Source organism: Thermobia domestica, chromosome 9, assembly GCF_964235325.1.
Source record: "Thermobia domestica chromosome 9, izTheDome1.hap1.1, whole genome shotgun sequence".
NCBI classification, from domain to species: Eukaryota; Metazoa; Arthropoda; class Insecta; order Zygentoma; family Lepismatidae; genus Thermobia; species Thermobia domestica.
In genome coordinates, this window is record NC_137462.1 from 209,379,844 (window position 1) to 209,451,932 (window position 72,089).

Sequence of the window (72,089 nt, forward strand, 5' to 3'; positions counted from 1 at the left end):
TGCATAGAGTTCTTGGTTCGTTCACAGCTCCGCCAAGTGACCTTTGTGGTGGACAAACACCGTGTGTGTGGGATTCCTTTAGGTTCTTCCGTTTTCTCGCACTTTCTTGATTCCACCATTTCATTCATTTCTCATCATTGCCGTCTCCATTAGCCTAGCCGGCATAAGCGTGGGAAATAAAACTCATAGATTTAAATATGCTTGTAGACACAGGTATTCAAACAAATAAATTGGGAAGTCACTTCTTAAACTCGTATAAAAGCCTTTCACAGCACTCTGTTTATCTTTGTTGAACCTGTCATTGATATTTAGTTCTTCAGCTAAGTCAAACTATCTTCATTTATTCTTACCGTGAGAATGACATTAAACGATCAGCTAACTGTTTCACATGGCATTTCAGCTCTTTTCCATACATATCGGGGAAAGTATTTTCTCAAATCCTAACTTACGCGCAACATGTAATTTCATTCCTTGCTTTCGCTGTGACAGTCTGTGTTGCAGAGAAGTATTTGAGACACCAAATCTATGTATCAAATGCCATGTGAAGCAGTTAGCTGATCGCTTAATGGCATTATCATAATAAGAATACCTGAAGCTAGTTTGCTTATTTGAAGAACCAAATATGAAAGCATCACCATTTGTTGTTTGAAGTGTATACGGGCACTACGAGCCGAGAAAAAGCCTGGGACGGTGTGATCTGATACACCCTGTATACATGTTACTTTAAAATTTCTGCATAATTCCTGAAATAACATCTGAGGCTTGAAAACATTTCTTTCAGTTTCAAACAGTGATAAGTTCTTTGAAAATAAAACGTTTACTTTCCTTTAAATGGGTGAATATGCAACTGAGGTAAACTGTATGGCGTTTTATTCTTCAAATGTAATTTTCTGTTATGTAAAAGTAAAGCGTTGACTTTCATTTATATATCTACAGAATACTTCAAAAGTGCTGTAATATACAAGAAATTGGTAAAACTGAATTTGCGGTGAGAACAAAATTTTTACAATTTTAAACATTATGTTCACTTCTGTATATATTAAGTGTTTCCGAGGTTCCCAACATAGTTTCGTTGGGGTGAAAGTCCATGGCCATAGGAAAAATTGTTGTTAATATGCATCTCAACTAAAAGTTCATAAGAATAAAAGTTTAGCAGTTTCAAGCGTAGGTTTTAATTAAAGCGGATTGCAGGACATTTTAGATATCGTATTTACGCGAGTCTAAAACGTCCTCAAATGTGAGACAAAAAAAAACTACTCGGCATTGACTTTTAAGAATGAAAAAGATAAATAAACATGTGAAAACACAATGAAAATTTTTCGTCTTCCATTTTGTTTCAAATTTCCGGATAAAACAATTTCCCATTTTTCGCAAAATGTGGGTATTCCTAGTACACATTCTTCACAGAATCATGACTAACGAGATTAACTATCTCCGTCAAAACTCAATCGTTTTCTGCTGTAAATTGGGCCTTACTGACAGTGCAAAATGTAGGCCTAAACTTGCAAACTCGAATGCAAGATACACCTCAATTTTGGGGTTGAAAAATAATTTAAAATGTGCGTTTTAGGATTGCGTAAATACGGTATTTGGAAAAGAAGGGAGGACAGGAGGATAAGATGGTCATTTCTTGAACATGGATAAGAATATTGCACTTTGTTAGTAGAATATATAAAGAAAGCATGGTTCATGCAAGTTGGTGCCCTAGCACACCACGTCTTGCTCATACTAAACTACTTGAACACTAGATTTCAGCCAAACTGTATTGATCGTCAAGGAGCCCGAGGCTTACTTTGAGTTCGATGAACTACGCTTTCTGGCAGTACGGTTAATCTATGTTGTAATTCAGCGTATAGATTCCCGACGGGGCTCATCTTGCACGAAAATAAAGGATATATAAGGGAAGCAATTTGTCCAAATTCCCCCCCCCCCATTTTCATTCTTTACCATTCCGCTTCAAAACATGGGTAGAATTCAACAGAGGGCACATTGAACAAATGTGCTTTCATCTATGATACGGGACTTTTTGGACACCCTGTAAACAAACTTCATATTTCTTTGCTTCTTGAAACTATTGTCATCCCTTAAAAATTTTACCCTTATACGTATAGTTTTACTATGAACTTTTATATTTACCTATCATCCTCCGCAACAAAATCTACTTTTTTTTTTTTTTTTTTTTTTTTGACACTCGCCCTCTTTAAATTAAATCTTTTTCAGGCTGTTACTTCGCAATGAACAATTTAATTCAGTCTCATTTTTAATTACAACCTTACGTGCTCATTGACGAGTGTCACATCAGGAGGCAAGTAAAAGTCTTGAAGTCTAAAATACCAATTAATCTATAAAGAAATCTCATTTCCAGTAGTGACAGCAATGCAATAGTGTTGATTATCCGCATTAATTGAGACCACGGTTACGCATCTAATTAAGCATGCGTTTGTTTAGCAAAGAAAGGCACTACAGTGCATTGTTAATTTTCTTATAATACGTCAAGCTTGAAAAAGTAATGGCAACCTTCAAAGCCTTCAAGTATTAATTTACACTATCATGTTTACGTTGTTCCAAGGAAAATATATAAAGGAGAAAATGTCTGAACAGTGATCAGAAGGAATGATGCTTGCTTCAATTCGTTATTTCTGATCACTGTTCAGATGATGTATGTCAATGAAATATTGACCCACAACCCATTGACCCACCACCCATCATGACTATGACTCACTGTGATCCACCATCCACCATGACCCACTTCAACAAACCGTGACCCAATATGTCCCACTTCCTAACGTGACGCACTCTGGCCCACTACCCATCAAAACCCATCGTAATCAACTTTAACCCATGATCCACGTCTTCCTGTCCACTGACTAAAGAATTCACACTTGCAATTATACAATGCTGTGAAATTATCACTAATCGGAGTTTGAATTTCTACGGTTAATCGCTCAAGCACCGCTCTGTTACAATAAGGTGGATCTGACCTTTACAATATAAAATGGTAAAGTGTTTGTCGTGGGTAAAATTACAATGAATTTGAAGTATTATATATAATTATTTCCTTGCTGAATTACAGATACTTTTCAGTGGAAAATAGAATGAAATTTGAAAGTCTTAAATCAAGGTATAGTGGACCACAGTAAATGTGATAAAAAATGTAAGGTTTTCCATATAATTAAGTATACAGTGAAAACTTAAGACGTCCATGTAATTAAACTTACAGTACAAATTGTATATATATATATATATATATATATTTCTCGCAACCTTATAGCTTCAGTGCCTTGTGCTGTGAAGGATCCATATAATAAACATAAGATTCAAAAATTATTATATTAGAAAGTAGTGGATATATGATACCACTGCTTTCTAATTAATTGAGACTGTATTTTTTGTGTCTCAATTAATAATTGTTTCTTAATTTTTTCTCAACTAATATCGATCGTTTTTGATTAGTTTTACAGATCAACCCACTACCAATTTCCCATATATAGAAAGTCTCCCCCATAGAAGAGAAATTTAAAAAACTGCTAAAACACGTTCTGCTTATTTTTAATAAAGAGTTAATATACTGAATTTCACTCCCTAAGTTGAACGACTTGTGAGATACTCAATTTTTTGAAAAAACTTGGACCTCCTCTCCCCCTTTAGTACATGTATTATAATAAAAGCGATATATCATCCCAGTTGAGATTAGGGTCTAACTATCTACCAAAATTCATTTCATTTGGCTTTGCCATTTGTCCGTGATCATCACTCACTCACATTTAGTTACATTCGCTTTTATGTAATAATTCATGTATTACAGGTGATTCAAAAATGTATTTTTTTCAGTAGTTAGTTCCTCTAAAAACTCAAAGGCTGTATCTTGAAAGCCAAGTAGTAAGTCCTATTGCTGTTACAACAGTTACAAATATCAATATCCAAAATACCTGAAGTTCTTTTTTCACATAGATATACTCATCTCAGATAAGTAAATAGAAAAAATGAAAAATGAATAAAATAGATGCCTTGAAAGTGAAACAGGCACATTCACCAGTGTTCAGAAGATGCTGTCTACTATGGACTGAATAGAGTGAGTCAGTCGGTTTGAGTGTGTCGGTGAGTCAGAATGGGTCACGGTGATTGGTAGGTAGCAGTGGGTCACGTCCTGCACACCACGACCCACTGACCCGCTCACAAATCTTGACCCACTGACCCATGTGAATGTTCAACTTTCTAAATTAAAACATTCTGATTTGCTCTTTGATGATATTAATGTATATTAAGTAAGCAAAGCTTGTAACATGTAAAATGTCACAAACATTATCACAAAGACATACTGGAAGTGAAAATACAAGTATTGATAAATTACTTTCTTATTAGAAACAGTTTCTTCAATTTACACACCGTATGAAAGATTATAAGTTACTTTGAATAAAACCGTCAGTAATAGAACTTAATTATTTGACCAATAATTATGTAGTAATGTTTGCACTAAATTATTTTGAGAACCATCTTACATCATTTACTTCAATTATTTTAACCCAAGCCAAAAACAAAAAAAATAATAATAATAATAATAATTAAGGAGGAAAATGAGTGATTGAACAACGAGGAAGAGTTGTACCTAAACACATGAAATTACTCGTACTTTTAAAGAAGCTCGAAAGCAGTTGACTGTACCAGTAAATATATCAGCACAATCTTCCTGTCTTTACCCAACAATGAAACATTAAAATTACTCTTACCAATTTCAACCTAGAGATAACAAATGTTCAGAAAAGGAAGTTCGTATCTCATTTAAGGGCTTGATTGTGCCGACGTTTTAAAGTTATTTGCCTTTCTCATTGTTAAAGCATGCCTTACACCATGAATGGCGCCGGTATTCCGTTTTATAGGCACTCCGCTCGAACTTTTTACATGCCAACAGAGTTTTTTTTTTTTTTTTTTTTTAAATACCGTCAACCAGAGCCGTAAATAGAGATTTCGGCGCCCGGAGTGAAGTAGAATTCGGCACCCAGTACAGACACCTTACCAAGCTTTCTTTCTTTCTTTTCTTTTCTTTTTCTTTCTTTCTTTTTTCTTTTTTTACATAAGAAAAGCAGCTTTTGTTATTATGCTACACTGAATTTTTATTAAGCTGCTTAAAAGGGCATTACAACAACCAAAAGCGATCATTATGTATTCTTTTACAAATAAGAGCTGCTTTCAAGAGGTTTATTTTGGAATTTTTGTTAAACTTGACAAAACTCCCTTTGGTTCTATATAAATCCATTTGGAGAACAGTTATGGAAACTTACAGTACAACTATTTGCAATATTTCATACTATCGGTAAGAAATGATATTTCAGTACAGTAGAAACTATGTACTTTTAAAATGTTCGAAATGAACTATAGAATTTCCAGTAATAATTGTAAGCTTTTGTAATTTTATTCTGTAAGCAAATGGGATTTTAATTTCAATTCTTTTACGACAAAAAAATATTTTGTGAAATGTAATGGACACTTAGAAGGAGCCTTCTTTTGCGAATTTCTCAATATTGATCTATGGAGCTAAAGAATGTGTTTAATGTTGTATTTCAAATCCAAAATATAGTTCGCTACAACATTTTGAAATAATAGTAATTACTTAATCTCTTAATCAATAGAAGTTCTGAATTTAAGGTTGCTTATTATTAATTAACATATTAAAAATACACTAATACACATACACACATATATATGTGTATACGTTTGGTATGTGTGCTGATAGAAAAACCACAAAACTAGATACGTATGCACAAAAGAAAATATCCTGGCGATACAAGTGGTTGATGGAGAAATGATTCACACAAATTCCTTCAGATTGGAAGCATTTCATATAGCCTATCAAAGGAATAAAAAAAAAAAAAAATACACTGGTAATGATCAGTCTATGGAAAAGAGAAAATTCGCTGACTCCTTTTTTACAACTGCTTGAAGTTCGAAAGTGTTATTGTTCCTCTTGTTTACTTATATTTTTTAATATTCCCACGCAAACAGCAACTTGCATATTCTCTCGTGTCTCTTCACTCCTTTCATTTTTGTATCTTCATTCTCAAGAAATATTAATCCGATTGGGTAGAAAAACATGATTAAATAAGCAAACTCATCACCACCAACGTATTTTAGACTCAGACTTTGATTGTTTCTGATTTTGAAAACGCTCTTGAGTACATCATTACTTAGCACCTTATATATATATCACATCGTCATTAAAAATCATATACAGCAATAAATTTCTTTAAGTACTAACATGTAACAATTCCCAAGTGTAACACTCCGATTTTGATCAAATTTGGCAGGTAGATATTACACATGAAATAAATGAATACGTATTTTCTTTTTACGGAAAGAAGCCCCAACCCAGAATTTTGAAAGTTGGCGCTCGAAAAGCAAGAAGAAGTGGACCGAAGTAAATGAAATTATGCATAGATACCGTAGAATTAAAACGAAGAAATACGTATTTCGTATTTTCTTAAAAAAGAAAAAAAACATAAAATAGGTGGGTGGGGCACAGACCTTTCCAAACCTTTGATTACAAAATATCAAAAGTGCGAATAAGTATATATTAGAAGTGCCTAAATGATAATGAGAATTACTACAACACTTTGTGTAAGGACAATAGGCAAAAAAAAAAAAAAAAAGCAAACACGTGTTTTTAGTTTCTGCGGAAAAATAGTGTTGGGCCAAGGCACCTCCGAAGAAAGTAAATATTACAGCAGAAGCGCAAGAAGAAGTGGACCGAAGCGAATGAAATTGTATGTAGATATTGTATATGTAAAATAAAGCAATTCGTGTTTCCCAAGTGTCCCGTACTGATTTGTTTCAAATTTGCATATCGAACAGTAAACAGCAAAAAAATCGGCACGTGCTTTTATTTATGGGGAAAACACTGTAAGGGTTAAAGGCGCACCCCGAAATACTATAAAATACGCTATATGTAGAAAAAAAACGAGTGTGAAAATAGTGAAATTTTAGCAATAGATAGATGACCTAAAAGTAGGAATCAATACAGTGAATTTCGAGTGTTTCGTGTTTCTGCCCTCAAAAGTTCAAATTCAAAGACTGAAGTTAGCGCCCCCTAGCTACTTGCGAAACACGTATTGCCTTATTTTACATATACAAGATCTATGTATAATTTCATTCCCTTCGGTCCACTCCTTCCTGCGCTTCTGCTTTATTATGTACTTTTTTAGGAGAGGACATTGGCATCCACACAGTTTTTCCGCACAAACTACAAAACACGGGTTAGCTTATTTTTGTGTATCGTTTCTTAACATCCTTTCGTTCCGTTCTCTATGTAATTTAGGCACTTCGAAAGTATACTCATTAGCACTTTTCATATTTCGTAATCAAATATGTGGAAGGGTCTTTGCCCCACCCATTTATTTTTTGTTTCAGGAAAATACGAAACAAGTATTCCCTCATTTTACATCTACTAGGTACAATATCATTCACTTCGGTCCACTTCATACTGCGTTCGGGCGTCAACTTCCGAAATATTGGATATGGGCTTTGGTCCTCAATAATTGTTTCTCCTCCACAGAAAATTATAAAAGAAAAAAAAACACGTATTCGTGTATTTTATGTGTGGTAACTAACTGCCAAATTTTATCAAAGTCGGAGTGTTACAGTTGTATCAAATTGTATCAAAACCGACAACAACATTGATTTAATAGGGCATCAATACTTTTTTAATGATTTCTAGCACTTTTTCTTTCTTTTTGCTCGTTCGGCGCTTTCTAGCCATCAGCACCTGGGACGACCGCCCCGCGCGTCCCCTTCTTGCTATGGCTCTGCTGGAAACAGGTCCGAGGTTTAAGGGAACTAGTATAAAACGATTGACAATTTTCTTGTAAATGGATATAAAACATTTTTAAACTTCTGCCAGTAACTTGCGGCTTTTATTATGTGAAAGTGGCCCAAAGACGCCCAACACTGCTTGTAAAAGTATTTGACATCCCACACGGTTAATATGTATGATAATAGTTGAAACAACGTATTATAATAATTATTTGTAGATAGTCACATGTATTCTATGTACAAGCTAAAAAACATTGTAACTTTTTCTTATCGTCTTGTATATTACTATATAAAATATTCTGTCAGTTTTTTCAGTTACTTTTTAATCATTGTTTGATTCCTTCATTCATGTTGTTTCTTCTAGCTTCCGAAACCGCGATAAATCTGCAAACAGAACAAAGTGCATGCACGAGCCAATGGTGAGCACAGCTGCCAACTGCGAAATGAGAACTTCCGGTGGTCCAACGCGCCTTGATGTATATAGAACTATACGCTCGACAAGCTATACGCTCACGACTGTCGCGCACCTGCCGATGAAACCCTGAACTACAGTTATACAAGAAAAAGTTATCTCAGCACCGTTGGGACCACCAACGTCAATTTTCAAAGTTGATTTCTACGCACTAGTGGTGGTGAGAGGAGACCGTCTAACACGGTTTCCCACTGGACGACCATATAGTGTCGCCTGATCGACCAGGTCGCCTAATGGAATGCAAATCGCCAATGTATGGTCGTTCCATCGGTATCGGGATAAATATATATATATATGTATGTATATATATATTCAAAATATTTAATATTTATGAAGTTGAAAAACAATGCTGTGAAGGATCAGGGGAGCAGAATTGTCTTTAGTAGCGTATTTAGGAGGCTATCAGGCTCATTCTCCTCTCGAAATAATTTGTTAGTTTTACGCATTCCACGTACAACAATAATCCTTCTTACCATTTCTAAGAATGTCATTGACTTTTCATTTTCTTATGCTTTTTATTCAGAAATAATACTGTATTTGTCAAATTTCATTCCATGTAAGAACTGCGTCCTTAATTGTTCTTTCTGTCATCCTTTCTATTTTTCTGTTTCTTTTTCTTGACGTTACTACTTTCATTTCGCCTATCATACTTTATCGACCGTTGTCAGTTGTGATTCAAGTTGGCCGTCATCAGTAACACCAAAACTAAGAGGAGTTGATAAGCGAAATTAGTGTCCCACACCAACATCCGCGGATATCAACATGACAGGACTTTAGTTATTATAACAAAGGAACAATTATATCGTTTAGTTATTTTTAAAAGAAGGAAATGTTTGAATTAAAGAAAATCAAAACGGGGGAATAATTAGCCCGGGAAATTAGGACGGCCAAGAGGATGCTTTCTTTTTCTTGTATGAATAGAATAAAGGGCTAGATTCACTTCTAAATTTTTGTATCATATCATATAGGACTTATCGATCTGTAACTCTTGCCATTATAACTTCAATTTATGAATAAATTAAAATATATTTAATTCTCAAACTCAGGTGGGCAATTGCTCACTTCCTTCCTTGTGTTGGGCATAGCCCTCGAAAGAAAATCCTAAATACGCCATTGGTTGTCTTAAACATTGGAAGGTGGGCAGATTTGAGGCTTATTCTAGATAAGGGAGATGAAACTCATATTACGGTAGATGAATCGGATCAACTGTTGTAGAGTATATTATATATTAGGTGATGTAGATGAAGTAGTAGTACATATCAGTATTACAAATCACTGCCGTGAAAACATTCTGAAATCTGAATACATGCATATTTTTAATTGGTATGTTTCTAATTAGGCATCCACAAAGATCCACGTTAAAATTGTTTTATAGTAATATAATAATATAAATGACGACTTCCCCAAAACTATGAAGAAAGAATATCAATTATGTATGACGCAACAATACTCTTTGAACAAAATGATTATAATCTCAATAACATTACAGGAATCGTTTCAGAAATCTGACGCATGTCATACTCTTTACTTAACAGATGTAATCTTAAGATTATAGAGAAAAATATTCCAGCAATTGAATTCTTTTCCTTGCTTACGAAACATCCTCTCTCAAAAGAAAAATTGGGACACGCGGAAATACGTAGGAACAAACCATGGTTCGAACTAGCAGAGAAGAGAAAACAGGCAAAATTACGTTGGCTACAAAATCCGAATGAAATAACTACACAAAATTTCGTAGACATCAGGCGAGGAACTTCCAAAACTTTTAGAACAAAGAAACGCGATATTTTGAAAGCTAAAATTTAGGAACTTAAAGATAATAGTAAAAATAAAAACATTCGGGACATGTATAAAGGGATCAACGAATTTAAGAAAGGCTATCAACCTCGTTCTTATATATGAAAGAAAGCTGATGGAACAGTTCTCACTGATACAGATAGCATTTTAAATAGATGGAAAGATTTCTTTGACGATTTGCTTAACACGCAGCCAAAAACTAATGTGCGTGGAGGAAGGAAGATACACACCGCAGAACCATATATTCCAGAACCCAATCGAATAGAAGTAAAAATCGCTATAAAGAAATTAAAGAAACACAAATCTCGGGTGTAAACGAAATTCCGGCTGAGTTAATTTTAGCTGGAGGCAAAAAATTGTGGAACAAGATACACAAACTCATTCTCCTTATCTACAACAAGGAAGAATTGCCACAAGAGTGGGAAGAATCAAACATTGTTCCAATCCACAAGAAAGGTGACAAAACTGACTGTAATAATTATCGAGGCATCTCTCTTCTTTTAACATACTATAAAATCCTTTCAAACATTCTATTAACAAGATTGACCCCATACGCAGATGAAACTTTTGGAGATTATCAGTGTGGATTTAGACGAAATCGATCAACTATCGACCAAATATTTACCATCCGCCAAATACTCAAACACAAACGGGAATACAGTAGTCCGGTACATCAACTATTTATTGATTTTAGAAAGACTTATAACTCGGTTAGGAGAGAAACATTGTACAACGTTCTTACAGAATTTGGAATACCGAAAAAGCTAATTAGATCAATTAAGGCATGTTCAAATGAATCCCAAAGTAAAGTCCGGGTAGGAAAATTTTTGGCCACGAGCTTTCACGTTAAGAATGGCTTGAAACAAGAAGATGCGTCGTCGCCATTATTATTCAACTTTGTCCTGGAAAACGCTATAAGGAAAATCAAAGATAGCAACCAGGGCCTAGAGCTGAACGGTGTTCACCAGGTTATGCGTACGCTGATTATGTAAATTTAGTAGGGGATGATAGGAGAAAATAGAAAGAAATGCAGAGGTCTTATTAGACGCGCTTGCATGGACATGGGTTTAGAAGTAAATGCAGAGAAAGCTAAATACATGGAAGTGCGTCGGGACCGTAATACGGCAAATTATGTATGTGTTAAAATATTAAATAATACTTTTGATAAAGTGGATACTTTCAAATATCTAGGATCAATATTAACAGACGAAAATCATATTCACGAAGAAATTAAATGTCGACTAAAAACAGGGAATTCGTGTTATTATTCAGTTCAAAACCTCTTGTCGTCGCGAATTCTGTTGAGGGATTTGAAGCTTAAATGTATAAAACGATAATCATACCTGTTGTTCTGTATGGTTTCGAAACATGGTCGCTTACTGAGTGCAGAGCATAGACTGAAAGTATTTGAGAACAAGATCCCGAGAGAAATATTCGGACCAAGAGGAACGGGAATGGGGAATGGTGGAAACTTCATAACGACGAACTACGTAAATTATACGGCTTACCAAACATTGTTAAGGTCATCAAGTCTAGGAGGCTTAGGTGGGCAGGACATGTAGCCAGGATGGAAGAAAATAGGAACGCTTTCAAAGTGTTAGCGGTAAGACCAATCGGAAAACGACCATTAAGAAGACCTAGGCACAGGTAGAAAGACAATATTAAGATGGATCTCGCAGAGATAGGAATACATGGTAGAAACTGGATCCAGTTGGCTAAGAATAGAAGTCAGTGGAGAGCTTTTGTGAACCGGCATTGAACCTCCGGGTTTCATAGCCTATAGAGTTAGTTAGCTTGGCTTAGTTAGAAGCATGAGTAGATGCCTAGGCTGATACTACAAATAGATTAAATGCGCATTTACTGAAAAGACGGGTTCTACTGACATTGGATAGTCTATATACTCTTCGTGTGCTAGGGCCTAGGGGAGAGGAGGAGATAAGATTTCATATCAGGTTACGTCACGCACGCACGCCTTCATTTTCATTAAAAATGGAAAAGCCAAGAGAAACAAATTTCATCTCACTTTCCTTTGTGGCAGTCGGACACAACTCATCACAATTATCTGCAAAAAGCACTTTTCAAATCGGATTATTGGGAGAGCCTCCAGTTCCAATGTTGGGGGGGACATGTCTCCCCATTTCCCCGAAATTTGTGCCCGTACCTACAGCTGAGACAACTTTCCAGCATGAGGAGAGGGGCATATCCTCCTCTGGCATTTATTGCAATTTGTGCCCAAGAAGCGGAAGTGGAATTAATACATATTGATGAGACTACTAAACTCACTACAGCACGAAGTTCAGTTTGAAATACTACAGAATATGATTTTTTTTTTTTTAAATGGAAAAGCCAAGAGAAATGAATTTCATCTTACATTCCTTTGGGGCAGTCGGAGAAACAAATCATGACACTTATCCGAAAAAGCACTTTTTAAATCAGATTATTGGGGGGACAGTCCCCCCCCAGGTCCAAGATTGGGGAAGACATGCCCCCCTCGTCCCCCCGGGATTTGCGCCAGTGTATATCCCATTCAGACCTGGCGGTCACAATTGTGTACATTAAATTTCTATTGCATTAATTCTACTTAATGCATTGTTGTGGGCAAACAGGCCGATTGTTTACATTTGTGTAGCTTTGCTTCACTGTTATACAAGTAGCTGCTGCGCTCTAGTGAGTAGTATGTGATAAAAGTATTGTAAATAGTCTGTGGTGTTGCAGTTTTATCAACAGATACTACCTCGTCGATTTTATTACAATAATTAGAAGTTTCTCGTTTCTGAACTATCTTTTTGAAGTGCTTGCGTGTGTTTGTGAATATCTGTTATCTTTTGTGGTAAAATTACAAATATGACAAGCAATTCGTTATAACTTTATTTGTTGTTGAAATATAATGTACACAATTGTGCCCAAGAGGATCGTAATGAACAGATGCGTTATCAATGAAAGCTCATTGAGTATTTGTTTTTGGGTGATAATATTAGTAAGAATTGGTTTGTTTTAGCTTCGATCGGACTTATATCAACGACATGAGACCAACATTTTCTTATAAATTATATGGTACATTGAGGTAGTGTGTACACGAATTAGAATCATGGATAAACCATCTGGTAGCAGCCCATCTCTCTCCACGGAGAAAATTTTAGATATGTTGGAGAAAGGTGACATTCCTGATTTCGATTTATCTGAACATGAAACTGAGGAAGATTCACCGGTTATTTATTTTTAAAAAATATCAGTGTGACCGATAGCCTTCTAAATATTTAATGTACACAAATGTGTACAACGGGACACCAATGCTATATAAAAACTAAAAATGTATATGACAGTGGAGTCCAGATGTACACATTTGTGCACATAAAATATCTGGAGAACTATGGGTAACAAAAACAAAATTTCAAGCAAAATGGCATCAGAAGACCCCAATGCGTTTAAAAACCACAACAAATAATTTTTTTCAAGCTTAAAAAAATTCAGGTCTGAAGGATATATATATATATATATATATATATATATATATATATATATATATATATATATATATATATATATATATATATATATATATATATATATATATATATATATATATAGTTGTTCGGCCGCATTTCATTATTCTTTTGTTTTGTATTTGGCAACACTGGATAATTTATAGTTTTTTATAAGTGTTAACGTGGCGTGTGTGACTGCATAGTGTGTAGTTGCTTATGTATAGCAATTAGTGTATTTAGTTGTGTGTTTACAATATAATAAATAGTATATTGTGCAACAAACTTTGTGTTCAAAATAATACAGTCCACGAACATTAAAGTGGTCCTTACCGACCGGATTTTGTTCCAGTTGTGCATGTGCGTGGTTTGCGAACTTGTGGCGCAGTATCTTCATTTTGTAGTGCATTGTCAAAGTGGTGCAGAATTATAACAATGGAAGAACTCATAGGTAAGAAAACTGTACTTAAACGTGAAGTGACAAGGTTAATACATAAAGTGAACGAGAATAAAGACAAGCCTAACTTCAGTATTAAGCTGTACACCGAACGTGCTACGCAATTACATGGCGATTGCACAGAGCTCATTACAAAGTTCATTTCTGTGGGTGGTGAAAGTGGGTTTGCAAAATATGACGGAGAATTTAATGAAGTGCAAAATAGGTTGCACTCTGTCTTAGAAATTTTGTACAATATGCAGTCACCTAATACTGAACAGGTAAATACATCTAATAAACAGTGCACAGATGTGAAATTGCCAGACTTAGAACTCCCTACATTTTGTGGTAGAGTGCAAGATTGGCTATCGTTTCGTGACTTATTTGTTGCTGCTGTTCATAATAACAATCGGTTAGGAAATGCTCAAAAGCTGCAGTATTTGAAGACAGCTGTCTCAGGGGAACCTGCTGTATTGTTGCAGTCTATTTCCATATCTGATGATAACTATAAAGTAGCATGGGAGTTACTTAAATCAAGATATGAAGATGTGAGGGAGCTAGCGAATCATATTTTGAGCAAGTTGATTACTCAAACAGCTGTGAAGAATGAGTCATCAGGTGAGTTACGAAGATTGGTTGACAATAGTGTTCAGTGTGTGTGTGAACTTAAATCCTTGGGCCTTCCAGTGGAACATTGGGATGTGATTTTAATTTACCATGTGGGTGAGAAGCTAGATAAGAACACCAGAAAACAATGGGAGCTTTCATTGAAGAAAAACGAACAACCAACTTTCGACCAGCTGAAAGAGTTCATATTACAACGTGCCAAAGCGTTAGCTGCAGTGAGTGCAAGGTCACCGGCAGACACGTCTGCTTTAAAAACAAACAAAAAAGGCAACACGTTAGTGCATCATTCAAGTCCAATTGTGTCATGTATCATGTGTAAAAATAACCACAAGCTATATAAGTGTCAAAAGTTCATAAATATGTCAGTGAATGATAGGCATAGTTTTGTGAAAAAGAATTCGCTTTGTTTCAATTGTTTGACCTTAAATTGTTCCGTAAATAAGTGTAATGTGAAGCAGGGTTGCCACACTTGCAACAAAAAACATCATACTTTATTGCATTTTGAAAAGAAGGATAAAGTAGATCAAGTAAATTGTTCTCATTCTATAAATCAAAAACTAATTTCTCAGGTGTTGTTGTCCACCGCTGTCATAAATATCAAAGATAATGCAAATAAGTTGATACAATTTCGTGCTCCTATCGACTGTGGTAGTGAATTATCGTTTGTAACTGAACGCTGCGTCCAGAAATTACGCATAAACAAAGAGAAAATAAACATGAGCATATCAGGTGTTACTGGTTCTAACGTTGGAAATTCTCATGCAATAGTTGATTTGTGTTTTCAGTCATTGTACAGTGATAATAATATTCATACTAAAGCAATAGTAGTCCCAAGAATCACAAGTAACTTACCCAGAGTAACTATTCAAAATATAGGTAATTGGGAAATTGTAAAACAAGTAAACTTAGCAGATCCACAGTTTAATAAAAGCGGCCCTATTGATGTGTTGTTAGGTGCTGATGTTTTCCCATTATTGTTGCTCAGTGGGAGACACGTAGGTACGGATGGAGCTCCGTCTGCCATTGAAACGGTGTTAGGTTGGGTATTGTGTGGTCAGATTAACTTAACGAATAACACATCAAGTGTTCAGTCATATTTTGTTTCTGTTGATCTCAATAAAACATTGCAAAGATTCTGGGAAGTAGAGGAGTTGCCAACTGTACAACATTTATCCGTTGAAGAGCAAAAATGTGAGCAGTATTTTGCTGAAACTTATAAACGTGATGTTGATGGTAAATACATTGTAAAATTGCCTTTTAAAGAAAATGTTGAGCCTCTAGGGGTATCACGGGACACAGCAGTAAAGCGATTATGCCAGATGGAACGTAAGTTACAGAAAGATCCTGATTTATGTAAACAATATTGTGATTTCATGAAGGAGTACTTAGACTTAGGTCACATGGAAAAAATTCCTGATGTAGAACTTGATAAGCTTGTATCTGAATCTTATTATCTGCCGCATCATTGTGTCTTAAATGAAAGTAGTTCTACCACTAAATTGCGAGTTGTATTTGATGGTAGTGCTAAAACTAGCAGTGGAGTATCTCTCAATGACAACTTAATGGTAGGTCCAAAATTACAAGATGATATTATCCCATTAATATTAAGGTTCAGAACTCATCCAATTGCATTGTGTGCTGATATAGCAAAAATGTACAGACAAGTTAAGGTAGATCAAACTGATTCTGATTACCAGAGAATAGTGTGGAGAGAAACAGTTGACCAACCTATTAGTGATTTTAGATTGTTAACTGTTACTTATGGAACCAGTTCGGCTCCATATCTGGCTGTAAAGTGTTTGCAACAGTTAGCTGTAGATGAAGGTCATTGTTATCCCAGAGCTGCAGAATTAGTCATGAATGATTTCTTTGTTGATAATTTAGTTTCAGGTGCAGCTGATAGTAGTGAGGCAATGGTATTGTACTCAGAATTAACAGCATTATTACACAAAGGTGGTTTCGAATTAAGAAAATGGTCTACTAACGACATGAATGTGCTAAATAGTATACCTTCTCACTTAAGAGAAACTCAGTCGTTAATTTGTTTTAATGAAGATGAGAATGTAAAAGCTTTAGGTATACAGTGGAATCCATCAAGTGATTCATTTTCATTTTCTGTTGTTGTTCCCACTGCAAAATTGTATGATCCGCTTGGTTGGTTATCTCCAGTATCCATTGTTGCAAAATTGTTGCTACAATCATTATGGAAATTAAAAATTGAATGGGATGACGTACTTCCGAATGATATTGCTCGCTCGTGGGAAGCATATTGTCAAGAATTGCCATTGTTGAGACAGATTAAGATCAAAAGGTGTATTTCTTCTGAAAATATTGTGAAATATGATCTAATTGGGTTCTCAGATGCTAGTGAAAAGGCGTATGCTGCAGTAGCATATATACGTTGTATAGATACATCTGGAAATGTACAAGTATACCTGATTGCTGCAAAGACCAAAGTTGCCCCTATAAAGCGAATATCAATACCTAGGTTAGAATTGTGTGCTGCAGTATTGTTATGTAGATTAGTCAATACGGTCATTAAGGCAATGTTAATCAAGTTTGAACAGGTTGTCTGTTACACAGATTCTACTATTGTGTTAGCATGGCTTTCTTCATGTCCGAGTAAATGGAAAACATTTGTGGCTAACCGAGTATCTGAGATTCAACAATCAATTTTTATTAAATGGGCGCACACATCGAGCAAAGACAACCCAGCTGATTGTAGTTCTCGTGGTTTGAATCCGTCACAATTAGAGTCTTATTCAATATGGTGGAATGGGCCAAAGTGGTTGATGGAATCAGAGTTACCTATTGTAAATATTAATTGCAAAAATTTAGATTCTGTTCTATGTGAGCAAAAGTCTTCAACTGTTAACATGCACATTAAGGTTGACTGTACAATAGTAGATAAATTTTCATCATTATCTAGGTTAGTTCGTGTTACTGCTTGGTGTAAAAGATTTATTAGGAATAGCAAAAGTAAACAGGAGTTAAGATGTAGTGGACCATTAACTACAAAGGAGTTGTCAAATGCATTAATGCATTGGATAAAACAAGCTCAAGAATCAGAATATCCACTTGAGATAAAATACTTACGTATGAAAAAACCTTTGCCTTATAATAGCAAACTATTGTGTTTAAATCCATTTCTTGATGAAAATGATGTCATGAGAGTTGGAGGTCGCTTGCAAAATGCTAGTGTAACATATGATTTCAAATATCCTATCTTACTTCCAAAACATGCTAGAATTACAGAACTTCTTGTAAAATCTGAACATATAAAGCATCTTCATGCAGGTTCACAGTTACTTTTATCTGTTTTGCAACAAAAGTTTTGGATTATTGGTGGTCGTGACTTTGTAAGGGAAATTGTAAAAAGTTGTGTAACATGTCACAAACAGTCAGGTGTAACAGCCTCTCAATTAATGGGTCAACTTCCTGTTGGTAGAGTAACACCAACTCGTCCATTTTTGCATTGCGGTTTAGATTATGCAGGTCCACTAATGTTAAAAAATATAAAAAGTCGAAATTCAAAATTGTTCAAAGGTTATGTAGCACTCTTCATTTGTTTCAGTGTCAAAGCAATCCATTTAGAATTGGTAAGTGATGCTTCAACAGAGTCATTTATTGCAGCTTTGAAACGTTTTATAGCTAGAAGGGGAAAACCTACTGATATTTACAGTGATTGTGGTTCAAATTTCATAGGTGCAAACAGAGAATTAAAATCCTTACTGAAACTTGTAACGAATGGTGATTCAAAAGAGTCTGTATGTAATTACCTCAGTATGCAATCTATAAATTGGCATTTTAATCCACCATCCTCACCTCACTTTGGAGGCATATGGGAAGCTGGTGTAAAGTCTGTCAAGTACCACTTGAGACGTGTAGTTGGTAACACTATACTCACATTTGAAGAAATGTATACAGTTTTGTGTCAGATTGAAGCCTGTTTAAATTCTAGACCATTAACTGCTCTATCTTCTGATCCTAATGACTATCAGGTATTAACTCCTGGTCATTTTTTAATTCACGATGCATTAGTAGCAATACCTGAACCAAATTTGTGTGAATTAAAAATCAATCATTTGTCACGCTGGCAATTAACTCAAAGATTGGTCCAACATTTTTGGAACCGTTGGCAAACAGAATATTTGTCTCGGCTGCAACAAAGGCCAAAGTGGTGGTGTAAACATGCTAATATCAAGGTCAATGATTTAGTGTTAGTGAAGGAAGATAAGACATCTCCTCAACATTGGAATTTAGCAAGAGTAGTTGCTGTTCATCCTGGTGTAGATAATATTGTTAGTACTGTTACTATTAAAACTAGCAAAGGTGTCTTCAAACGACCAATTGTAAAAATTTCTCCTCTTCCATTTAATGAAGAATAATATGTAGAATGTGTATTGTAGGGTACTGTGTAGAATAATATGTACTGTTGAAATGATATTTCAAGGTGGGCGGTATGTTCGGCCGCATTTCATTATTCTTTTGTTTTGTATTTGGCAACACTGGATAATTTATAGTTTTTTATAAGTGTTAACGTGGCGTGTGTGACTGCATAGTGTGTAGTTGCTTATGTATAGCAATTAGTGTATTTAGTTGTGTGTTTACAATATAATAAATAGTATATTGTGCAACAAACTTTGTGTTCAAAATAATACAGTCCACGAACAATAGTTATGCCTTTTTTTCCAAATTGGGATGTTATATTGCTTTCATTATAATGCATAATATCCTAAGGAGGTAATGAGAATCCGAATTTTTGCGAAAAAAAATTAGTATCTCGCAAGCCGTTAAACTTGCGGAGCTGAAATTCAGTGTATTAACTCTTTATTGAAAATAAATATCCTAACATTTTTTTAAAAAAATATTCTTTATGGAAGGGAGGGGGCACTTTCTACATATGGAAAATCGGTAGTGAGTTGGTTTGTAAAAAGGATCGAAAACGATCAATGTTATATAGGAAAAAAATCAGAAACAAAAAATACAGTACTTGGCTTTCTACTATAATAATTGTTGAAGCTTATGTTTATTATATGGAGCGCTTACAACACAGGGCAATCAACCCATAAAGTTGTGAGAAAAATAGGCATAAAATTTATACTGTAAGCTTAGGCCTAATTACACGGAAATTTTAAGTTTGGATTGTACGCATAATTGTATGGAAAATTTTACACCTTTTTCCCTTTACGTTGGTCTACTTACTTTGATTTGGAACTTTGAAATTTCATCCTTTTTTCCACTGAAAAGTATTGATAATTCAACAAGGAAATAATTATACTATGATAATTTAATTGAAATTCATCGCAATTTGGCACATGGCAAACAGCAGTGTGGTAATTGAAGTTGAAGAAGGAGGGAAGTTCCCATTCACCTCTGAACACTTTCCAGGAACCTCGTTCCCTTTCGCTTTCTAGACGGGGGAGGGAACTTGCTAATGGTATCAAACCTTCATGTGTAATTACAAAAATTAAATTTATAAACAAATAAGAAATCATCAGTTTATTAGGCTTTAATTGATAATTTATTCACAAGATTCCCTATCAAAGGCGTGGTAGATGAAGTTTCTGTTCTCCATCAGTCGACATTGCCAACTGACATGGTCGATAGGGAAAAGATGTTGTATGGTGATAGGGAGATGATACTTCTTGCTGAGTATTTCAAACCTGACCAAACAATCGTTATCAGACCTAAGTCTAACAAGCAGATTGTCGATGAGGATTTGCATAAATCGGGTAGAAGTATTATCAATTTCCACGACAGAATGCGAACGGGGATTTCAGATAACTGATATTAGAAATAGACTAAGTGCTCAAACATTGTCTAACTTGTTCATCAATATTAATGGCCCACCGCTAGACACGCTCAATGTACACGAGCTAGTTATTTCTTGGCTAAAGGATGGACATCATTCCGCTGCGGATGATTTACCACGAAAAAGTTACCAACAGGAAATAAACCGGATTTCAGATGTGTTTTTAGATGGAAAATTACGAGTTATGGAAAATGTATACTTGTATTACTAATGGCTTATTTGTGTTATTTAACTTTGTACCTAATTTTTAGTAAGTCTATTCTTTGCTTTAGGTAAACTACTTTGAATAATAATTGCAAATATGCATATTTGTAACTGAAATTTAACATAGTGTTTTAGTGATTACACAAATTACAATTATGAGCATACTTTATGGAGATGCTCTCACATAGGGTACCCGAGCACCTTTATACACTATGAAAAACTAATTTTTAAAGTCTTTTGTAAGATAAATACTGTGAACTGAGAAACAATAACCTTTTCCATATTGTACAGGGGTATTTTCCTGCGAATAAAAGTTTCTTTTGGAATGCGTTCAGAAATTAACACTTGCAAGAATACTCTCTTAGTACAAGTATATTTTAGGCACACACTAATTTTCCCCCACTTCGAACTGTTTTAATTTCCTCACTGATTAACACTTTACCATTTTATATCGTAAAGGTCAGATCCACCGTTATTGTAACAGAGTGGTGCTTGAGCGATTGACTAGAAATTCAAACTCCGATCAGTGACAATTTCACAGTCTTGTTTTATTACAAGTGTAAACTCTTTACTCAGTAGAGGCTGTGGATCAGAGTAGATCACAGTGGATGAGAGTGGTGGGTCAGAGTGGGTCACAGAGGTTGGTGGGTCAAGTTTTCATTGACCCACGCCAACTCTGGTTGTGTTCAGTGATGATACTTCGAACTCATTAACACATCATCTAATGGGGTTGAAGTAGGGGGTCCCCCAGGGGTGTACCGATACATGTAAAAATAATTTAAAATGATCGATATTAGTACCAAATCCATAGTTTTCGGGGCCGTTGTGTTCAGTAATGAAACTTCGAACTCATTAACACATCATCTAAGGGGCGTTGAAGTTTGAACGGACCTCAAAATTGAGTTTTCGTATTTGGTACGGAATAAGATCATACTGAGTTAAGTGATAGTTTTCGCAATCATTCAGACATCGTACCCTCGTAAGAGTGTGTGAGAGATGAAATCTTTCAGATTAACGTCCCACAAATATGCTCCTTACTGTAAAACGGACGATATTAGTGTCAAATACATATTTTTCGTGGTCGCTGAAACTGAAAGAATAAGTATAAAACTCACGTACAGAACATTTGTACATTAGACAACACACTTGAAGCAAACAGTGAACATACATTTGTTTCACTCCCGTGGAATACGAAAAAAGGTAAAAACTCATTTAACTACTTAAAAGGTATGCTTTTTGTTTCCTTGAAATTTCTGTCTTTCTGTATAACGAATTGAAATCTCTCTCTCTCTCTCTCTCTCTCTCTCTCTATATATATATATATATATATATATATATATATATATATATATATATATATATACTGTTTATATTTATTTGGAATATGGTTGTAAGTAACGAAATGCATTTCTTTTTTATTTTTAGGTTGAATACAAATAAACAAAGATATGTGTATATTCGTTATCCTTATCCTTATTGATATTATTATTCCTTATTTAAATATATATATATATATATATATATATATATATATATATATATATATATATATATATATCCTCTTTTTTACATACTTATATATTCTTTTAAAGTCCTTATATCCTTTTCTTAAATTTATATATTTCGTTTTACACAATACTTATATATCGTGTATAGTTACATATAAATATATATAGGAAAATATCATTTTTCAATTACTTATACATGTAGGGAATAAAATGGAAAACAAGAGTACACAAGAATTATTAAAAGAGATTACGGTCTTTATTAATGACAGAAGAAGATGACGTACCAAATAAAGAGACGCAAGTTCTTCTAAGGGAAATAGATGATGTAATCGGGATAGATGATCATCATGAGAGGAAGGAAGGAGTCCATAAAGAAGATGATGAAAGGAAGAAGAAAGAAACACAAGGAAGAAGTAAGATTATCAACAGATGCAATTCCTCAGGAAGAAGAGTTGTAATTAATGAAATTAAAAGAGCAGAAGAAGAAATGATCACCAGTGCCAAAGAAGAGAAGAGAGAGATGCAGTTAATGAAATTCAAATTGCAGAAGAAAAAGAAAATGAAGGTGAAGAAGAAGAGAAATATAAAGAACTTAGAAATATCAGAAAATGGAGGTAATAGAATGATAACACAAGAGAAATAGGAAGCGTCCGTCTATATTGAAAAAAATTAAAAAATGGTTACAAGAAGACGTCGAAGAAAGGACAAATGAAGAAGAGTTGCTAAATCTTACGTTTTCGCAGATAATAGGAGAGGCTTACAATGAGGAAGAGAAGAAGACAGAAAAAGAAGAGCAATCCGTGTGAGTCGATCTGCCCTTGCAGCATACAGCTACAGTATTTTTTTTTTTAATCGGTTCGCGTTTTCTGTAGTTATTACTCGTTGTCAAGCCACACACAAGTGTCATCTTGCTCCATGTAAGCTTTTTTGGTGGACAAACACCGTGTGCGTGGATTTTCTCGGGGTTTTACCATTTCCTCTGACCTTCTTCATTCCACCATTTCCCTTAGCCTCGGTGCATAATCTTGAGACATTAAACTAGATATTTCATTTCATTTGAAAGCATATTAGTGTTGTTCTTCCAAAACTAAAGAGAAATGTAGTATTGAACATCGGTAATTCCGTACAGCATTGGTGCCGACTACATGGGTATGACCTTGGCTCCGAGGCTTAAGCATCGGTTGGAAGTTTTTAATGTGTGCCCATAAGATTAATACCGAAATAACATTTTCATGACATTGACAAGAACTTAGTGCATGTGACCGCAAGCTTGATTTTATATGCGGAGAAGCTTCGATATACGGTGGTCCTTAGCTAGTATCATCATCTTGACGTAGCAATTTTATGTTTTAATAACTTCCTTCAATTAGTCTCCTTCGCCCTCTCCCTCTCTTTCCTTCCACCATACCCTCTAGCACGTTTCTCATAATACAGTTCCTCTTCAGCCGATGTCCGAACCAGTTTCTCTTCCTCCTCTTTATTACATCTAAAATTCTTTTTCCCCCTTCTGCTACTATTTCTAACACATCATTCGTTTTCCGTTCAACTCAGCTAATTCTCTTCTTTTTTTCTCCATGCCCACGTTTCGAAAGCCTCCATTTTTTTCATCACTTTTGCGTAATGTCCATATTTCTACCAATAGACAGAGTACACATTGGAATCAATAAAACAAAATCTCAATATTTAATTGGAAGTTTGTTCAATACACAGATTAGCTTATCGTTGTTGAAAAGAAAAAAAATCTGGTGCCTTTAGAATGTAAAAATGATTTTGCAAGTTATGGTATTTCAGTAATCTATACTGTCTTGATTTTCTTTCACGCGTCTCAGGGATAGCCTCCCCGTTTGGGATCCAGTGGAATATTAATATAAAAATATAAAAAGATTACGAAACGTGATTTATCTTACAAGTAGTGAAGCGTGAGCACCCATTAAAAAATAAAGGTCACCGCCTATGTTGACACCAGGGGCTGCGATTCGGGGGGCAAGAGGGGGCAGTTGCCCCTCACTTTTTTGAAGTGACCCCGTAATGTATATAGTTTCATTTGGAAATGTAAAGTTTTTGTATGTGTTACTGGTTCATAGAAAAAAGATGCCATGTAATATTTGTCGTTGCGTGAGTACGTATTGGCTATTTGCTTCCCGTAGAGTTAAGAAAGCTATAGGAACAGATCATGCCTTGTCCCCCCCCCCCCACTTTTAACGTCCAATCTCCGCCACTGGTTGACACTATCATCATACTTGCACGAAAGTAAACTATATTACATTTAGAAACATACATTGTATTTCCGTTGCTATTGGCGCATTGTAGAATTATTATCCAGACTAAAATTTAATTACAAAAAGCATAAGATTTCTTAAAAGCTAGACTTGCAAGACCAAGACCAAGGGTTCCAGTGCAAGACCAAGACCACCCGGTCTTGGTCTTGCATTTGCTCATCACTAATGCGGGTCAGTTTCGTCCTGTGTGGCTTTCGCAATAGTGGTACTGAAAGGTTGGAAAGCTCACATATGGTTACTACCCATCTCAGCTGAAAATGTATTTGCAGATCGATAATATGCTTTCCGGCCCTTCATTACTATTCAGGTTTTTCAATTTATTTTTTCTTTACCAAGTCTTTTTTAAGTGATACGAACGACGTGCCATTCCATTACGACTTAGAAGACAATAATAACGTACAGAAACAAAGTACGTCACAAAATCATTGGTAATGCTTCATACATTCAAAGTTGATTAGTACTTCGTCTGAGATGATGGTTTTCAGTAAGCAACAGAATATGGTAATCGAACCCACAACAAAGCTGATAGACATATCCCAAATATTTTGCTAAATTAATTATTATCCGCTCGAAGACATACTATTAGAATCTACTGTAAATAAGATTAAAGTACACTATTCCAGGAAACATACATTATTTGTACTATACATGACACTACAGGTAATGAACGGCTTATTACGAGCGGTGCGATAATTCAGGGGCGGACCGGGAACTTTTGGAAATATCCTCGTATTCATATCACAGCTTCTCACAACAATACTTAAATATCTCGAATTGCGGCAAATGATTCAGTGAAACAGCATTTACCTCCAGTGCGAAGAATCCCTGATTTGATCCGAAGTCATGTACGTTTGTGGAATTCATACAGTATGCATTAGTTATCAGTTTCCTTTAGCTGTGGATAATGTAAAGGACATACCTGTAGGACGTTAAATTAAAAATCTCATTTGATTTTTAAACAACTTGAAGATAATAACTGACAATGGAAGCATATTATATTTATATATACCGGGTGAGGCATTTAAAACTGTTTTTGAAAATATCTGGAAAACTACAAATCGGATTTTTTAAAAAGTTGTTCGTCTTGAAGGGGGACATCCAATGATGTCACAATCGACCCCCTGCCCCCACCCTCCGGAGGCGGAGGGGCGTCAACGTAGAAATCTTAAATAACTCCCCCCATTTTTATTGCATATTCTGATTCTCCGTGAAAAAAATACGTAACTTTTGTATTGAACACTTTTTTCGTTGCGATAGATGGCGCTGTAATCGACAAAAAGTCAAAATGACTCATCACCGTTAAGGATGGACACGAGTCGAGCTACGAGTTCTGAGCCGGGTCATTGTTTATGAACTCGAGTTTCGAGTCAAGTTTGATAAATGACTTGCTCTTTCAGCTCGTATTAACTGGTTTTAAAAGCATGGCATGATTAGACTGCAAAGCGAAAGCTATGAGAAATGTAAGCAGTAATGTTTAATACTTTTTGTGTTGCTCACGAGAGGGAACACTGGTCGCATTTAGTCTTCTTTCGATAACAAGACGAGAAGGGATTTTTATAACGACCTTAATTCGGCTCGGTTCAACTGAGCCGATGGCTGAAGCCAGCTCGCTTGGGGTGAGCCATCGGCTCGATTGGAATCAGCCATTTCCTCCGTTCGGTTCAACTGATCCAAGAGCTCAAGCAGGCTCAGCTCGTTAGTGAATGAGCTGTAAGCCGAGCTGCTTGAGCCGTTGATAAGCCTAAACCCGGGCCGAGCAGTTTTGAACTTGTTTGGCCGGCGCCTTATAACTTTTAAGTGTTTGGATCGAACCGGAATATTTCCTCTTCTGCAACTCAAACCCAGAACTTTCTGAATGATGTCCTTGATTCCTAGGCTTCACGACTACCGAGATCGGCGGACAACTAGTTTCTATATTGAGATACAAACCGCCTTTCATATTTATATACAATGTTGTAATAATAATAATAATAATATGTAGTAGTATCGTTGATAATAATTATATTGTCTATGCAGGATACTTGAAGAGAGTACTTGAAACTACACACAGGATTTGGCTCGTTTTCGGTCGACTAGAGATGAAACTCAGCTCGAATTCGAATCAAGTTGGAGCGAATTTTTCGAGTCGAGCTTAAAAATGTCTATTTCAGGTCGAGTCGAGTTTCACAGAAATTCGCTCTAACTTGCTCATGCTCATCCCTAAACACCGTTGACAAGTAATAAGAAAATGTTCGAAATGGTGACTAGTTTAAATAGCAAAGGGAATCTAGTAATATATCGTTAGAAAGTTCGCGACAAGATAAAAATATTTTGCCGAAAGTTTCAAGTCGCTATGTTGACCCCATCCAAAATAGCTAGGTTCACATTTCGTATCCATTTAAATTTTTTAAGTTGACCCCACGTACCCCTATATGGGAGTATCTGGGGTAAACCTTCCATATCTCAAATGCAAGCCTCTTAAAATAATGATGGGCTTGTTTTTGCGTTCTATCAGTTATATCCGCAGTCGTTTCGAAGATACACGGAGTGACAACGGACTTCATGCACGAACAAAATATGAACCCCCGCCATTTTGTATAGGGTCAACATAGGAACTTGAAACGGTCTAGAAAATATTTCTTTTGTCGAGATCTTTCCAATGATATATTACTCGACCCCCTTTGCCATTTAACATTTTCAAGTTGACCCCACGTACCCCTATAGGAGTGTCTTGGGTGGATCTTCTATAGCTCAAAATTCAAGCCCCTTAAAATAATGATGGACGTGTTTTTTCGGTTTCTCATATTCGCAGTCGAATATACATACAACAGAATATTACACCGTTTGTTTTTCATTTCTACATCCAATTGTCCATCTATTATACTTCTAATGTTTGAAAAGAAAAACTCCGGGACCCGTACGAACTCTATGACTGGAGATTAATTATTTTGATTGACACTGACAGTGAGATTAAATGAGGAACTTTCTCCAAGGCTTAGTACGAATCGAATCCGCGCTCACGCAAGTTAGCTATGAACGGGCATATTAAAATATGCGTAGTGTTACCAGGATATTATTTAATGACCTAAACTCATGAAGCAAGTGTTGTTGGAGTTGTCAAAAAACAGCCTCCGATGCCAGTTTTTAAGGAAAGAAATGCTTTCATATAACCATGAAGCTTCAGATACATTCTAAACAGTGTTGCTCTGCGTGTAATCGGCAAGCTTTCTGAAGCTGAAAGATAGTGCACTGCGACCATGTAATCCTAGGAATTCCAGAGAGTGATTGATAGCCTAAAAACAGATCTCGTAGATTCTTTTCCTTCGTTGTGTTAAAAGCAAAAGGATATTTAAGTTTTCTTTCGCTAGAAAATAGATATTCTAGACGATAATGAGAAATAGGTCTTAATTAAACACTTTAATAACGATAAAAGTGAGATGATTCACCTTTACTATCTCGCCGGTGAATATGAAAATAGTGCAGCACATAGATACGCATTTGAGTGAAATAATATAAATCATGAAATCCTTTCGTTACCACTTCTCGGGAAAGCAACTACCAACAAAAATTCTGAAAGAACAGCAACAAAAAGTATTTAATTGAACTCTCAGTTTTGTACCCTAATTTAAAATTCTTGGTAAGTCAATGAACCACATTGAGAATTATTATTTTAGTTAAACCTTAAATACTGTTCAACTCAAGGAAATTTGAAGGTGACGGGTCACAAATCTAAGAAAAATTAGAAGTATGGAAATTAACAACACATTTATTATGCAAATATTAAATACACTTTAGTCATATTTGTCCAGCGTTAAGATGTTCGTCAACTTGTTGAGACTGGAGCGTGTAACTGAAACAGAGAGAAAAAAATATATCAGAAAACGTACAAGTCTCACAAATACAAGAACGAAGAGTCTGGAAATTATTTTGATGAGATTCTTGATTTTTAATAAAGCAAGGCCTTGACATTAAATGCTGTTCTCTTAAATTTAATGCCACGGGACCAAGTCCCACGGTCCTGTATACAATAACAAAGAACTTATTCAATAGGTGCCCATTAGCATTAGAGATGCGTTAATGCATTTATATACACGAATATTTATTTTTAAATTGGGTGGAACATGCACTATTGTGCAATATTTTTTAACACAATAGAGCTGCTGTCGTAACTCGATGTTCCATATAATCCGAGCCACATATAAGTTTTTGGCACGCTTTTGACGCCAGTTAAATTATATATTCCGTTACAGTAATTTACACATTTCACTTTTCCTGTCGTCTCCAATCGAGTTCTGATTTTAGACACCTGCCTCATTTCTGCTTTATATTAAAGGAATTTTTAGACTTGTTGTTTGATTGAATGAATGAATGCTATACCAAAAATAAATTTAAAAATAAATAAATAAATAAATAAATTCTGTATTAAGTTTGATGCTATCCGGAGGATAACGTATCAAAGAATTACTGCAGAATGTACAATTGATCTAAAAGATTGCCACTGAAAATGGAATAAAATAGAACAATTCTGCTCTCAGCACCTTTACAAATATAGTTTATTTTTTTAAGTATATAGTTAAAAAGCAACAGTAGTACGCTTTATATAAACTGGTTGGTTTAAAAACAAATGTAGCGTAGCTTCTTTACGCTAAAATCTGTGAAATTATAAAATGACTTAGCTCTCTTGGTATGATCCGAAGTAGTCTTTATCACATTTAAGTTGAATTACAGGGACTTTATTATTTAGACCCTACCGACCAATACAGTACCGCAATGTTCTGGATGGCCATGGTAGTGCGATATTTTTTTCTCATTCCTGTGAGAGACAGAGGTCCACTTAGCCTCCATAAAATGGACACTTGGAAGAATCTCTGCGGAAAGGGCAGACAGAGCATGATGTTGCATTCAGTTCTTATGTGTGTCAAAGTTTAGAACAGCCATATGCAACAGCCGGCACCCAGGCCAGTTACGGTCTATTGAACCCTTTTAACCGACCCGCCTCACCCGTTATTGAAAGTGTATTTCTTACGTAATCTTCAACTGAACTGAAAATTTTTCATGGATAACTGATGCCCATCTTAAAAATATTCTCCGCATTGGAGCATCCAGTGGTACCACTGAACATCGAGAAACTAGTCCAGAACAAAAAGGGTCGAGTTTCCCATTAAAATACTAAATAAATATTTTTTTCTCCCTTTTCTTTAGTAAGTTAACATGTTAGTTATAGTCAGGGTTGGCTGGTTTAAACCAGCTGTTAAAAAAAAAAAAAAAAAAAAAAAAAAACTGGTTTAAACCAAAAAAAGGAAAAGTGTTCGTATTCGTAAGTATTCGTAAAATCTTCATGAACACACATTTGTGGGTTATCACGTTTCACTCCCGTATATTATTCGCATTATATTCAGACAAATTCATCATCCATTACTCAAAGAGATTATACTACAAAAGCAACTTTTTTTTTATAAGTTTATGAATTTTTTTTTTTTGTGTGTGTGAATTTTTATAGTTTGTTATTATTGTTATGCAACTGCAAAGAAAAATGTTAAATATTGTTTCGTTTTAATAATGTTTACTATTGATAAAATACATCGGCAGAGGGTCATACAAACCCCACGAGAGGCATTTATTGAAATCAAAAGTATCTTTGGTATCTATTTATGTGTAAATGGGTCAGAGCCAAAGTGGACTCAAATAAGTCATATCTTTATTCACTTTTCTTATTGATATGCAAATTAAGTCGTATTTCTTTAATTTGGGCTACTAAAAATCGCAGTGAACTAACTTGGACTAAATTAGTTCTGCAGTATTTTGAAATTGTCCATATGTAATTCTGTATAATGGTTTCACTTGTGCAACTGTTCATATTTTTGTCCTTCTGTAATGACTCTTGACAATTATATTAACAAGTATGTAAAGATCAGTACAACGTAATTTTATCAGGAGTCCTTCGTGAGTGAGTCGGCAGACGTTTCGCATTTGTGGCCAATTAGTCCCGGTTTCGAGTTTAAATAGAGGACAATTTCTTTCGGATGTAAGCCGAGAAGCGCTTTGGATTCCTCTTTAAGCTTATGTGACCCCTTCCAGCATAACCCTGTTGTTGCATAATAGCACCAAGGCGGAACAAACTTATTTCTGTCCATATGTGATATACATACATAGGGCAAATAATTTAAAACAAACAAACCGAGTTTAAACAAAAAGACACGTTTTTTCTTTTTTTTTCAATAAAAAAACATGGTTTTTGCCAACCCTGGTTATAGTTATAACAGATTTTATGTCGACATGATATTAGTGTACGATGAGTGAGTGTCTCCATTGAATATGTACGGCCCTCGATGGCAGTAAGTCCTTTGTGATTGGCCCATCCCCTGTTCCAACTTGTACATGCATGGTTTAGAAAGACAACGTAGTCCTTGGGCTTCCTATGGCCTATCTCGATGGAGAACTCCCTTTACTTACTCACTGACATTTTACATTCTACGAGCTGTAATTTGTATTATTTCAACTAGTACAGTAAACAGGGCCCTGGTCTAAATTTGCGTATTATTCAATACTTGAGTTAACGTTAAAGTAGTGTATTAATTGTTAATCAATTATTAAAACTGAGATCTTTAACGATTATTCTCATGAGGATGAAACCAGTAAATTGATTTTGAAATGGCAGAAATGAAATGAAAGAAATCGAGTGGAAAAGTAACCCTTATATTCTACGTCATATATACTTCGTAAACATTGCTCATCTATACCTCAACACCTTCCAAAATAAGAAATGAATTGTACTAAGCATTCTGTCCATAAACTTTAGGCTTTCTGACTAATAGCAACATGGCGACGATGGTAGTTTAAAGGCACTCCATTTAACAGTTAAAAATAGCGTTAATTAGTACAAAGAATGAGACAATTGGAAACTAATGGTATCCTACAACTTTTCAAACTCTGAAATTAAAATTGAAAACAAAAGCATAACCATTACAAGCTCAATTAATATACTTTTACGAAATATGACTCTCAATTCAACCGAGACAAATGATTATTGAGATAATACACGGTGGCGACAAAATTTACGGAAAAAAATTCTCTGACTTTTCCCTTTTTAAAAAAGGAAAGTTACGTAATTAGCAGCACAGACTTCTCCATGTTCATGGAAAACAAGACCAAGAAACATTAAGTTTTCTCGGGCTATCATCCAGGTGCAAATACTGACTTCCGACATTTCGAATGCAAACACTGCATTTATCTTCAGTAATTGTTATGAAGAGACCAGAGATATGTGGGCATATATATGTACTAATTATGTAGAGGCGGAACTATGAATGGGGCCTGTGATTGGCTGAGAGAAACATTGGCTCCTGACTGAATGTGTATGTGGTGGAAGTGACCTTGTTGAACCCTGTTTACTACGGATCAAGTTCAGTACTGTAAGTGATAATTGCGAAAATTATGGCGATGATTTTTCTGGGTTATTTCTAAATTAGCTAATTTCATGGGTGATATTTATTACTTCGCAATAAGAGAGTCGTGCAAGTGAATAATTTGGGAGCCACCACATAACTAGAACAAATTTTTAGTTACTTAAAATAAAATATCCTTAAACTACCTTAAAAAGTCCTATTTCATTAGCGAAATCCAGACACCTAATTTTTACCCTTACTATGGTGGCATTTGTAAAGAATAAAGTGCCACCATGTGACAAATACTAGTCCTCTTCTTTACACATATCTTTATATTTTCAAAAAAGCGGATTTTCTATTAACATCTACATTGTTTAACTCCATCGAAAGAATAATATATTGATTTCTTTTTTCATATTGTAGTCGTAAAGTAATAACACAGTTATAATATAAGCTAATTTTACTATGTAATTTGCTACGATGAAAACTCTGCATTCAGCATACAGCAAAACGGTTTGTAAATGATGAGTTTGAAATGATAATGTAGTAGTCTGTTTATCTGAGCAGCAATTGAGGTGTTCAGTGTACAAAGGATTCAAGTTCAATTTTGGTAATTTCGGACTAATTTTAACATATCTATTTGAAGTTCCTTTCAGTGTGCTTGTAAGATTTATGTCCAGATGTTCTAAACAACTGTTATAAAGCAAAAAATAGTGTTAACTTTTGCATGTATTTAAATGGAGCGTACGAACTTTACGTCTCTTTTTCTCACAACTTTAGTAACTGGACTCGAATCCGGTGCTCTGAACGCTCCAACGTTATTGGTTTCCCGGAAGTTGCAGGCAATATATGATTTTGTACATGAAATGAAATGAAATCTTTTTCACTTTAACGTTCCACGTTTATGCCCTTTAGGTTAACGGAGACGATGGTTACGGCAAGTGACTAATGATAAAAGAATTGATAGAATGTGATTGTGGGAGGAAATGGAGTAACCCCGAGAAAACCCACGGACACACTGACATGATTTTGTGACAAATGTTTGAATGTCGTGGTTGTTATTGATTGGAGTTGGGCGTCCCTTTCTACACTAAGGCCATATACGTAGTAGACCTACAGTTTTGCATGAAATCCGAGCCTCATGAGTTAGCACCAAGAATCGAACCTGGGTCTCCTGCACCGAAGGCGCGTACGCTAATCATATAACCATGAGGGAACTCTGATATGGAGAGTACGTTGTAGCTGGTGTTCCGTAAAATATTTGGGTCACCATCGGGTGATCTATCAATGGATTAAACAGTTATATACTGATTCAGAGAAATTTCAGTTGATTCCGATTCATGTTCAGTATTAAGGAAAATTATATCTAGTTTACGATATTCTATATGACTATTAACATATATAGCAACACTATTGCATATACATTTACTTCTATTATAGTTATCTGCAAATTTAAAATTTCTGCATTATACAGAGTGATTCTTTATAAGGTTTACAACTTCAATCAGTTATAATTCTTCATTGGAACCACATAGACTTGGTTTATATGTTATTACACGGCAAAACACTTCCAGTTTGACTCACGTAGTTGACCACATGTGGCGCCACCTGTCAATCGTTGAAAATGGAAACTTTCACTGGTGCGAAAAGAGCTAAGTGCGTGTTTTGGTTTGAAGAAACGAAGGCAACAACGAGTGTACAGCGTAAGTTTCGCACACAATACGGAAAGGAACCACCCAGCAGACCAACAGTGTACAAATGGCACAAGACATTTGTTGAAACAGGTTCTTCTGTACGATACACAAAGGCTCCAGGGCGCTCACCCGTGACTGACGATGTGATGGAAGCAATTACGGAGAGTTTTGTCCGCAATCCTCGAAAATCTACACGACGTCCATCACAAGAAACTAGTATCCCTCAGATCACTGTTTAGCGGTATTGCCTAGACGTTTGTGCATGAAGCCATACAGACTGTCCTTGGTTCAAGCACTGAGTGAAGCGGATAAACATACCCGACATGAATTCTGTGTTATCATGTTGGATCGCATTAGTGGTGATGAATTATTCTTGAACAATATGGTATTCGGTGACGAATCAACTTTTCACCTTTCAGTCGAATCAACTCACACAATTGTCCTATTTGGGGCATAGAAAATCCACATGCCCACGTGGAGCTGGTTCGTGACAGCCTTAAAGTGAACGTATTTTGCGCTGTTTCCAGAGCAAAGGTGTGTGGACCATTCTTCTTTGCTGAGAGCACCATCACCGGCATCGCCTACCTTGATATGCTCCAGAACTTCCTTGTTCTACAGTTAGATGAAGATGACCACGATGGCCGCTTATGGTGGCAACAAGATGGCGCCCCGCCGCACTACCTGATAGACGTACGGGAATTTCTTGATCAGCGTTTCCCAGATAAATGGATAGGTCGTGGTGGACCAATTGCCTGGCCGCCACGGTCTCCAGATTACAAGCCACTGGACTTCTTTCTGTGGGAGTTTGTTGAGTTGAGTTGATTTTGAGTTTAACGTCCCGTTCAGCAGCGAGGCTATATGAGACGTGGACCTACTGATTAACGTGGAATCCAAACCACATGAGCTCCCGCCGGGAATCGAACCCGGGCCTCTCACGCCAAAGGCGCGTACGCTAACCGCTTAGCCACGGAGGAGCTCTCTGTGGGAGTTTGTGAAAGATAAGGTGTACACCCCTTTACTACCTGATACTGTTAATGAACTGAAACATCGCATCACAACAGCCATCGTGGACGTTACCCCTGAAATGCTGGCTACTGTTTGGCAGCAAATCGACTTTCGTTAAGATGTGTCCAGGATGACCGCAGGCGCACACATTGAGCCATAATGGATTTGTCATACACACACACACACACACAAAAAAAAAAAAAAGAAGTGTTTTGCAGTATAATGAGATATAACCAAGTCTGTATGTGGTTCCAATAAAGAATTATAACTGATTGAAGTTGTAAACCCTATAAAGAATCACCCTGTATATTGAAGTTCCATATCTGTATTCCAATGTTCCCATTCATATTCTTTAAACAGTTTTCGATCTTAATATATGAAATAATGAAGGATTTGTGCTTCATTGTATATTAAGAAGACATAACTTTAGAGTATTATTAGTTGTTAAAGGTATACTACCAACTTGACTAGATAGTTGTGCTGACATAACAACATTGGCTGGAATTCATTCTACATGGTAACTCAAGTATTTTTTAGCAATCTCCTTCCTTCCGTTGAAGCCTTCTAGTTTTGGTCTCTATGTAGTTGGTATTAGGAAATTCCAATATTATTATTATTATTATTATTACTATAGTCACCAAATGAACATACTTTACATTAAATTTTATGCGCATTAACACAAGAATTATTTGCTAAGTCATGTCTGAAATAAATACCAACAAATATGGCCAAAGATTTCTGGGCATATTTGGAAGTTCAAGTCTTCTCTGAACACTGCATACAGCTTAGTTTGGAGAGAACTTGAAACGGTTTTTCGGCTCCATTTATAATCACTCAATTTCATTTTAAAAAGTTGCTGACAAAATTTATTTACAGAGTTGAAAACAAGCATTAATTATTTTTTTTTAATGTTCATTTTTCATTTCAGCGATCATTTTATATAGGCGCGTCAGACTATTTTGCACTTCAGAAAGATTTATGGTAAACGCTGTAAGCACTGTTATTTTTAAAGATATTGATTTCAGACAATAAACATAGTGATTCAAAGTGATTTAAATGTACAACATTTTATGACCAGTACATATTTAAGCTTTTGGTCTAGAAAGCTCCTGATACGCCTGTTAGGGACAGGGCGTCACAGCGCGCTGACCATGTGCTGGCCGCTAGTTCAGCCAGTCGCTAGCTTATGGAGCTGGAACAGGTTAGGCTCACAAACAGGCCGTTACGCCAAGTTTGGTTTGGTTCTTATCTATCTATTAAAATGCTACAATACCAATTAAGAGCGACCGAGCTCTAACCTATAACGTTAGCTTTCAAACCTTTGATTTACGGTTATTTGTGATTTCACGTTTATAACAAAGACAAATATTTTTAAAAGAGTGTACTTTAAATATATTACTTAAAGAAATATTTTTTCACAAAGTTTATCCTTTTAAATTATTGTTCAAAGGCCTTTGCCTTTAATAAGCCTTCTCCGAAATAAATGCAAATGAATTGTGCTGCCATCTTTGGAGCTCTTTTAAACTACGTTTATATGTTTGTGGCCAATCCTTTCGACTATGAGATCTTGGAAACTACAGGCTCTAGAAAGATGACGTTTTCACTGATCGATTGCAAATTTCATGTGGATTGTCCAGTTCTGATTGAATGTTTAAAAAACATGGACACTATTTCTTTATTACATTTTTACGGGTACATTGGAAGTGTTGAAATTAAAAAAAAAAAAGCATCACATCTTAACCATTATACATCCTAACACAACACTGTTGTATATAGGGGTTGTATATGTCTCAGGCGTTTTGTTTCATGGCCAAATAACCCTTAAGGGATCCTGGGTTTTTGGGGTATTTTTTAGACTTTCAGTCAAGCAGCTACTGCATCGTCACTATTTATCCTAGGATCATGGTTCATACCTCATTCCTTTTTAGAATGAAGCTGGCTTTCAAATGGTACCACTTGCATGCCCATATCATATACCAGAAGAGGGAAAATTGATGTCAAAGGGAAAATTTCGGAGGGATTTTTTTTTACACTTTGGGCCCCTCTGGAGCGGCCCTGTGTGAGCGTAGAGATCTCAAAAAAATCTGATAAATAGTACTTGGTAGACTGAATGTGTGTGCCAAATTTCAAGCTTCTATCTTGAATAGTAAGGGCGGGATAAATTTTATCAAGAATCTTTACAATGCCCCAAATTACCGCAAAACCCCATGATTTCAGGTAAAAAAAAATTCCTGAGACATCCCTAATTACCCTAGGATCATGGTTTGCACATCATTTTCTTCAGAATAGGACTGCCTTTCAGACGGTATGACTCACATGTCTCCGTCATGTATCTAAGGCGGGAAAATGACGAAAAACTGGATTTTTGGGGTAAAAATATCCCTTTTTTCAACTTTTAGCCCTTCTGGACCCCCCCTGTTTTAACGCAGAAATCTGAAAAAAAAATCTGGTAAATACTACTCGGTGGACAATGTTTGTGCACAATTTCAATCTTCTACGTGCAAAAATAAGCCCGCCAAAAAAATTCAGAAAATGCCCCATATTCCCCTATACAGAAGTATATTTTGATAAAAATTCCCTGACACATCCCTAATTACCCTAGGATCATGGTTTTCACATCATTCTCTTCAGAATAGAACTGCCTTTCAGACGGTATGACTCACGTGTCTCCGTCATGTATCTAATGTGGGAAAATGACGAAAAACGGGATTTTTGGGGGTAAAAATATCCCTTTTTTCAACTTTTAGCCCCTCTGGACCCCCCTCCCCTGTTTTAACGCAGAGATCTGAAAAAAATCTGATAAATACTACTCGGTGGACTGAATGTTTGTGCACAATTTCAATCTTCTACGTGCAAAAATAAGCTCGCCAAAAAATATATATACCGACGATGTACCATATTCCCGTATACAGAGGGATATTTTGTAAAAATTCCCTGAGACTCCCTTATTAGCCTAAGATCATGGTTTGCACATCATTTTCTTCAGAATAGAACTGCCTTTCAGACGGTATGACTCACGTGTCTCCATCATGTATCTAAGGCGGGAAAATGCCGAAAAAAGGGATTTTTGGGGTTAAAATATCCCTTTTCCAACCCTTTGCCCCTCTGGATCTTTCCCCCTGTTTTAACGCAGAAATCTGAGAAAAAAATGTGGTAAATACTACTCGGTGGACTGAATGTTTGTGCAAAATTTCAATCTTCTACGTGCAAAAATAAGCCCGCCAAAAAATCGTGAACATAGGCTTCATAAGAGAAAATATATTTTAAAATTATGACATCATCACCTCCTATGTCTGGACGCAGGAAGGTGTGAAACCATACGTAATGTCTTCTACAATGTCTCTGGACTTTAAAAAAAAACGGACGAAAAAGCTCAAATAGAAGAGTTATAACGCAATGTACCATGAAACACCCGTATGGTACAAATTGTACCATAGGATCCCCAAAGGGATAATAATGGAAAAGGAAGGATAACCATTTGTCCAGACTAAGATGAACCTTTTTTTTTTGGGGGGGGGGATAGTGTTTTGCCCAATGAACACCATATATAACTGACATTATAATTAATTGTGTATGTAATGTATTTGCTTATTACATACTGCATGCAAGAAGAAAGAAAACACTGGTCATACATGAATTCGAAACTCCAACCGGAAGCAGGCTCAAATCTTGCAAACGGTGCGAGATATTGAGAAAAAATAATCGAAAAAAGTCTCCCCTTTATGATACCCCTTGGCTTTTTTTTAATCAATACGTCTTCCACTTGTGTCTGTAAAGGGACATGAACAGATGTTGTATGGAATAAGGAGATTTATGCTCATATGCGAATGATGCGCTGTGTAGAGAGCGCAGGTTCAGCTAGTATATATTTAAGCTTACTGATTACAAATACCTTTTTTAAAAAAATGAAAGTTTGAAAAACGCAAATTCTAATTTGTGAAGTTAAAAATTTCAAAGAAAAATATTCACCGTTAATGTTTCTTTTAGGTATAGCCTTCATGGTGAACCAGTTTGCAAGATAAGTTTGATACTTTATTTTCTTTCTTTCTTCAAACATTGACATCTTTCAAAAATCGGCTATGTTCAACCTGAAATCTCAAAAGGGAAGCACTTGAAAAACCTCAAACCTTCACAAAATAATGGCTATTTGCGTAGTAACAAGTACTTAAAATTTGATCACTGAAATCAATAGTTTTTCAGTTACAGTTTGTTTTTGATGTGGCGAAATCACAAATGGTGTGCTATGTAAATATGATAAGAAATGTGATGAAAATCGAAATAATTAGCAACACTATTTTAGTATTATTTGACGCTATACAGTTCACACTTTAAGCAGAAATACAAACATCCTTTAATTCATTTCAAATTTTGTTATATTTTTCCATCTATTAATAATCTTTGTACATGACATTGAGACAAAACCTAAGTTAAATTTTAAAATGCAATGAAACTTGTATAAACCAGAACTTCAATAAAGTGGAAATCTGTCTATATCGGGAACTTTTCAAAGTTCCGGTGTGTCTTTATATTGCTTTCCGCGCTTTATGCAAGTTTCATTGTAGAAATAAATTGATAACATAGATAATATTATAAGTAGGAAATGTAGTCCTACCTGTAACTGTGCTGCAAAATTTCTTCGTTGAGCCCTGAGACAGTAATTAGATACTAGCAACTTTTGAAACCTTGCGTGATGATTTTGCGATTTTGAACGACACTAACTCCATCCGAATTTCCTTTGCGCGAAAATAGAAACGACACTTGATATAATGTAAAATCAATTTGGGAATTAGTTCCATGGAATGTTCCTTACTACATCCCAGCGTTGTGGCCTCAACTTTGATTTCATTCAAACTTTTATTAGATGCAATGTTAGCGGTCACTATTTTTTCTGCCTGTTTAGAACACACTAAACACTTATTGAGTTGGGTACGTTAGAAATGAATTTCCAAAGTCTTTTAATTTGGTGAAGACTGCAACGTAATTTTCTTTTGAAAATGTTGTTCGTAGTGTGCTCGCCGTAGACAATGCTACCTTAAATCGATTCTTTGCCTTCCATTTCCTCTTACCTTTCATCGTCGCCGCCTACATTTAGTGAATTTTGACGACTTACTATGTAACCTGCCAAGTGATAAACGAGACCCTCTTTTGCAGTACTACATTTTGGAAGTGATGGAGAATTACTTTCCTAGTCACACGCGTCTGTATCTTTTCAACCAAAATCAACTTAGAAGTGACGTTTTATAGCGCGTTTTCCTTCAGTTTTTCTTTTTCTTCAGTGATTTTTGCCAATTTTCTCATCTGATTAACAAAAGAAGTGAAAGGAATATCTACTTGAGGTTCGCAGTTTGAATTTGAAGAAAACACTTTTTTTTTTTTTTTTTTTTTTTTTTTTTTTAATACAGGAACATACACAGATTGCAACATATGCAAATGAAGAAAGTCAAGGGTAGAAGGATGATCACATGACAATGATCTTATGATTCCGAAATGTTATTCCAGTGGATCCTGATTAAATTTTGCTGTTAATATGTAGGAAAAACCATTATTCCACAAATATTCTGCTATTTCCAATGTACTTTGAATGGTGACACGAAGAGATTCAAGTGATCTTTCAGATGCGGAAGTGTTCTTTGTGTTGTTGATTAAATGCAACATATTTTGCAGAGTTTAATGGTGTGGGCAATTTTTAAAGAGTATAGAGGAAGGGATCTTAGTATTCAAAGCATCGGCAAAGTCATTCATGTTTTGGGTAAATTCTTCTGTGCTTTCACTACCTTCGAAACTGGCGCAGTTTATGGTTCTAAAATAATTTATGGCTCTAGCCACGATCCAACTGAAAAGTTGGAAAGCCAGACGGGCATTCATTCGCTGAAAGGAGGTGGGGTCAATGTGACTGGACGTAATATTGGAACATGTCCTAATTCCTGCAAATTCAGGGGATGTTTCCATGTGGAAAACTTTTCTGTAAAATTCAAAATTTATTTCCTTAGCTGAAAAGACTGCCAATGCTTTATCATGAAAATGGTTTCTGATACATTTTATAATATGAACTGCATCAGAAAAAGCTCATGTTTTTCTATGTTTGTTTACAGGATTAGGGATAGTGCAATTCACTTTTCCTAGTTTTCCCGACATACCTAAATGTTTCAACGCTGCTTTATTTGGTTGACTTCCATCAGATGTAAATCTGATAATATTAACACCTGCTTGTTCTAGTTGTATAATGACTTGGATTAAATTTTGGCCGATCGAAGTCCCCGAACCCAAACTTCAAACATTTTTTGGCGGTAGTTATTAAGAGAACGTAAATATTTCTGTGTAAACTAACTTGCTAGGGTCTTGGCTATACACGACACAAGAGATGGCGCTGGGGAGTGGAGCTATCAGTCGTGGCAAAGAAATGAACTACATTAAGTGCTGTTAGCAAAATAATCACGTTAACACAAGTACTAAATAACACACACACAGCAACACAGTAATCACCTAACAAGTTACTCAGGTGATCTCTCTCGGAAGGAATCTGGGCGGATGTAAGCACATCACAAGAGATGCTGAAAGTGCAGTATGCATAAACGTATGCGGTGACACGCATTTCATGCTAGGCGATGCAGCATAAGATATCAATTGCAGTAATGCACTAAGTGATATTCGTTTTCAGTGTATCTAAATCGGGGGGATTATTTTCGTAGACTTTCCCTTTCAAATAACCCCACAGGAAAAAATCGGGTGAGGTCAAATAAGGTGATCTTGGCGGCCAAAAACCTGTTGAAATCAAGCGGACATCAAAAAATTCATGCAGAAATGCCATGGTGTCATTGGACGTATGGCATGTTGCCCCGTCGTGCTGTAACCACACATCTCGTTCACCAGCGTCTAAAAGCGCGATAAAGTGTTGTATAATGTCCTGATACACAATGGAGTTCACTCGGATTTCGAAAAATATCGGTCCAATAATTCGTGATCTGGACACCGCACACCAGACACCAATTTCTGCGAGTGGAGTGGGGTCTCATATAAGACATGTGGATTTTCAGTGGACCTGAAGTGTGTGTTCTGTGCATGAACATGACATGTCAAATCAAACCAGGTCTCGTCTGTGAAGTACACCTTATCAAGGACAGCAATATTGTAGCGAGTGAATCGATGAAACCACCGACAATACTTCATTCGAGCACACTGTCGCCTGGTCGCAGCTCCTGAACGACTTTCACGTGATATGGTCGTAATTTTAACCGTTTTGTTGCTTTTTGTGCAGAGCCATATGATACGCCCACTTGTTGTGATAGCCGCCGAAGTCCTTTCTGTGGTGATTGTTGCAAACGTGCGGTGACGTCTTCCAAAACATTGTTTGTCAAAACTGTAGGACGCCCACTACGCGGTTTATCATGCACACTGCCATGTTCACGAAATCTCGTGATTAACGCATGAATAGTTGATTTACTCACAGAACGCCCGAAACGATTCACAAATTTCTCGTTTGCAGCACTGTATGACGCAGTTTAGAAATACTCTCTAACAAAAGCATACGCTCCTTCACCGACAAACTCATCCTTGCAACTGGAGTGATTATTTTGCTAACAGCACTTTATGTTGTTCATTTCTTCGCCACGACTGCTACCACCACTCCTCAGTGCCATCTCTTGGGTCGTGTATAGTCAAGACCCTAGCAAATTAGTTTACTCAGAAATATTTACCTTTTCGTAATAACTACTGCCAAAAAAAAAAAAAAAAAAAAAAAAAAAAAAAAAAAAAAAAAAAAAAAAAAAGTTGGGTTTTGGGGCTTTTCGATCGCTCTGTATTATCATATTTACTGTACAGTGATTAACGTTAAAACCGGAAATGGTTAATTTGTATCGCTTCCGGTTCGAATATTACACTCATCACGGAACTCGATTCTTAACTATTGACTCTGTACATCGTGTCCAAAATTGATGGTAATCCATCAAATAGTTCTTGAGACTGTTTGTTTTCCTGATGGACTGACGGACAGAATGAATATAGGGCTATAGAGTTTTGATAAACTAAATTCATTAATGAGTAATGATGGAAGAAATACAAGAAAGGGAACCAAGAGAACCACGGGAAAATTTGCAAACACAATTTTAGCCATCGAAAACCCACATGACCTGGGTTAGAATACCATAGATAGAAACTCTACGACTGAGCTATCAATCACCCGCATATAAGTTTTATTAATTATTATATTTTATTGATACAAATTAATGAATGCTTGCTTATGTTAATTACTGAACAATACATTGTATATTTCGCAGTCAAAATTATAAATTTGTTTTTACTGTACGTAGGTATGTTGACAATAAGCAAATGTTATGAGAATGGTTGCTGAAGATTTCTTTTCCTTCACTGTCTTTCGTTTGGTTAAAAAGTAGTTTGCAGTGCTTTGGAGCAGCTGCAGGTTGGAAAACGATAATGTTTCAGACATACTGGCGACTTTTCTGTGTGTGAAAATAACATCTTCCTTATAAAACAGTAAGAACTGCAGTAGAAATTCTCTGCCTAAGTGATAAGGCATCTCCAACTACAAGAAACTAATACAAGTTACAGTATATATTCACTGTTTTATTATTATTATTATCAGGGTGCGAATTACCGGGGGGGATTTTCCCCCTCAATCACATTTTGTTCCCCCCCAAAGAAGTCAGTTGAAGTACCCCCACCGGGGATGCTAGTTTCCCCCCCAAACTATGCTCAGCATAACTCCAAATTTCTTCGGAATGATCGATGTAAACTATTCAGATTTGGTCATTTCTACTTACCACCTAATTAACTACTATTTTCAACGTTGTTTAGTTGAATTATATTATTATGACTACGGTTGTTACTTGCAACTGTATATTCGTACCCTTCAGTACGTACCCTTCGTACCCTTGGCCAAGAAGAAGTAAACAAATAGCTTCTTCCACCATACTTGGCGAAGTTCGGACATGTCATATTCATCCCCTACATTTGTATCGATTATCATCTTATTTTAATTTTTGTTATAACATGTTATTTCATTTTCCAATGTACTCTTTGTTAGCAGATGGTCTTCATTCCCTAGTAGTTTGTGTGTATGCAACTCAAAAGTTGCATTTAATTTGTGATTATTAGCATAGTAATCACTGCCTTTTACAGTTTACCTAAATGAACTTTTAAAACTGTACTCAAAATCTAAGATATAGGTATTCTCTCGTAAGTATATGTTAACGTAGACGCTGGGGATACGCTCCTAGTGAGCAGACATGTTAGTGGAAATGATTTTTAGGTAAATAAGGGCATAATTGAAGATTTGTTTCAACATTTGATAATACGACTGGTTCTCCGTGTCTGTATAAGCATTTCAATTGGAGCGGGTTTTTTAAAGTTAACCCTTCATTTTTCCATTTTACTTTTCGCTGTACAGTTTGCTGTCCACGCTAATAATGTTGTCTGAAAAACTTCAATGTAATGTTTTACTTTATTTGAATAAAGTAGTCCATAGTGAATCAACTCATCTGCAACTTAACAGTAAAGTAATTGTAAGTGTTGACTTCCTGAGCCTCATCACGAAATCGATATTTGGAGGGGAAAAAGTCGTGAAGAGCGCAGCTTTAGCGGGGAGTAGAAGCATAAGCTCGAAATTTGAATTGAGAGATTTTAAATATTTGGCCTTCGATTTGACCTTGATGTCAGAAATCGGGACCAGTAACAATCCATTTCTTGTTTGATAGGCTAATATCTAGATTTTCCTTCTTTTTTTTTTTTTTTTTTTTTTTTTTAAAAAAAAAGTATGTCCGGTTTAATTGATAATTTTAGAGGTTTTCATAAGGATGAAGTATTTTTTTCTTGCTACCTGTATGTAATTACGCAAAGTGAAAGATTTCAAAATGAGTGGAAAAATTAACATATGCTTGTGATCATGGCTATCGCTCGGGCCGAATTATTAACTATTTAAACCTTAGAGAGCTACAGGAACAAGAATGAGTATAACATTCAAACACGTTCAGAAAGGTTTGGTGGTGTGTGTGTGTGTCAGACAACATATACGTGCATAGTTATTGTTGGTAAATTTATTAAATTAATAAATCTCTTATTTGTTACAGATATCACACACGTACACACACACACACACACACACACATATATATATATATATATATATATATATATATATATGGGGGTAAGGCATTATTGTCTCATTTTGAAATTTGCACCTTCAGACGTTATGTCTTGTGGGCCTAATTTTATCCCCCCCAATATAGATTATCTAATTCGCACACTGATTATTATTATTATTATTATTATTACTTTAACGGCTACTAGCTAGGACTGACCAATTCCAGAATATTTACTTACCACAATCCGGAAAGTAAAATCGGAAAAATTCCGATTTCGGAAAAAATTTGGAATTTTTCCGAAATCTATAAAGCAAAATTTCCGGAAAATTTTGGCCATCCTTAGTTGATAATAAATCAAATTTCAGTACATAAAATAAAATCGCAACTCAGAAAACTAGTCAAGTCTCAGTGATCAATTTTTAACCACTTATTATCCCAAAAATAAGAACTCTTTTGTGAAAATTTGAGATTTTTCAAATGTGTTAGGTTGAATATGGCCGATTTTTGAAAGACCCATAATAAATAAATAAATAAATAAATAAATAAAGAGAAAAAGCTAATGCATCAAACTTTTTTTTTTCTAGGGAGTAGTATACAACGAAGGGTTTTCCTTTAAAAAACATAACGGTTAAGTTTTAATTTTTCCTTTAAATTTTTAATTTCACAAATGACACTTTGTGTTTTCTACATTCTAACTTTTAACATTTTTTTCTAATTTAAATATATTTGCAATGTCGTAGACACAAAAGACGTTATGCAGAGTCGTTTTGACGTATTATTACCGCCATACTAAAGGCCTGACTACTGCAGGAAACATATGTTAGTCGAACTCTTTAGTATGGCACTAAGCACGCGTCAGAACGACTCTGCATAAGGCCAAAAATGTTGAACATTTAATTCTTTTTCAAATGGCTTTGTGTTTAATATCAATATCTTCAAAAATAACGGAGCTACAGTGATTATTACAAACCTTTGTACAGTACAAAATAAACTCACGCGCCTATAGAGCACCTGAATAATAAATGACTGCTTGTTTTCAACTCTTTAATTATAGTACAACTATATATACAAAAATTAAAAAATAAAAAAAAAAACTGTCAGCAATCATCATTGGTTGATTTGATATGAACAAGGTTCACCTTACGAATCCGGAAAACATCTGCCTTCCCTGATATGCAAAAAGTGGAGAGGGGCCAGGTAAACAGAGAAGCGTTACTTTCACTTCTTTCCTCAAAACATACGCCAGTCACAATCTTCTGTTAGAAACTAAAATTATGTATCCACTTGTCTGCCACTATCAGCTTGACGTCGAACTTCGTGCGTGGCTTTTCCAATGAGCTCTGGCAATATAAAAATACAGAGTTTGTGCATACCTGAAGCTGCAGGAACGAACGCGTGAAATTTCTGTGTCCTAGGATCTGTTTGTGCTTTGTTGAAGCGATCTTTCAGGAATGTTGTTGATTTGGTGAGCTCTTCTTGACTGAGAAATGTAAAATGCACTCTAGTAAATTTCGCCGCTACCAGTTACAAAGCTGCCAGCGTGAAGAATTGTATTATCATATGGAGGCTGCACGATTATTCGGGCTGGCAACCTCTTGATTGTGCCACCAACTATATTACAAGACTCCATTCCATGAGCTGCTGCAGCAAAATACCATTTAGCATCTATTGTATACCAAAATTATCTTTACGTAAACATACATTTAAAAAGTTATTTTCGTTCTTGTGCTAAGCACTACATCAGGCTGCACGATTATTCGGGCTGGCAACCTCTTGATTGTGCCACCAACTATATTACAAGACTCCATTCCATGAGCTGCTGCAGCAAAATACCATTTAGCATCTATTGTATACCAAAATTATCTTTACGTAAACATACATTTAAAAAGTTATTTTCGTTCTTGTGCTAAGCACTACATCAGGAAGATCTTTTTTGGTCTAAAGTGGTTTCTCAAGGACAAATAAGTTTCTATGGAAGCAGTACACAGCTGTAGTATTGTGTTCGAGACATTCCAAAATTACAACATAGACGACATGCTTTGTTTTTATTTCCCCTTTATAGTACACTACAAACAGTGGCAACGTAACTTTTAATTTCCCGGGGAGCGGGCAAAAAATATTTGGGGGGCAACTAATCTTTTGTATACTGAAAAAATAGTGCCCGTCCCCTCGCCACCATCTTGCGTCGTTACTGACTATAAATGGATGAAGGCTGGAGATACATTCATAACAGTACGAATATTTTATTTTTATTTTATTTTTGAAAATTTTCAAAATACGGCTTTTAGAGAAAATTAAATTCAAAATTTTGAACTTTTTGAAAAAAAGTTATTTTATTTTATTTATTTATTTATTTTTTTTTTAAAGAAACAGGAAGAAAAGAATTCTATGGTGTTACCTGAAAGCTTTTTCCGTAACCTTAGGTTAGCCGTAAATGCTAATCCAAGAAATATACGTAATTCATGCAATTTTCGGTAAATTTTGGGATCTGCAATTTCGAAACTAGTTCACATTTCAACATGAAATATCAGGGTTTGCCAGTTTCCAGTACCAAGAACTGCACAAAATTTCATCAAAATCTGGCAAAATAAAGTAAAATTTGTTTGAAAGTGTGTTTATTCGACATGAAATACCTCAAGTCATGTGATTACTGCATGATATGCTGAGTTATTATCACACCTGCTAGAAAGCAGACTCTTTTTATATAAATTAAATACTCAATAAACTTAAAAATCTACTTACTGCTTCGGCTATGTCAATCCAATCCAAAGCTTTTATAAAAGCATCGTTTTTTGATGGAGTTTTATCCCAGTTCCAAAATGTTAAAGACTCAAACTTGTGCGTGACATGAAAATTTCTCTCGACATCTTCCGTAACTGATGTTACAGTTTCCTGTGTCACAACACCAACGTAGTTCTTTGGTAATTCTATGACCTGGCCATCAAGAGGGTGTCCTCGAAATGATGCCTTCAACGCTGTAATTAAACATAAACTTATTTGTATAATTGCTTCCCTTTATTTTAATACTTTATTTTTTGAACCAAAATATTACCCTGGCATATCTACTTATAGACGCTATACGATACATATTGAAAATGATACATAATTTCTTACTTTTAGTAGCCGTTCAACGAATTGTTATTAAATCATTTCTAACATATTTTGATGTATTCTTGAGTAATTCTACACTCCTAGCCTAGTTACATTCATTTATTAACGGGTCAATTCATATTAAACGATCCAAAAAGATTTTGTTGTTGTTGTTACTTAACCATTTTTAATTTTTTAAATTGTTTATATACTATTACATATATATTGGCTGCACAAAACTAGTTCTTAAAAATTATAATCCTAGCCCGTTTGTGAGTGGTGCCCATTTTTGTTGAGCACATGTCAATTAGTGACTTTGCAGACGTTAGCATAAACGTGTATATCTTAGGACTGGATTACTCAAAAGCCACGCAACAAACACCACTTTCTAAATTAAAGGTTAATTAGCGTAAGTTTCAGAATCCTCAAAGTCAAGATGTTCAAGTGCAAAAGTTGGCAAAATTCCGTATGCAGCCATATTTTATGCCTTATAAAAGTATTATTATTCATTTCTACGATCTCCTATTTCGTCCACCTGTATATTATGTGGAGACAAATTCAGTTTATATAAGGCATTGCTGGCTAAACTCCTTCCCAGAATTTTTGGGTCTTAAAAATAAAATTTTGCTGATACTCTTTGTGGCATTTGAAATTAAGGTGCACTGCATTAAATGCAGGGTTGTGAAAAACCCAGTTAAAAAGCCCAGTGGGTTTTATTGGGTAAAATTGGGTTTTATTAAATTTTGTACGTATATTTAAAGCCATATTCCTACTTAATATACCATTTAAGCATATATGTTCTATTGTACACACGAAACTATGGAATTCCCTTGAGAGACTGCGGTAGTTCACGACTGGCGCAGGTTCCTAGTTCGATCACAGCTCCCGCCAAGTGTGTTTTGTGGTGGACAAATATCGTGTGCATGGGTTTCTCGGGCGGGTTTCGTCATGCCACCATTATTATCCATATAGTCACAGTTTCCTTTGCCGTGGTACATAATCATGAAACATTGAACTAAGCTTAGAAATAACAAATAACAATAGTAATAATAATAATAATAATAATGCACAAGGAATCCGTGAAGTTCCATACGCGTGTTGTGAGACACACTTTGCACCACTGATACTCGCTTATATTTCGATTTGTAGCAAGAAGGAAGTACACAATTTTCTAGAGTAACCAAGAAGTCGATAGTTTTACGTAATAGGGAATAGGAATAAAATTCCCTCTTACACTTATGATTCAAATCCCTGAGCCAGTCATCCTGAGTTTCAATTAGAACATGCGGGGCAAATACTAGGACAGTACCTCAAATTTAAGAGCCAGAGATAAAAAATGACTTTATTGAATGGACGTTGTTTTTCTATATATTTTTTTAAGAATTGAAATGTTGGAAATGGATTTTTTTCTCACTTTCAGTTGTCGGTTTGGTTTCTTACAATATATTTTACGATTCAAGAGGTTTTGTAGCATACAATAATTGTACTGTGTTTCACATACTCCATCAGATACGCAAGAAGAATTAGGGAGTTCCACGATCTGATTGCCGTTAGTGTTGAGAAGATAGTAATGTATCTTTAGTAATTTCCTTTTTCAAGTAATTTCCCTTTTTTGTAATTAACTGACACATGGAGAAAGACATTTTATTTCTTTATATTAATACCCAAGTATATAATAAAAACATAGGAAATATAGCTGCATTACTTTTGATTCCATACGAGCTGAAGTGCCAGTTCTTTGTACGGAGAGAATTAGGCTCAAGGAAAATGTTTGAGTCTCATCTGCCCCTTAGGATACGCATATCAATGAAAGTGTAGTAAGATATTCTATTTCTGGCATGAATTTGTAACCCCTTTTTCCCTTAGGAAAGTTCCCTTCCCTTACGCCCTTTAAGGAAAGTTACATAATAATACCCCAACTTGAGGTAGGTACTAAATATATTCTAAAACTCATTTCAAACTGTTCAAGAATTTTCCGTGACGCGATCACAAACAACAAACAACATCGCTTTCAATGTGAACAAAGGAATCTTGGAAAATCACCCTCTCTCCCTTAAAACGAAAATTTTCAGAAACACTACAACACATATCAGCTTATTTTTAATGAAAAGTTCACATACCGAGTTTAATCTTCCTAACTTGGCGAGCTCATGACTTTTTTTTTTTTTTTTTTACATGAATTTTGAACTACTACTACTACTCCTTCTAGGATGCGCTCTTGAATCAAAGTAATATAAAAATCCCAGCTCAGGGTAGGAACTAACTACTTCTTTATGTTCAAAAATTCATATCAAACTGCTTAACCGTTCCTCCGTGTGATGCGATCAGAAACAACAGGTAAAATCGCTTTCAAATTATAGAAAATGCTTCCCTTTCCCACTTAAAATGGAAACTCTCAAAAAGTGCTGGAATACGGGTCCACTTACTTTTAGTGGGAAGTTTACATAAAAAATGTCATCTTCCTAACCTGACAGAATCGAGAGATACTAAGATTTTCGCATAGATTTTGACCATCCGCTCCCTCCATTTTAATCAAAGTAACCTGATTAAACATCTAGTTCGAAGTACGTGATAGCTGCATCCAAAAATTCATTCCAAACCGTTTAACCGTTTTCCCGTGTTGCACGCACAAACAAATTTTTTTATTTTTATATAATAGATTATAATTGAACCGTATTACAGCGAATTTAATCGAGCGCAAATAAAATTCATTATGAATGATTCCCAAACCTTTTTTTTTTTTCAATGGTGTTCTGTTCTGTTCTGGTTGTAAATACATATATTATGCCAATTTTGAATCTAAGCATACACTAAGAAGTACGATTAAAAGAAAGTAATTATAATCATATTATGATTAATATTTCAATCCAAGGTCTAAAGTGTATTTTTTGAGACGGGTTTTTTTGGGTTTTATTGTGGGTTCTTTTATATGGGTTTTACCCAATAAAACCCATTGGAGAATTTTGGGCTGGGGAAAATTCCAACAACCCTGATTAAATGTCACTTCATATTTTTTTCACCGATATTTATCTCTGCTAAAAGAAATACAAAGCTCTAACATAACTTGAAACTGTAAGAAATATGTCAGAATTTGGTAAAACCGTCTGCTCGAGTAATGCCTCCTAAAATGCGCCCGGTGATACAGCACTCCTGTAAATCTTTTTTACGTACTTTTGGGCCCCTTCATCTAAACAAGACCTTATTTATGGCATCATTGCTGTATCACAGGACCAGTTTAAAAATCGAAAAAACGTACCAAAATGTACTGCATTCGGTTATATTTTGTTGGATTAGGAGTTGGAGTAATAGTAATAATATGAACGGGTTAGAAGCCCCGCAGGGGTTGGTTGGGTTCTGTTCTTGACATGAAATGGGCAAATTAAAGACTTAATTTGCCCAAACTTTTCTCTACATTTTACAATCTATGGATCCGTATAGTAAAAGAAGTACCTCTCCACGAAATAGTCCATCCGCCTCCATATCCAGTGCCACTTACATCAAAAACAACCAGCAAATACAACCACTTTCTTAACTTTTACTACAATGAAACCTCTGAATACGGACATCAATAGGACATGAAATATTGTCTGTTACTGAGAGGTTACACAAATTTAATTTCTCAGAGCGGTAATTGTACGCAGTAATATACAGTAAATACATTATGTACGAGCGTAAATATGTAAAATTCAATATAAAAATACTCAATTTAGTATTATTTGAATTACTGGAAGGGATGAAGGAGAAATTCATTTCTGTTAAACAATATTATTGCTGGGGGATGTGTTAATATATTCGTATACTGCATTTATTTCAAATTCTCAGAACCTTCTCAAAAGATGTGAAAAGGAAACCGGTAAAACTCCAATTCAGACTTGTTCCTTTTTCAAAAAAGTAAGGGAGGAAACATTGCTTGCTGAAAATGTTATTGTAAAATAAACAATGTTTGTTTTGTTATCTATGAAATTGTCGGGAAAGATGCAAGGCCCAGAGGAAAAAGGACGCATCTTTTGAGAAGGTTCTGAGAATTTAAAATAAATGCAGTATACGAATATATTAACATATATTCCAGTAATAATAATATTTAACAGAAATGAATTTCTCCCTGAAGGGAAAATCTTTCGCATAGAATTTTTGGGCATACGACTGACCCTGCATGAGTGTTATTGCTTGTTGAAGATTTTCTAGGATTTCCACCAGAAAGCACTTTATTGCGGGCAGAAAAAAAGAATAATTTCAAGTTCAGCTTGAAGCTGTTCTGTTTGATGGTTCACCAGGTCTAGACTCACGATAGATATACTTGTGGGGAAGACTTTTCTCTCTACCGCAATATATTGCAAAACCGAGAATAATTCCTGTCCGTTATGAAGAGGTTATTGAAGAGCTGGGCGGGGAGGGGGGGACTGTCCGCAGCCGTACCTGAGAGTGTCCGCAAAAGGAAGCGTCTTGTTCCGTGAGAGTACAAATATTTTTGCCGGGACAAAAAAAAAAAAAAGAAAAAAAAATCTGTCCGTATTGTACAGGTGTCCGTTAAGGGAGGTTTCACTGTATTCCCCTTACTTGACTTTCACTCATTCTTCCTCACAATCTTAAATAAATTCTCCAATTGACCCGGTAAATTTCCTAAAATTGGTCCGGCGATACAGCAGTTAACCCTTATTTATTTCTGCCGCCTACAAAATTCTCTTCTTTATAAACATGTCTTGGTGCAGATTAAGAAAAGTCCATCAAATTAAAAAAGCATTTTTCTTTCTTTTAATGATTCTCTAAAGAGTTTCGGACTGTTATCACCCTATTGCATGCCCAAATAATTAAGAATATGCGCACAAAATGATATGCACTGGAAATGACTGTGGACAAGGTTCTAGAATACAGGTCCCCTTTCGCACTGAGCTGTAAAAGAGATAGAAAACAACGTGCCTTGCGGGGCTCTAACCCGCCGTCACTCGCTCGGCAATACTATGTGAATTAAATGTTAAACTTTGGTACCGAAAGAGGCTTGTGTATTGCTGGTTCCCCCTAGTTCTTTGTCACCGGAACTGGAAGTCACTACTACTGTTACTGCTGCTACTACTACTATCGCTATTACTACTACAACTACTGCTACTACTACTTATATCGAGAACAGAACTCAACCAACCCCTGCGGGGCTTCTAACCCGTTCCTACTACTACTACGCTACTACTACTACTACTACTACTTATACTAAAGCTTCCTTACCACAAGATTTATAACTTAAATCTTTATAACATGCGATTCCGATTCATTATGAACCAATGTGAATCGTTAGAATCATTATGATTCTTAAAAATCATTGGGGAGAGCGGGCTATACTCAATCCCAGAAAGAAACCAAACTAGCTAACCTATATGAGAAAACCTGTGTTCTAGAATCTTCCCCACTCTCACTCTATTAGTGATGTGTCATTCGCGAGTGAGCCGATTCTTCTGACTAACTCTTTTGGATGAGTGAATGAGTCGTTGTTCACTAGAAATGAGCAACGATTCTTCGAGAGTCGTGTTCTTTGGGAGTCGTGGTTCTTCGGGAATCATTATTCTTCGGGAGTCGTTTTTCTTTAAGAGTCGTAGTTCTTCAAGAGTAGTTACTCTTCAGGAGTCGTGATTGAATAGAATAGAATAGAATATTTATTGCCATTAAACATTTGTTACAATAGACATTGTCAGCATATAAATAAATATATACAAAAAAAGGTTACAATTTACACTTGTCTTCAAATTCATTCAAATAGAATTACTTACAAGAAAAGATTTACAATGTTTTTTGAAATCATTATCACACATCATTCGTATATGCACTGGCAATGTATTATATAGTTTCATTCCTGTATATTTATAACTTCTTTGTGTTATTCTTAGCCTAATATAAGGCGTATTTAAGTCATCTTTATGTCTAGTAATATATGAATGGATATTATGATAACCTAAACTGCTCTAATTTTCATTAACGTACATAAGACAATTATAAATATATAGAGAGGAAACTCATAATTTGCAAATCCGTAAAATATTGTCTACACGATACACTATTAGTTAAACCTTTTATTGCTCTTATGGCTTCTTTCTGCCATTTAAAGAGTCTGGGCACCTGGTGAATTTCCCCAGAATATTATGCCATACTGTAGATGAGAATGAAAAAGGCATGGTATGCTGCAAGAAGCATTGTTTCTGTAACTGTTGTTATAAGTTTACGTAATAAAAATAGCACTCTAGATAATTTCCTGCATAAATTTTCAGTATGTTCACTCTAGTTTAATAATTTTAATTTCGGATCTAGATGGATTCCCAGTAGTTTTACGGAATGGTGCATATCTACCTTAGTCATGTGATTACTAAGAGAAAAATATATAGTCTCTGTTTTAGATTCATTTATATAAAGTTTATTATGCTTTAACCATATAGATAATATTTCAAGCATTTCATTGCTTTTAGTTTTAACACTTACTAAATTCTTACCCGTATTTAGAAGAGTTGTGTCGTCAGCATATAACACAGATTCACAAGGTAGAAAACTCGGGAAATCATTTATATAGATAAAAATAAAGGTCCTAACACACTACCCTGAGGTACCCCTGCTGTTACATCCAAAAATATTGATATTTCGTTAATAATACGGACAGATTGACGTCTATTACTGAGATAGGACTTAATCAATGACAACTCAGTTCCCCGAATACCATAATAATATAATTTTTCAACCAATATATGATGTGACACCGTATCGAATGCTTTACTTAGATCTATCAATGTTGCACACGTATTTAAATTATTTTCGAAGCTATCTAATATGTGTGATACTACGTTTTCTACGGCCTTAATCGTGGAAAGGCCAGATCTGAATCCAAATTGCGCACTCTGGAATATTTTATTTTGTTCAAAGTACATTGATAATTGACTTTTGAGGCATTGCTCAAAAACTTTTGAAATAATTGGGACTAATGATATGGGACGGTAATTATTAGGATCACTTTTATCATTTTTCTTATGTATAGGTACTGTAACCGTCATTTTAAGGCAGTCAGGAAAGATTCCATCTAAAAGTCTCCAATTGAATAAGTAAACCAAAGGATCAATTATTTTTCGAAACAAATTATTAGAAAACCCATAAAGATCTTCACTGTTTGAAGATTTTAATTTGTTAATAATTTGTAAAACAATCCTGGTATTTATTCTAATCCACTGAAAATTCGAGTTAACATTATTTAGGTTTTGCTGTGCTAATAAACTACTAAAATTATAGATTTGATTTTCAGAAGAAAAGTCTTCACTTTTTGACTTATCACTGAATTTCCTTATGTTATTTACAAAATGTTCATTGAATTCATTGGCGGATATTGGTATGGGGTCTTTAATATTGCATTTTCCGATTTCCTCATTGATTATAGACCAAGCCGCTGCACACTTGTTTTTTGAATTATTTATACCAATTTTCGTTTGCAGTAATTTTTGCTGCTTTAATCTCTTTTCTGTATATCTTTTTAGCAATTTTAAATCTCTCTTTATCTCTAGATAACCCTGTTATATTAGCAAAATTATACAAGTGATTAGTCTATCCCGCTGAGATCTAAGATGTGGCGTGTACCAATTAGGAACTGTTTGTGAATGTTTACTTCCGTAGACGGTATATCTCTTAATCTTTTCTGGACAACATTCATTTAAATATAGAATCAAAGTATTGATAAACTTATGGAAAGCTTCGGAAACAATGGCACATTCAGAAAATAAATTTTCCCAATTAAGATTCCCTAATGTATATCTCAGATTTTGTATGTTAAGTTCACCTAACAATCTGAATTGTTTCAATCAATCGAAAACTCACCTAACAATTGTTTTGGAATCACTATTCTCTGGGAGCCACGTTTCTTTGGGAGTGGCAATGTTTGAGGAACGTGAATCTTGTACGTACGCCACTCACTCGCGAACCACTCTCTTGCTTCACGATCTTGTGGTTGATTTAGTCAGTTGCTCTTTTGGAGAGGTGATTTTGCTGGTTCTCACTGGAGTGAGCGCCTCTTCAATCTAGTTCAGTAAGTGTGCGTTGTCATAACTATTAATGTATTTACTCTACATGTATGTGTCACTTTGACTTGAATAAATTAAAAATAGTACCAACAACGTAAATGTTTTGCATTTTAATGCAACAATTTTAATTATAATAATATTTCACATATAAAGCGCAAAACTAATTCGTAAACTCTTCACTATTAATTAAAATTAAATTTGCACAGGTCAAGTAAATAGAAGCCCTTTAAAGCCGGTTACTTTCTTTTCCCTGAATCTGCTCTGGCAATTGGCTATTAATTTGAGAATTTATAGAATTAGCACACAAATGTGCAGAACTGATTAGTGGTACTATGTTCGTACACCAATTGTGCAACTGGTAGTTTTAAATACAGGTATGTGTTACACAATTGTTACGGGGGGGGGGGGGTAATAGTATACATGAGAACCCCCTGATCTGCGTTTCTTCTGTGTTCTATTACTTCTACATGAAATACCATAAATTTTCTACGTAGTGCAATAGTAAGAAGTATCCATGTGCACAAGACATGCGATATGCGTTAAATTCCCCCTTCCCCCCGCGCACATAGTCATAGATGAAGTACAAGGGCACTACACATGCAGATATAAAGTACAGGTACGTTCTTTTTTATTTTCGTATCAGTCGATAAGTAAATAAAAGTCGCTTTGTTACCCCCTTTGTAAGTTCGTACATACTCAATGAATAATCCCTAAAAGTATGAGCGTCCTGCTCCTTCGGGAACTGATGCAGCTTCATGTATACTATATCCAAACTACAGAACACAGTTACTATTATTTTCAATAATTAACTTCACTCTAGTCCTTAAAACTTACTTTGCATGCTATCTACCTCATAAACTGAGAAACATTTTACCTCCAGACTCAGAATTCACTTGTTTGAAATATTTGCTAACATTTGCTTCACCATCATAGTCTATTTTGGATGGAATCAGGTGCACAAGATCATGAGTAATTATGTCTCCATCTCTGAAATTAATATGAATTGCCATATTTTTAATTTTGTTTTTAACCTCACCGCAACATTCCCTACAGCTACAACTCTATAAGACCCGCCAAAGGAAACACTAAATCCAGGCACCCATCATCGAATAGACATATTCTTTTTCATCTTCTTTCCGAATATAAAAAAATTTAAACCTTAATAAGTTTAGAAACAAACGAGGCAGCCTCAGTAGTCACGTCCTCCATTACATTGAAAAATTGTTAGAGGATAATTATATATATATATATATATATATATATATATATATATATATATATATATATATATATATATATATATATATATATATATATATATATATATATATATATATATATATATATATATATATATCTGCACTAGGGTAGAGTGAAATGAGGGGGGGGGGGGCATTATCAAAAGTTGTCCAACAAAATAGCACTAGGCGTCGAAAGTTGTGTATTGACTAGTATAACATTCGTGATTTTTTTCATAATTTTTAAACTTCATCTCCATTCCCCTCAAAGGCCTTAAAATTTTGTAATTTTTTTAAAATCAAAATTTGATATTTGTTGAAAATATTAAAAAAAAATAAAGCTGTCCAATGAAATCGAACTAGGTAACAAAAGCTGCATAATGACTAGATTAACTACACTGTTCATGATTTTAAAAACAATTTGCATCTTCATTCTCCACAAGGGCCTGAAATTTTGCAGTTTTTATGGTAAATTTCGAAATTTCACTTAAAATATTATAAAAGTTTTAAAATCCGCCAAATCACTTCACACTAGTTTAAGGAAGTGTTGTGTTCACTACCATAACACCTATGGTATTAAAACAATTTTCGTGCTTTATCTTATTGGCTACAGGGGCCTTAAAATTACGGTAAATCTCAAAATTCATTGAAGACACTGACAATTTTCAACAACTGTCAGATAATATCTGCTAGATTTCAAGTCTTCTGCGTGACTAGTATAATTTGGATGACTTTAAAAATATTTTTCTTTGTCTTTGTTATCTCCAACAAGTTTTAAAATGAGGTTTTACACTAATATCTAAAAATGCATTGAGCATAATGTTAAGATACATTATATAAATTTAACAATTTTGCATTGAATTTATTTCTGATATGCAGCTTTTTGCTGGTTTCCAGAACTCAGCACGAGGAGGTGGCTGCATGTAGAGTTCCGCCCATCCACCCTACCTTTGGAAATTATCTCTTTAACTTTTTGGTTTATATTCAGATTTTGTTTCGAATGGGGCCATAATTGACCTATCCAAAAGTATTACTCTGATAAATCCATCTCGAGCTAAAACACCCCTTCACAAGAAGGTTACACACTTCAGACGAAGCTTCGGTAACAGTTTTAACGCACTGCTCGATTGCTTGGGTATGACATGGCAAATGGAAAACAGATAGGAGGACAGATGAACCTTCCGTTGTACATTTCTGTAGATCCTTCTCCAACAAATGGCACGTCAGGGGTGGCTCGGTTACTTCGCGTTCTTTCCAGTTGATTAGGTCAGTGTAATCCTGAGTACAAGGTGTATTGCTGGAATACTGAACTTACGTACAGGAGGTGTTTGGTTTCAGATTCTCGACCTTGTGTCAAGGATTCTACGCATAGCTAGTTTTCGAATATGCTTTCGATCACCGGCGAGCATAGATACCAGTAAATTCTCCGGATGCGCGAAGAAACCATTAAGATGAATTTCCTAGCTCCAACGAGCTTCAGTTCATTGTTTAAGTACCGTGTAAAGGCTATACTACAATATAAGTTCACAGGAGCATCCTTGGTAGCAGGATTGTATTTAATGTAAAACCACATCGGAGCATACACTTTCGTGATGAGTGTAACCAGCTCCTTCAAGTTCAAAGATGGGTTATCATAGTGCTTATGTACACTCTAAGCACTCTGTTTGCAGCAGCGCCGTAACTTAGATTTTTCTTGGGGGAAAGCATTAATAAGCGTATTTGGGCCCCTAGAAAAGTTGTTTTTCTAATTCTTGGCCCCCCTTTTCCCATCTTTCTCTTACTCTTTATGGGCCCCACAGAGGCTGTAGACCCTCCCGCATGGCAAAGTCTGCGGGGCCGTTTGTTATGCCTCTGGACCCGTTCCCAACATAAGAAATTGATTAAGAGGAAAATATTAACAAATTTCAAATCCATACAAATAAATATTATTTCTAGGGCCAATAATAGTAGATATTTTTTACTGAAATGGACTCACGACGCATTTTTGTTTTATGTATCTTTTGTGTGATATTTTGTTTATGTAATGTAGTGAACTTGAGTAGTATTGGGGAGAATATAGGGCCGTTTTAATTAACTTTTTCCTAATTAAGGACTAATTAAGCCATGTTAACTGGCCCGTATGGCCATATTTTGGTACTAAACGAACAGGTTAACCCAAAATATAAGGGTATTTTTGTTAAAAATCCTTACATTTTAGCATATGATGATGTAAAACCAGATCATTTTAATCGCTTTTGCATATTAATTAGGTAAAATTAGATCATTTTTAATTATATGCATGTAAAACTAGAGCATTTTAAGGGGGCGTGGCATTTTGATATAGTTTTTAATTACAGCAAGTTTTTAAAATTATTTACAGTATGTTAATGTATGCAAATTAACCTGAGGGTTTTTGACGTCATGTAAACAAAAGGAATAGTGGCAGATGGTTGTTGTTAATGCAGATGTTCATTGTATACACGAGAAGGGAAGAAGACATGTGGTAGTTGGAAGAACAATGTGTCCTTGTTGTATTGTCGTATTGGTTATTGATATTTTTATCGATAGGGAGATAAAATATGAATATTATGTCTAGGGAACATATTGATAGAATAGAAGAAAAACTAATTAATTATGTTAATTTGTATTCATCTATGTTTAAATTTGCATGAACTATAAGCATTTTTTGGTTCTTAGGAAATAGGGAAATATACCATGGTAAGAGGTAGTTATTTCTGTTGTAGCTTGTTTGAGATTTGAGGCAGGAGGCGGAGTTTGTTAATTTGTATTGAAAGACTCCAGCAAATGAAAAGCGAGAGACGCAGAATGGTTTTATAACTTTTTATTCTGCTCAGAAACTTGAAACAGGAACCAATAATAAAAGGAAAGAGGATTGCTTAGGTAACAACGAGGAACGAACATATTTTGTTTCTCACTGCTTGAAGGAGATTCAGCTAAACGAACCTTTTTTAATTGGCTTGGCCCCTGTCAACCAGCTTGTTTTATGACCCTGCCACCTGAGATTAGGGAAGATCGACACTTCTTTACCTGTCTTTAGTTTATTGCAGTAGGCAATAATATTTTTACCTGAGGTGAGTCTTCCTTTTTTCCTTTTGCAGATAGACTTCAAACAACATTTTTAAACGTATTTTTGCATAAATTTGTTTAATTTTTAATAATTAGGTTAGTGAATTAATTATTCATGAATATTGATTAATTGGTAATGAAAGGATTAGAAAGAATGATTTTTCGTGTTTAACGTTTATTTTAGTGGTATATCATGATATATATAAACTATAGAGTAGTATATATTGTACACACATATAGCAGATATTGTTCGAGGAAACACACGCAACTCTAAGAAAGTATCTTATGCATTTATATGTTTTTTCAGTGGCTGATATGGCATTTTAGCATAGAGTATTATCTTTTAACTGATGTTTGGGTATAATCGTGTACAAAACTCGGTTTAATTACAAAATAGATGTGTATATGAGTACTTTTTCTCAATGGATGTATGTATGCATGTTCTTTTGATATGAGAACAGGAATATATGTACCATATTGCATGCATATCATCTCCCGTTTGCAAGTGTTTTAACCCTACCTTGAATGTAATACTGAGTTGCATAACTTCTTCTTATGGTTCTAATGTTGGGTTGAACCACAGCAACTTTTGATTTGTATTGTAGGCTTACATATTGTGACTTTTTATGCATGTAAATGCTTTAATCATGCCTTGAATGTAATGTTAGTTTGCATAACTTCTTGTTATGGTTGTAATATTGGGTTGCATAACCGTACCTTTTGGTTTGTATTATAGACTTATAAATTGGGAGTCTTTATATTTGTAAGTGTTTTAACCTTGCCTTCAACGTAATGTTGTGTTGCATAACTTTTTGATGAAATGTTGGGTTGCCTAACTTCTGTCTTTTGGTTAGTACTGTAGACTTATATTTTGTGTTTTAACCTTACATTCACCGTTATGTTAAGTTGCATAAGTTTTTGGTGTAATGCTGAGTTCCATAACCTCTATCCTTTCGTTTGTATTGTAGACTTACATATTGTGACTCTTTATGTAAGTGTTTTAACCTTACCTTGAATGTAATGTTGGGTTGCATAATATCTTCTTTCGTTGTAATGTTGGATGCATATCCTGAACTTTTGTTTGTAATGTATGCTTACATATTGTGGTTCTTTACGTATCTAACTGATTTAAACATGCCTTAAATTTAATGTAGTCATATATATTGTGACTTTTACGTATGTATTTTAACCATGTCTTGTTTGTATTGCTGGGATATATATTGTGACTTTTGCGTATGTAAGTGTTGTTAGACATGTTCTAGTTGTATTTTAACCACATATGATATCAATGTAATATAATTCATTTATTTATTTATATATTTTAAATAGTCTTTAATCATTGTTTGTGTATCCTTCTAATAAAATATTGATACGACCAGCTAGTTATAAAGTGGATTCAATCTGTAGAAGACACTATAGCGTTCAAATTTTAATATGGTTTACAACTTATGTTGATTTATTGTAGGAACTGTGTAACATAAAGTATTATAAAAAGGAGTTAATAACTATATTTGAAGCATATGTATTCTTCCTTTATCTTATATAGAATGCACATACTTCTTAATATGATACCAATATTTGTTTGTATAGATAGAGAAATAAAATATTATCATAAATTTTATCGACTTTATTGAGTTGTTCTTTGCTTAAATTCATTTAATTTAGTAATTATTTTGTATTTATATAGTTTACAATACTTATTTTTAATAACGGTATATATATATATAATTATCATATTTGCATTATTACTTGAATACGATATTTACCCGGCGGGAGCTCATGTGGTTCGGATTCCACGTTAATCAGTAGGTCCACGTCTCATATAGCCTCGCTGCTGAACGGGACGTTAAACTCAAAATCAACTCAACTCAATACGATATTTACAATATTTACAATATTCTTTAAATAACTTATTTCCATATTTACATTATATATATGTAGGAGAAGTGCCGACTGACGGGTGTTGTGAAAAATTTATGAACGTATCGGAGGATATTATAACTATGTTAGAACAAAATGTTACCTTTTACACATTTTACAAATTACATATTTACTTATACACACATATATGCAATACTAATCATTCAACAGAGCTAATACTTTTGCATCTGTATGGCAATGTTCTACAATCAGTGATAATGTCATTATTCAATCGTCGTCTTTTATTTTCAGCTTTTTGATGTGTTTTAGTTTCAGACCTGGTTACGATGACAAACCCTGGCTTTCGTAAATCCTCCCTGGGTTGATTAACTGTTTTTCTGAACTTTATCCCGAAATAGTTGCTAAAAATGATCAAAATTAATTTCTTGCCATGTACGATGATTTAAAGTTATTCCTTTAATTTTAAATACATAATCTACTTTCCCCCGTTTTAACTTCTTTTAAACGATACGCGTAATTTTGGGCCCTAATCCGATAAATGCATTAATTTTCCATCCATTGGGAACATCGTTAGTTACTTCACCCAGGTAGGAACCCAAGGAAAGTGGAGGTACAATACATTGAAACATTTGGTACGTCCACCATAAAAACTATCCTCAAGTAGCAGGTGATCGACAAGTTCATTACACTGTGTTGGAATAAACTCTTGTAATTTTTGTCGTCTTTCATCTGGTGATCCCATTTGAATTCCCACATCTTAACGACATTAAGATTTATTTTTTTAAGAAATACTATTTTCGTGGTGGTTTTTTCATAGCGGTCTTGGAAGGATGTACCTTGCTTAGAGGCGGAATCCAAGGATACGTGTCGCAGTGTAGGATAACAGTTGAGACATCGTGGTAGTAACATCCATGAAATTCGTAAATTGTATTTGTTTTATTTTCAAATCCATCAACCTCAAAAATCGTTTTCCAATCCATTTCAGGAATGACGAATTCCACGATCAGTGGTCAAACCCATAGGGTGGAATAATTGGAATAATTTCTTTGGGTAAATATAAGGTATGATACGTCAGTATTGAAAATTAGCAATACTTGGCGCGAGGATAAAACATTGGATACCATTTTTTGTCCTCAATTAAGTTTGAAAATTTAGACAGCCTCTGCTAAAATTGAAATCATTTCGACAATATTACCTCATTTTCTTTTGCAGGCTGTACTGATTGCCGCTTAAAACACGTTCTTGATGCCAGGCAATAAGGTGGTTTTGATCTTTGGTGCTCCGTGAGTCAGTGTTAAAATATTTAAGCTCAGAAATTTTGCCTACATAATTTTGGTTGTTTAAAGTATTTATCAAATATGGAAAATTTCCCTTTCGTAAATCTGCAGAAAGGCCTAATGTTTTTGGGAGTTTTGCAACTCCCATATACAAACACGTGTTACAGTAATAAATTATTGCCCTAAACGCATTTTAACAATTTTTCCCTGACATTATTACTTCAGGTGTATGATGATGGGTCATTATCAAACTTTTAACACATGAACTGTATGTAACAATTACTCCCATTATGGGAAAGTACAATGATTTTTTAAAACGTTGGTCGAGTTATTAATACACGATTAACAAATCCATCAATGTCGTGTAAAATTAATCGATCGATTTGCATTTTTATCTCCGCATACAAAGCATGTATCATTAAGCTTCATGTCATTATACCTGTAGCAGGCATGAATACAATTTACGAAATTCACATGATGTTCTTGTTCTCCTTGTTTATTTTTAGGAAGCAACATCGTTTCTACATCAACGATGATGTACAAGCAGGTATCTACATGCTGCAAAGTAGCAGTTTGAACAAAACAAATATGACCATCGTTCACATTCGTATTACACGTTTTACAATAACGTTCACCGCATTTGTGTTTAGACTTTCGCCCTCGCGTGTCAACCATTTTACCACATTGGACAGAGATTCTCTTTGTTTTCGGGGGTGCGGTGGCTCAGTGGTAGAGCGTTTACCTCCGGTGCTTGGGGTCCCTGGTTCGATCACAGCTCGCGCCGTGTGGATTTTGTGGTGGATAAACACTGTGCTCGTGGGTTTTCTCGGGGTTCTCCCGTTTCCCCCCACTTTCTTCATTCCACCATTTCACTCATTTCTTATTACCACCGTCTCCTTTATCCTAACCGGCATAACCGTGGGACGTTATTTCATTTCTTCTCTTTGTTTTTGCATAAAGTTTCCCCGCGAGCAATTATCATTATATGATTGCCCAAGCATTCATCCCTAGAAAACAGTCTATGACAATCAACGCACTCACGTTTAATGTCATCATCAGAAATTTCGTGATACTTCTCACACATCGTACATTTGAAGTTACACTTATGACTTTCTGTATGATAATATCCTTCGAAACAATAGTAACAATAACTTCTCTTCTTTAACAGTGTTCTAATATTAGTAATTAATTCATAGTGTCCTTCAGTATACAAAGTGAAGATTTTCTTTGATGCATGTATTCCAGGATAAATAAATTATAATTCCAGCACAAAGATTTTTTTGTAGATGACAATTTGCTAATGAGGCGCTAGCTTATTTTGAAAGTTTTTACATCCTCAGTAGTACATCCATGTTGGATTTTTAATGTCAACTCTAGCACTAACAGGAAATTCGTTTGCATGATTTAACAATCATTTAGGATGATTTTTTCAATTCATGTACGTAGTTACGACGATAATAAACCCTACCCATTTCAAGAATATTACTTTTGGGAAGACAATACACATCTTTTGTATAGGAATAGTATATTGGTATATGTGTGTTACAAGATCAACATATTTTGCCAAACTCATAGTTCGTCCATTGCCTTTATGTGAATCAACAATATGAATTTTGAAATTTACTTTGTTCCCAAATAAATAATTTTCATTACTATTTAACATATTTTCAATATTACCAAATAGAATGTCGGAGCTTAAATCTGACTTAAGACACCACGAAATTATTGCTTTCCTCATCTCGAAGCAGAATTTTCTATTGTTATACCAACATTCATATGATCGTTGGCATCATTTAACACATGTTCCTTTACAAATTCAAATAAAAACTTAAGATATTTTCATGATCTTCAATTTCATTTGTGCGCAAACGTTCAATTGTAACTTCCTTCCTGTATGTCCAAAATAAGTATAATATTTGGTTGTAGTATTAACAATACGAAATATTCATCTGTTCCAGCACCATACGTGTTAGGTTCTGATGCAGAACTAGTGCTAATACCTAGAAAGTTTATAGAATCTTCTATGATCATTAAAGTCATTTGTAGTTAAATCGTTAGTTTTTCCTTCAGGCACAAGTTTCATAAACTTTTTCACATCCTAAATACCTTATATTATTTTAATGAAAGATACCTACATGATATAAATGAATATCTTTCGCAGTCTTACAAATCTTCAAAACAACATGTGGATCATAACTAAAATGCATGAATAACGCATACAATAATTTTGTATATGATTTACTGCTTACACTTACACCCGATCCATAACATTGTGTGTACACTTCCCAAAGTAAATAAAACTTCATTAGGATTTTCGTATCCACGTGCTTCTTGTGCTGAGAACATGTTGCGGATTACAGTATCCTTCCATTGTCTTACTGTTGCACAAAATACGTAATTGCAGTTTCAATTAATGTTTCTTAGAACTTAGTAAATATTTTACACAATTATATTATAAATAAATTAAGTGTTATTCACCATGGATACAGAAGAAAATTTTCGATATTTCTTTTCATACTTCTTTAAATGAAAGTTTCATAGTTAGATTTTATGATATGATCCACTATGTGTTCACTGAAGATACAATTTTAACGATCCTTTCACAGTTGCCGGTAAGTATAAATCAATGTTCCGTATCTTCTTTAGTTCACCAAACACACACTTAAAACTTTACTGTTTTAAACTAGCACAACTTCACTTAATGCACAAGATTTAGCAAACATTTAGTTATAAGTTTATCGGCAATTGCACTAGTACATGCCGTTAACTATAATAATAAAACTTTCCGTAACTTTTTTCAGTTTACCGACAACACATTTAAAAGCTTATCGACAATTACATTAATACTTGGCGTTAACTATAATAATAAAACCTCATGTAACTTTTTTTCAGTTCAGCAATAAAGTTCAAATATTTTCCAGTTTCACGAAGACAAACTTCTAAGTCTTATCGGTAAATCCTTCACTACTTTCCGATAATTGTAATTTACAAATTGCCGTAATGAAATTGTCTTTAGACTAATTACAGCAGTTGCGTACAAGCAAGAATCGTCTTCACTTTTCATTGATTTTTAATATTGAATTACAATGTATTAGTCTAATATGAACACAGATAATTGGAAATTCCCAGAATTCTATATAATTCCAAAAATTCCACACGAAGTTTGCCGAACTTTGCCGAAGATGAACATAAGAGTTTATCGACAATTCTTGGACAGATCTTTGCTAAATGCAACTTCCAAAGACTTGTAACTTAACAGATCAGCAAAGATCTATCTACTAAAATGCTACAATAGCAATTAAAAGCGCCTGAGCTCCGACCTATAACTTTAGATTTCAAATCTTTCATTTACGGTTATGTGTGATTTCACGTTTAACAGAGACAAACATTTTAAGTATTTGTACTTTAAATAGTCTAAATTAGTTAACTATACCTTTTTCATAAAGTTTATGATATAAAATTATTGTTCAAAGCCTTTGTATTTTAATAAGCCTTCTCTAAAATCAATGTATGTGAGTTGTGATTCCACCTTTCGAGTTCTATTAAACTACGTTTATATGTTTGTGGTCAATCATTTCGACAATGAGATCTCGGAATCGACAGGCTCTAGAAGGATGACGTTTTCTCTGATCGATTGGAAATTTTGCGTAGATTGTCCAGTTCTAATTGGATATTTAAAAAAACATGGCCATCATTTCTTTATTGCATTTTTTAGGGTACGCTGGAAGCGTTGAAATTAAAAGAAACTAAAGCATCATATCCTATGCGTTATACATTCCAACTAATAACTACACAGCTAATAACCTTTTTCCATTTAAATTCTCCATAAAGCATATGATGATTCATAGCCCATCCATATTCATTATTTGCTTCCAGGTACATTATGTCAGAACTCTTCTTTTTTGGATTATAATTTTCTAGATACTTATTACTTGCTACTGCGTACCTATTTGAACATTGACTAATTCCACCTCTAATATTCCTATAAAGAGCAAGTTATTATAATCACTTAATAATTCTAGTTTCTGTTTTGTAATTTTTAACATTCCATCCCAAAATATCCAATACTAGTGAGACACGATGGTTGGATCCGATGTATGTTTTAAGTGCTGCATCTTTAAAATTTTGAATTCCTACCAATTGAAGAACATCTGTTATAAAATAAATCCTTTTAAAAATTTTAAGTTCAATACCTTACAGATTAATATTCGGTGGTAATAATCCAAATCACTTATCTCTTCGTCATCTATTCTTAAACTTATCTCTAGATTATGGAACAGGTTGTTCTATTTTTCAGGTGAATCAGCTTAATCATATGGGTAGATACAATTTCTTTTTTCTAGATCAAGTACATTATTAGGAATGAACTTCAATGTTTCTCTAAATTTCTCTGGTTGTGAACTTTTTGCTAATACTGTTAAACGTTTTGGTAGGAAACTAAATGAGTCAATAAATGTTAATTGAATTGTTCTTTCTTGCTTTCTTTTGTCGATTTATGTTACTGTCTTTGAGAACGTAATGTAGTTTTCTTCTCTATCAGGTATTATATTTATTTTCTCTTTTAATGTCCTGCCTTAATTCTTAATGAATAGGTGCATATTATATCTAGATAAGTTATGAATAAATATAAAAGCAAATATTGGGTTTGTATATTTTAAATTATAATAAGAATGAACAACACTGTTAGATATCCTGTTTGTTACAGATCGGTTGAAAATGTCTTAGCTACGAATTATATACATACATTTCTCATGTTCTCTTAATTATCTAACATTTTCAATAACTTAAGTATTTTATCCTGTAAGTGTTCTGTGTCAGATTATTATTATCATTATTGTTTGTTTTAGTTGCGTCGTATGAAGTTGTTTTGCTCGTTTCGCTCTCCGATGTTTTTTTCTTTTTGAAAGTTGTTCGAGAAACCAAGTTGCACATTCAGAGGATTCGAATGCGTAGGAGAGAGAATGGAATGAGGCTGTGTCTTGCATAGAGTGAGGCCAGACATTAGAATTGTATTATTTTTCTTTCTTCGTTATTTTCTTCTTTTCTATTTAGCATTCTTTGTATTTTGTATTAGATTAATAAGTATTTTTCATCATTTAGTCTTCATTTATGTGCGTTGATTCTTTTGGGCAAAGTGCCTGTCAAAAGGAAAGAGCAACAATCGATTGTGTTCGATTTCGATACTTAAGTCGTATGTCAAATGTACGGGAACGTTTTGTTTCGTATGGATGGATTTCATTTCGGAACGTCAACTTACTTTTAAGATATAGGGGACCATTATTGTGTATGACTTTATGCATGTGGCAGTACAGATGCAACAAACGCCTCCTTGACATTGTTAGAATGTTGTTTTGATTTAGTAAGGGCAGTATATGTTCACAATTTCGCGTGTTATAGATAAATCTCATGCAGGCATTTTGAACTTTTTGGATTGATATTGCTAAGGATTTAGTAATAGCTGGTCCATATACAGAATCACAATAGTCGAACAGTGGAAAAATAAGCGTGTTCACTAAATACAGTTTTGTGTTCTGATTTAGAAAATCATTATATTTGTATAATAATCGCAGAATTGATATTGATTTATTAGAAACAGTAGATATATGTCGCTTCCATTTTAACTCACCATCTAGTATTAATCCGAGATTTTTTTACTGAAGGTGAGTAACCTAACGGCGTGTCTCGAATGGAAATATTAATTTGTCCAGTTTCCAATTTCCTAAGATTTTCTCTTGTTCCCATGACTGTAAATATGCATTTACTTGCGTTTATTTTCAAGGAATTGGACAAGCACCAATCACTAAATATTTCTAAGTCCTCATTGATGAGGGCTGCACTTTGTAAGGCGTGCTCTGGAGACGTGGCTAAGCAGAGTTGTGTATCATCCGCGTACAGATATATTCTAGAGTGTAGCTTTGGTAGTCTGCTGTATATAGACAAAATAGCAGAGGGCCTAGTATTGATCCCTGTGACACTCCTCTTTGAAGACTGATTCGGTTTGATACTGCAAGTTTAGGATCTCTTAGTACCACTCTTTGTTGCCTAACTGAAAGATATGATCTGAACCACTGGATCGTGTTGGTGGAAAAGTTATAGTATTTCATTTTAGCTAGGAGTAAGTCGTGATGAACTGAATCAAATGCTTTAGTAAGATCTAATAATACCAGAAATGATATCTGGTTGTTATCTAATGCTCGAAAAATGTCGTCAGTGATATGAAGTAGGGCTGTGGCAGTGCTATGTGCATTGCGAATGCCTGATTGGTGTAGGGGTAAGATATTATTATTAATGATGTAATCATTGAGCTGGTTATGCACAAGTTTCTCCATAACTTTGGACAATATTGGTAGTAGGCTAATAGGCCTAAGGTCGTTTATAGATGATACATTTTGCTTTTTCGCTATAGGCATTACAAAAGCTTCTTTCCAGGATAATGGAAAGGAGCATGTGGTTATGGAATAATTTATTATATGTGTTAATGGTGATATAATGTGTGGTAAAACAAGTCTAAGCATCTTTCCTGTAATGCCTTCGTGTCCAGCTGTATTTGAATTTAAATTTTTAATAGCGTTGTGAACATCAAAGTTGCTTGTCAATCATCGCGTGGGAAGGGAGGTGTTCACTTGTTCAAACAAGAAACGATGAACATTAATGGGGCAAAAGGAAGAGGGAAAAATGAAATATTTCATTGTCAAAGCTAAAGGAAATAATTGACAGCTAACCATCTCCCCTGGTTAAACAGTGAAAGGTGGAGCAAACTGGACTTCGGTTACCAATCAAATCGCAAGGATATTTGTGCAGCGGAGTAAGTGGAGGATTTAGAATTCTCTCATTTCAGATGGGAGCTACAAGTGAAGAAACCACATGGATCTGCGTATATGTTGGTTGGAGCGGCGGACTCTCTCATTTCAGAAGCAAGCTAGAACGAAAACGGACTGCACTTCGCAAGGAAATAAATAAATAGATAAATATTCATTCCCTTTCCTTCCCGTTCTACATAACTTATTTTTATTTAGTTCTGTTCTATTTTCAAAGTTACTGTAGCTCATCTTAAGACTTTACGTAATAAAACGAACCACCATTAAAAAATCATACTTTTAAAGATATTTTCAGAACATTTTCTTACAAGGAGTTCTTAATACGTTTAAAACAAAATCAGAGCTTATACAAACGATCCGTAAAAAGGAGAGAAATAGTTTTAATGAAAACGAATTAAAATAAATGACATCATTTTGATGGATATAGTTAAATATTTAAGTAGGATCATAATTAAATTAAGGGGAAAGAGCTTGTGGGAGCTAGGGATCGCGTTTTAAGCCATATACTGCAGTTCTAATAATCTGAATCATATTTTTAATTTTAATTTTAATATAATTGTTAAAATTTCGATTAAAGAATCGTGTAGGATCATGTTTCAACAAGAAAAAGAGATCATTCTACTTTCCAGAAACACCCCATCCTCTTCTATTGCCCAGGTAATCAATCTTCCTCCCGCAGGAACCTACCCAGGGCCGGTGCGGCCCCACAGACAAGGAAGTGGTTAAGTAATAAATCAATTAATCAAACAATAGTCCTATTGTCTACCACTTTCCTAGACTCCCCTACTTTTCACGACGTGTGAAAGCTGCATTCCATTTTGAGGGTGGAAGTACTAAGTATTAAGAGTTTCGCCAACTAACACTTTGGCTTCATCAGACACTATGTGATACAGGATAACTGTACAATCGTATATAAATTTTAAACAAGAAGAACTAAAATTTTGCAACCTTGTGACCAGCAGTGGCGCTGTGAACATTGATTGAAAATAAGAAGACTTTGTTCTCATGCTAATTCTCCATCGATCCCAACTGGTGATTGCTCAGTTGCTCCAAGTTTTCAACTGTTGCAATTTATTAAAGATGAAATAAATGAAATGAAGAAAAGTGAAAGTGATCTGGGGAAATCTTTAGATATAACCCATTAAAAATTAGATGACAATTCTAAACTTTTGAAAACACAAAGTGAGTCCAGTAATAAATGTGTGAATATGATCGACAATTTGAAATCTGAAAATGCTCTATTACAGAAACGTATAAAAACCTTGGAATCTCAGCTCGATGATCTGGATCAATATGGCCGTCCCAACACACTTGAAATTCATGAAGTCCCTCAAAAGCCCAATGAAGATGTTTTCCAGGTAATTAGTAATATTGGTTCTGCCCTCGATTTTAGGGTCAACAGAGATATCATTAATTGTTGTCATCGATTAGAACCGCCTTTTTTCACGAAATGCTCCCGGAAACATTGTAAGATTTGTGAGGCGTACAGATAAGGAACTGTTCTACAGATACGAAAAATTAAACGAAATATCTGCTGTGCTGACATAGGCTATTATACAGCGTGTATCAAAAAGAATCATCCGGTTTTAAACAAGAATATCCATTCTGCATCTTCAGAGATGTGTCAACAACATACAGTTGGAAAGAGGAACATCTCTAGTTGTACAGGTTTCCGCTAGGTAGCAGCAGTGTGCTTGAGTGAGCGCCCACTACGGTTATGGTTAAAATGGCATCTGCACAACAGAAAGCGTTTTGTGTACTACGTTTTGCGGAGTGCAAGTCAGTGATGACTGTTCAGCGTGACTTTCGTACTAAGTATGGTGTGGATCCTCCTTTGCACAGAGCATTAGACGATGGCATGAACAATTCCGAATAATAGGTTGTTTGTGTAAGGGAAAATCACCGGGACGTCCTCGAGTGCCCGACGCATACGTGGAGCGCGTCCGTCAATGTTTTACACGCAATCCGCAGAAATCCGTTTGTCGTGCAGCTCGACAGCTCAACATGCCCTCGATGTCTGTCTGGCGTGTGTTGCGTCGTCGTTTACACATGAAACCATACAGAATTCAGCTACTGCAAGCTCTTTGTGAAGGTGACAAA

General features: G+C 35.0%; 2 protein-coding genes across 3 annotated transcripts; one reads left to right on the forward strand and one right to left on the reverse strand.

The window, feature by feature from the left end:
- Positions 1-13,989: 13,989 nt before the first annotated feature.
- LOC145661138 (uncharacterized) lies at positions 13,990-19,005 on the forward strand. The gene has a single exon (XM_081726588.1). It carries the CDS (start codon positions 13,990-13,992, stop codon positions 19,003-19,005), a length of 5,016 nt encoding a protein of 1,671 aa, XP_081582714.1.
- A 9,143-nt stretch (positions 19,006-28,148) lies between these two features.
- On the reverse strand, positions 28,149-56,851 carry LOC145660578 (ribonuclease H2 subunit C). Of its 2 annotated transcripts, none has more exons than XM_081725810.1 (3): positions 56,584-56,851; positions 47,326-47,558; positions 28,149-28,252 (listed from the first exon to the last, which is right to left on the reverse strand). In XM_081725810.1, the coding sequence occupies exons 1-3, from the start codon at positions 56,717-56,719 to the stop codon at positions 28,226-28,228; spliced, it is 396 nt and encodes a 131-aa protein (XP_081581936.1). In that variant the 5' UTR covers positions 56,720-56,851; the 3' UTR covers positions 28,149-28,225. The 2 variants fall into 2 exon arrangements, with proteins under 2 accessions (XP_081581936.1, XP_081581937.1); XM_081725811.1 differs by having other exon boundaries at positions 56,544-56,683.
- Positions 56,852-72,089: the final 15,238 nt, after the last annotated feature.

What these genes read in the sequence shown, in the direction of transcription:
- LOC145660578 (XM_081725810.1), bottom strand. Translation starts at nt 56,719, where the DNA reads ATGGCAATTCATATTAATTTCAGAGATGGAGACATAATTACTCATGAT. An exon ending in AGTGAATTCTGAGTCTGGAG is followed by an intron (nt 47,559 to 56,583) that starts GTAAAATGTTTC and finishes GTTTAATTACAG; the next exon opens with CGTTGAAGGCATCATTTCGA. An exon ending in GGATTGACATAGCCGAAGCA is followed by an intron (nt 28,253 to 47,325) that starts GTAAGTAGATTT and finishes TCTCTGTTTCAG; the next exon opens with TTACACGCTCCAGTCTCAAC.
- LOC145661138 (XM_081726588.1), top strand. Translation starts at nt 13,990, where the DNA reads ATGGAAGAACTCATAGGTAAGAAAACTGTACTTAAACGTGAAGTGACA.